General features: G+C 52.8%; 3 protein-coding genes across 3 annotated transcripts; 1 reads left to right on the top strand and 2 right to left on the bottom strand.

Annotated features, from left to right (window-relative positions):
* Positions 1-12,460: 12,460 nt before the first annotated feature.
* On the bottom strand, positions 12,461-13,438 carry LOC141974247 (olfactory receptor 14A16-like). Its single transcript, XM_074933580.1, has one exon. It carries the CDS (start codon positions 13,436-13,438, stop codon positions 12,461-12,463), a length of 978 nt encoding a protein of 325 aa, XP_074789681.1.
* Positions 13,439-33,233: 19,795 nt separating this feature from the next.
* On the top strand, positions 33,234-34,181 carry LOC141974245 (olfactory receptor 14A16-like). Its single transcript, XM_074933579.1, has one exon. It carries the CDS (start codon positions 33,234-33,236, stop codon positions 34,179-34,181), a length of 948 nt encoding a protein of 315 aa, XP_074789680.1.
* Positions 34,182-51,747: 17,566 nt separating this feature from the next.
* On the bottom strand, positions 51,748-52,710 carry LOC141974244 (olfactory receptor 14J1-like). The gene has a single exon (XM_074933578.1). The coding sequence runs from the start codon at positions 52,708-52,710 to the stop codon at positions 51,748-51,750; it is 963 nt and encodes a 320-aa protein (XP_074789679.1).
* Positions 52,711-70,401: the final 17,691 nt, after the last annotated feature.

Here is a 70,401-nt window from a genome sequence, read left to right as displayed (position 1 = left end):
TATTAGAAAAACAAGTCCTTATATATTCCTGTGACAGCAAATCCGCGTGTTGCTCTGGCGCATGCTCATTTCAGAAACTCGTTCCTCTCAGCACTTTCAACAAGCGCTACCAAGCGTGCACAACCGGTAGATAAATTTCTGCTTTGTTATTCTACAGATTCCTTTCTTATCTGTTTCTTCCCTAATGACCACAAATACTTTTGGTTTTAGCCGTCGTTAATCTAGACGCCGTTAGTCTCCTATCACAAGTGCGTCATTAATTTAGATATCGTTAATCATTTAACTTGAATGCTGATGACACTGTTACATTGTCAATGATGCTGACAGTTCGCGACCTGGCATACGCACCCACACTTTCTTCTTTCAGGATCTGCAGTTCAGGAATTTGGCACTAGAGGGCTCAGGAACAGACAAAATGCCCTGACAAGCCAAGGCAGTGGGCAGCACTTCCCTTAACTCCTCTCTTCTTAGGGGCTTCATCTCAGAGGTTTCAGGAGCACAGTCAACGTGAACAAGTTTCAGTTCTCAGGAACAGTAAGAAATCATTTATTCTTTTTCCATTTCCCTTCTGTTCTGGTTACAGATCATGTGATACCAATAAACTCCCGTTATTTCCCCAGTCTCCAAAACCTTTCAGAGATGATGGGGAGTGGCCACTCTGTGACATCATCCTGCTCTCTCAGCACCCTGGGATGCAGCCCCTCTGCGCTTGTGGACTGGAAGGGTTGAGGTTCATCAAGTAGCCTCTGATCTAGTTTTCACCGCCCCCTGACTGTTCTGCTCCAGAGTCCTGCCTCGAGGCACAAAGGCCGGGCAGACCTTGCTGGGGAAGGCTGAGGAGAAGAGGACAGAGTGTCTCAGACCTTTCTCCACAGACCCTTACTACATGGAGCAGAGCTCCCACATGCTCTCTGCTACTTTGTTAACTCTTCCTGAAGCAGACAACACCTTTGTTCTGATGCCCTTGACCTCACTTTCCAGTTTCCACTGAGTTTTGCTACAGACCATTGCCAAGCTGGGAAGATGCTCTTGCAGACCAGTTGCAGTGAGCTGGGCTTCCCTTCAGCGCTGCTGACCATGAGATCCCCACGGAAACTGCCCAGAACAGGCCAAAGGCTGCTCCTCTGCATTCTGGCGTCTGGTGTCTTCCAATCTGCTTCCTGCCTCCCCTCCTGAACTGGGGCCCTGCTATTTCAGGGTCATGGCAGCCAGTCTTCACAGCCCTGGCCAGCTCGGCCTTTCAGTGACCCCTCCCCTCTCCGGAGTGGGAAGGAAAAAACACAACAAAGAGCTCAGACATCAAGATCGGGACAGGGAGGGATGATTCACCCCTTATGGCCATGAGCAAAAGACAGACAGGTTAGGGGAACAAAAAACCCTTCATTTAATTCAAACACTAACAACAAAAGTTAAACCCCAGACTGGGACACTGAGAGGTTTTACCACATGTAAAAGCCCCTTCCCCCTCCCCTGCTTTCTTCCCAGGCTCAGCTTTGCTCCTGATTTCTCTCCCTCCTCCCTCGCAGCGGCGCAGGGGGGCAGGGGATGGGGTGTGTGATCAGTTCATCACCTGCTGCACAGGTTCTGGGGATCTCACAGCCCTTGTCAGAGCACAGACAATGACAGTTTGTGTTTGAAGACAGTGAGGACAGAGAGTCATCAGTAAGTGCTGGGACAGCCTGGGGTCAGAGTGAGGTGGGGCAGCAGGGGTGGGGTGAAAATCTGCAGAGAAACAGGCCGAGGCAGAGGAAAGTGTGGGACAGCCTGTGGTGGGGATGGGCCCTTGGCTGAGGCTGGCACCCCCCAACAGAACTGAAATCCTTGTCCTCTCGACTATGGCTGCTGTCGCTTCCCCTGAGGACCCTGAGAGGACACCAGTTCCTACAGGCACAGCACTTTGCTGCCTCCTCCCCACCCTCCACAGAGCCTGGGGGGATCCGGCCGCTGTCCTGCCTCGGCATTGTAATAATTTATTGTAACTAATTTGCTAAGTTAAGCAGGGTGGGTGTTGTAATAAAAACTATTGTAACTAATCTGCTGGGCTGGGCAAGGCGGGTATGGTACACTTGAACGACCAGTAAATGTTAGACAATTAAATGTAAAATGGGCCATTCAGATTGGAACAATGTAACCGTGTCTCCGAAACCCCACCTAACATTAGATGGGAACAATGTAACTATGCCTTAAAAAAAAACTCCACGAAGAACTGATAAGTAATTTCTGTTTGAGAGAAAAAAAAAAAAAAAAAAAAGCCCGCCAAAAGGATGGGATCATGAGGCTTTTAAAAAAAAAAATCCAATAGGAGAAAAGCGCGCCAAGAGACCAAGGTTTCGAAACTTTCAAAAGACCCAATAGGAGGAGGACATGCACCCCAGCAACCCAAATGATCCAATGAAAAAGAGCAGGACAATCATCTGATGAGAAAGACTGGTTAAAGACGATGACACAAGAGTATAAGAACGTGGGGTTTTTTGGAATTCGGGGTGCGTGTGGCAGAGTTGTGGCTCTCCATGCACCCAGCGCTGCTTTGCCTATTGCCTCTCACCCAAAATTGATTGAACCCAAATAAAAATATCTTTTTTTTAAAATGAAAATTGGCTTTGTCTGATTATAACAATTTGGTGACCCCGACGTGATCTCAGTGTGCTTTCTTGGACTGTGGCTTCTCGAGGGGCGCCCCACAGATTGTGGCTCGAAAGTAGCAGTCTGGGTCAGTCTCCAGAGATCAACGAACAAAAAGAGAAGCAATAGTCAAAAGAATCGGAGCTCCAAAGGAAAGACTCCAGTATTAATACCCGTAATTCTGGTGCACGAAGATCCGAATGCGGACGACGAAGTCGTGAGTATAAGGCATACCGTTCGGTTGGGTGGGATTCGGTTGCTTGTGTGTGAGAGTGTGATTGAGACGGAACCTCATTTTGGAAACAAAAGTAGTTTTGGAGCCAGGATTTGAGTTCCGAATTGAGTGTGGAGGTCTTCTAACCGCGGTTCCAAACTCCCGTGAGGGATTTGGCCGGTGAAGGACCGAAGCGGATCCTATAGGACTCGTGGATGGGAGCACGGGTTCTAGGGGTACGCGGGTGGGTAAAGGGTTCAGCCCCCCCGCAGGACACTCTCACCGGTAACCAAGGGCGAGAGGAATTGCCGTAGAAAATTCCCAAGGCGAGAGGAATTGCCGTAGAAAATTCCCAAGGCAAAAGGAACTGCCATAGAAAACTCCCAAGGCGAGAGGAATTGCCGTGTAAAATGCCCAGGAGGTACGTGGGTGGGTGAGATATTCAGCTCCCTGGATCTAACCCCCTACAAGGGTGAGAGAAACTGCCACAGTAAAACCCCTAGATGGGTCAAAGAGAATCAAAAAACCGGGACCAGAAAAAAATGAATAAATTACGAGATATACCACCAGATAGCCCATTCGGCATAATGATTAGAAATTGGAATGAAGATGGTCCTAGAAAAGGAAAAAGTAAATTAAAATTAGTCCAATATTGTATGGTTGAATGGCCAAAGAAACCTTTAAAACCACATGTCTTCTGGCCTACTTTTGGATCTTTTGAAGACTGGATTTGCCAGGCTTTAAGTACATATGTTCAGTCAAAAAGACCTTTTAGTCAAGAAGAAAGTGATTACGCAAAATTGTGGATCAGGGCTTCACGTCCCTATCCAGCTTCAATATTTACACTAAAAAAGAATGAGAAATCTGAAGCAAAAGGGGACAAGAACAAGAAAGGGACAGAGAAAGATGATGAATGGGAACCACTAGATAACTTGCCGCCCCCATACTTCAATTTAACAGCCCCGGCGGCTTTAACAGCCCCGGCGGCTTTGCCTGCCCGGGCCCCGGCGGCTTTAACAGCTCCGGCGGCCTTAACTCCAGCTGCTTTAACACCCCCGGCGGTTCCCCTTCTGCCTCCGGCTGCATGTACAAGAGGTAAAACTGCCGTAACTGAGGGAGCGTCTTTATCCCTCACGGGAGGTGCCCCTCGGAGGCAACCAAGGAGGCATCGGATTTGTGGCAGTCCCGTTAAACACCTCTGATGGACGAAATTATAAAAAAAAAAAATAAAGGACTATTAGATGATCCTCTCGGAGTAGCTGAGAGGTTAGATCAATTTTTAGGTCCCAATACTTACACCTGGGAAGAAGTACAGTCCATTTTAGAGCATTTTATTTACGACCAAGGAAAGGCAAATGATTCGACCAGCCGGAATGTGTTTGTGGGAACTGCAAAACCAAGCGGGGCCGCCGGCAGATCAGAACTGGCCCAGTGTCCGCCCTAACTGGGGTCACCAAGAACAGGGCCAACAGAATATGAGGGACCTCAGAAATTTAACAGTGGCCGGCATTAGAGAAGCAGTTCCTCGGGGGCAAAACATTAATATAGTCTTTAGCGAACATCAAGGGAGAGATGAACCACCCACTGATTGGCTGGAAAGATTAAGAAGGAATTTACAAATGTATTCGGGGGTAGAGCCGACACGCCCCGTGGGAGAGACTTTATTAAAAAAAAAAAACAACAAACCAACAACACCCCCCCACCCCCAACCCACTCAATTCGTAGCCAATTCGTGAGGTGCCATCAGGAAAAAATTAGAAAAAGTATACAATTGGCAAGACCGGAGTCTGCAGGAGCTGTTAAAAGAAACACAGAAAGTGTAAAAGCAGAAAGCAAAGGCGAAAATATTTGCAGCAGTCAGAGAAATCTCTGAGATCTCATTCTAATGGCTTTACCTGCAGCTTTGGGTGGTGAAAAGCAAGGGGCAGTAATTAGAGGAAACGAATTAGCATGCTATTATTGTGGAAAGAAGGGACATTTACAGCAGAACTGTAGAAAACAGGAGCAGGATAAAAGGATGTTTAAAGAAGAATAACGGAGTCGGGAGCTCTGTTTTCTGGGGACAAAGACGTCAAAGGAGTGCTTGATAAAAATAAAATGAAGCCCCAGAGAGAAGAGTTTGGATTTTTAGCAAATAGGGGTGCGGAAAAAAAAAAAAAATCAACTGTAAAAAATATTCCGAGGGGATTTATTATTGCTACCAGAAGCTGAAATTAAAAAAATAATAGTACAAGAAAAATTTTTAAAAATATACATTAATGGGAAAAGACGAGCAACAGATAAATCCTAAAGTCTGGTATACAAAAGGAGAGATTGGAAAGCTTAAAATAAAGCCTATTAAAATTGATATAATTGATCCGGAGACACCAATTCAGATAAAACAATACCCCATTCCCCTTAAGGGTCAAGAGGGGCTGAAACCAGTTATAGATGAATTATTAAGTAAAGGTACATTGGAACCTTGTATGTCTCCATATAATATATCTATTTTACCGGTTTTAAAATCAGATGGATCTTACGGATTGGTGCAAGATTTCAGGGCTGTAAATCAGCAAACTGTGGCTCATTTCCCTGTGGTAGCAAACCCCTATATGCTGTTGAACCAACTACCCCTAATTATATTTGGTACAGTGTAATTGACTTAAAGGATGCATTTTGATCCTACCCCACACCCCCCCCCCCCCCCCCCCGGACAAGGGGAACAGAGACTATTTTGCATTTGAATGGGAAGATCCATCTAATAATAGAAAACAACAACTCAGATGGACAGTGCTTCCCCAAGGGTTTACAGAATCGCCTAACCTTTTTGGGCAGGCATTAAAAAAAAAAAAAAAAAAAAAAAATTAAAGGTTTCAAAATCTAAATTACAAATTGTAGAAAATGAAGTCCTTGGGGCACTAGGGCTTTGAGTGATCATTTCTTGAGATATTTTGGCTGCATTGGAATATATGAAATTGCAAACCAAACTACATACGGTTGTTTAACATGTTAAAAGATTAATAAAAGAACTATGAGACAGACCGCAGCTGGTGGAAGGAAAACAGCTTATCAACCTTTGAGAGGGTCCAGATAGATTTCACAGAAACACCAAAAGTTGGGAGATATAAATATTTGCTGGTAATGGTAGATCAATTAACTCACTGGGTAGAAGCCTTCCCTACCACCCGAGCGACTGCTCAGTCAGTAACCAAAATAGTACTGGAACAAATTCTACCACGATTTGGAATTCTAAGAGCATTTAATTCGGATCATATTAGCCCAGACACCTCCTTTAGGATTTGCAGTACACAAAATACAACCAGGAGATGAAGTAATGATTAAAACCTGGAAGGAGGAAAGCTTATCTCATGGATAAGAAGGACCATTCCTAGTACTATTAACCACAAAAACTGCTGTAAGAACTGCTGAGAGAGGGTGGACTCGAGTTTCAGGGTAAAAGGACCGGTTACAGAAAAGCCTCAGTGGAAGATTGAATCAACGCCGGGAGACCTAAAGCTTCGAATGCAGCGGAATCAACAAAGGGATGGACCGATTAAGACTAACTGAATAATTAAAGGACTCTATGTGGGTAACCAGAACATTTAAGGTATTTCTTATGAAGTTTTGTAAAATCCTGAATGTTTGTTATAATAAGTTGTGGTGTCTGCTTTATAAATAAGTGTATAAGCCGTTGTATATAGTTGAATAAGAAATTGAATAAGAGTTACAAAAAGGAGAAGACTAAAAATAAATTCAAAGTGAGGGCAAGACCGGGTTGGCCTCCATTTTTGCTGTTAAGAAGATAAACACCCGACCGTTGGCAGCAACCCAATGGGTCTAGGGACAAACAGAAAAATGTGCCATACCGGACCTCACTATAGTGGTTTCCTTTTTCTCCTAATTATATGTATCAGCCCTGTAATGAATACAGAAAATCGAAGTACTCCATATGGTCCCCTTGAAGATAATCAGTTTGTTTTATTAGCCAAGACAATAAGCAGAACTTTCAATCTAAGCCACTGTTGGGTCTGTGGAGGACCTTTAGGACTGTCCAGCTGGCCGTGGGTCTCTGTACCCCTTACTCCATCGCAGACTGTGAGTAATTACAGTGATATTAACAACACTGTCTGGGAAGAAAACGGAACATGGCCAATCCAGTTTCCAAATCAGGGCAGATTTTGTGTGAACCAAACTCAGACAGGAGGAATTGATGTAGGGGAGAGTAAGTGCCAGTGGACACTTACACATAAATTGATCAACAAAGACAGAGGTATTTATATATGGTTATGGCTTAATGAACAGGGACATAGCAAAGGATTCAAGGGATTTTGGTCAGATAAAAATAAAACTGAACATGCTAAATTATACAGAAATAGCTTTTATAATCGAACCTGTGTATGGAAAAATGATATGGGATCCTGGTATTGCAATATACAGATAAATGATAATTTTGAATGAAGTTTTCAGTCCTTTAGGAGATAAAAATAACCTTAACTGGATCCCTGATTATTTTGTTATTAATTCTCACTTTTGGACTTTGTATCTTGAACAAATTAATTAACCTTGTTAAGAACAGGATTGAAGCTGTCCAACTCATGATGTTAAGGCAACAATACACTGGTTTAGCCCAACAAGAAGAACACCAACTAGAGACTGAACCATAAGATACCGCCCTTTTAGAGGCTACTAGAGAAGCTATTTTAAAGCTTAACCAGCAAATTAGGGTATAAAAAAAAAAAAAAAAAGGGGGGGGGGATTGTAATAATTTATTGTAACTAATTTGCTAAGTTAAGCAGGGTGGGTGTTGTAATAAAAACTATTGTAACTAATCTGCTGGGCTGGGCAAGGCGGGTATGGTACACTTGAACGACCAGTAAATGTTAGACAATTAAATGTAAAATGGGCCATTCAGATTGGAACAATGTAACCGTGTCTCCGAAACCCCACCTAACATTAGATGGGAACAATGTAACTATGCCTTAAAAAAACTCCACCAAGAACTGATAATTAATTTCTGTTTGAGAGAAAAAAAAAAAAAAAAAAAAGCCCGCCAAAAGGATGAGATCATGAGGCTTTAAAAAAAAAAAAATCCAATAGGAGAAAAGCGCGCCAAGAGACCAAGGTTTCGAAACTTTCAAAAGACCCAATAGGAGGAGGACATGCACCCCAGCAACCCAAATGATCCAATGAAAAAGAGCAGGACAATCATCTGATGAGAAAGACTGGTTAAAGACGATGACACAAGAGTATAAGAACGCGGGGTTTTTTGAAATTCGGGGTGCGTGTGGCAGAGTTGCGGCTCTCCACGCACCCAGCGCTGCTTTGCCTATTGCCTCTCACCCAAAATTGATTGAACCCAAATAAAAATATCTTTTTTTTTTAAATGAAAATTGGCTTCGTCTGATTATAACAGCATCACCCCCTGCCTCTCCCTGCCCCAGGAAGAGCCCTGAGCATCCCAGGAGGGAAAGGATCCCCGTTCCCAGGGGATGGGCTCAGGGCTGGACCCTCCTGGGGATGAAACCCATCAAGGCCTTTCAGGGCCCCTCAACATTGGATTGGCAGCCTGTGAGCAGAGCCTCTGCCTTCCTGCTTCCCCAGCCCCAGGGACAGGAACCTTGTCTCCTCATTCCCTGCCCGGCCTCTCCAGTGATGGCCCTCGCTGGGCATCACTGACACCCTCACAGCCTTGGAGCTTTGCTGCTGACTTGCCCTTCTCTAGAGGCCACTCCAACCCCTCTGCTGCACCTGCAGTTCAGGAACTTGGCACCAGAGGGCTCATGAACACGCAAATCCCCCTGACAAGCCAAGTCTCTGGCACAACTTCATTCCTCCCTTCTGACGGGGTGAGTGTGAGAGGTTTCAGCCGTGCAGGCAAAGGGAAAAGCTTTCAGTCCTACATGGCAATCAGAAACAATTTGTTCTCTTTCCACTGCTCCTTGTATTTCTGCTCACCCATGAAGTGACATCAGCAAACTCCAATGGATATTGGTCCTGAGCATCTGCTGATAGAGGCTGAACATGGAGGGAAGCCAAGACCCTCCATGTCAGACACTCTGGGGGCAATCTTTGTCCCTGCCTCCAACCCCACATTTCTCTCATCAGCCCCCTGGCACATCCAGCACCTCTGTTCAAAGCTGAGCTTTCTCCATGACAGTCTGAAGCTGCATCTTTCAGACCTTTCCCACCAACTCCCACCTGCTGTACTTGGTACTTGCACACAGCTGCACGCAGACACAGAAGGATGTTTAATTGCCAGAAAGCTAAATCAGCAGAAGGCATGGTTCAATCAAAAATAAAATACACTCCTCTGCTGCATATTAAGTCCATTTTACCACTTCTGAAGGCCACTTTCCAAAGTGGAGATGGTCTTAGACCAAAAGAAAACATATTTTTTTGTCAAGCAGAGACCCCAAGAACCCCCACAGCCCCCCCTGCCCCAGACTCTGTCCATAGTCACTCCCAGAGTCACAGCCTGAAGTCACGAGCTCCCTCAAGCTTCCCATCTGCATCCCATCCCTTCCCATTGCCATCGGCAAACCCACCAGTTAAACAGGACTGGACTCAGGACTGGCCCCTGGGGGTCACCACTGGTGCCCTGCTCCCACGGGCACTTTGTGCTCTTGGCCACGGCCTTCTGGATCCGGCCATTCACCCTGTTTCCAGCCCCCCTCCCTCATTAACACATAACAACTCCCTTATTCCAGGTAAGATCAATTGTTCGATATGTACTGAAAAGAACGGGAGAAGCAGGACCCAGGTACCACAGACTGACTCTGTCTCCTCACTATCAGCCCCTCTCTCCATGCCAGCACAAAATTCCTGGCCAGGTGAAAGCAGAGCTTGCCCTGGATTGGTGCCTGTGGGCAGACGTTTCTCTTTTTCATGGATTCCTCCCTGCAGGCACAGAGATGCTCCCATGCTCTTCTCCAGTGACATCCCTGCTCCCCAGAGGTCCTGTCCCCAGGTGAGAGTGTCCGCGCTGGCCTGAGCAGCCTTTCCTGGCTTCCTGCCCATACTCCGTGCAGCCCCCAAGCTGGCAGAGCTGCTCTGCAGAGCAAGGGGACTGTGGTGCTCTCAGGACACGGGGGGACCCTGCACTGGCCACGCTGTTGGGGGTGGGCAGCAGAGCCAGGCAGACGGGCTTCACTGCTGCTGAGGCCATTTCCATCTTCCCTGGATGGCTCAAGGGCCGAGGACGGGACTGGGCAGGACCATGGGGTGTCTCCGATGGCACAAAGGGCAAGGGAGGGCTGCTCCCAATCCAGCCCGTGGGCTTTCCAAGAGGCTGTCCTGAACACCTCTCCAGTCATGTGTCTCTTTTCCTGCTGACTCCTCACAGCCTCTCCTGGCACTGCAAGGCCTTTGTTCGCCCATGGTGTGCTCAGGGTCACCTCTTCCTCCAGGACAATCCAACTTGGGTAGTCACCCAATTGATGAGGTGCCACTCACTGCCCACCAGACTCACACACTGTTCTGGAGATCCCCTGAGCTCTCCCGGCAGCTCCCGATTCCTCTCCAGGGTGGCTTCTGCCACCAGCCCCACTGCAGGTGGGACAGGGCCAGGCAGGTAAATCCAAGAGCAGTCGCTGCCTGCATGGACATGCGTAAGGAGAATGGGAGGTCTTGGTCCCTAACAGATCCACCTGGGACATGGTGGTGCTGGCCTAGAGACCAGCTCTGACACCACAGCGCCCATGGCCTGCTCCTGCCTGCAGCTATAGGGGTACCACTGTGGACACGATGAGACTGTTCAGAGCTACACAAGAACTTGGAAGTGACACAGATGCAAGGGCACAGCGGGACAGTGTGGAAGTGAGGAGAGCCCAGCCCCGAAAAGGCCACGTCCTGCTGCTGTCCTTGGCCGGGGCTCCAGGGCAGCAGCAGCCCCAGCTCACAGGCAGCCTTGAGGAACACTGGGGCTGCTCCTCCATGGGGCAGCTGGGCCCTCGGCTCCTGAATCCCTTCTGCCTGCTGGGGCTGGGCCCCCAGCTCCAAAGGAGACCTAAGAGATGGGAGTAGAGGCTAATGATTACTTTCTGACCTTCCCATTCTTCCAGACGGTCCGGGTCTCTCTGTGAAGGAGCTCTGCCTTCTGACATGTCCACCTCACCCCTCCATGTGGTTTTGTCAGAAAACATTGTGAGGGTGATTTCACGCCTGTCACCCAGATAATTTAAGAAGATGTTGAACAGCGTCGGGCCCAGTATCATTTCCTGGAGGATCCAACACGTTACAGGCTTCAGGCTGAGTAGAAAGCACTGGTCAGCACCCTCTGAGTGCAGCCTGGTAGCCACTTTCCTACCCACCTCACAGAGCAGCCCTCCCCTCTGTATCGTGTCCATTTGCCCAGGAGAAGGCTGTAGGAAGCAGTGTTGAATGCTCTGCTGAAGTGCAGGTGAACAACATCCACTGCTCTCCTCATGTTGACAGAAGATGTTCCTCAGTGGAAGGTGATCGGGTTACATTGGCATGATTCGTCCTTGGTAAATCTGTGCTGGATTGTCTCAGTCACCTCCTGCATTTGATTTGTGATAGCTGAAAGGTTCCCCAGCTCAGTCTCCCAGACACCTTCACTGCCCCTTCTCCCCACGGCCACGCTGCACTGGAAGCTCCCCCAGCACCCGACCCCTGCCCAGACTCAGCCGTGTCCCATGCTGGGCTTTGCAGACACCCTTGTTCCAGGGTCTGCCGGGGTCTGGGCCAGCAGAGAGGCCGGGCAGGGCTGGCCATTCCCCCATCCAGGCCCTGAGAGCAGCCGGAGGATGGAGACGGTCTCACAGAAAGTCTCCCCATAGCCCTGGGGTGAGCAGCCAGTGCTGGAAATGGCCCATGAGGGAGGCGGGGGGGTGATGAAGGCCCTGGGCCACCTTCCTGGTCTGTCCGTGCCACCAAGGGCACAGAGCAGCCCCTTCCCTCCTGCACCTCCATGTCTTCGATCCCTTCCACAAGCCCTGGCTCTGCACCACAAATGTCCTGGTGTGAGTCCTCACCCTGCGAGGTCACACCGTGCCAGTTATATGCTCCTGGTTTTATATCCCCAGTAATTTCCAGCCCAGCCCAGCTCCCGCCAAGCTCTCCCACCTCCCCTGCTCACTCCCCAACTCTCTCCCCGGCACAGCCCAGTCTGAGTTAGTCCCAAGGCAGTGCCCACTGCAGGGTGCTCTGGGCACTCACCCCACAGCCGCAGCCCCTCTGAAGGGCACAGCAGCTCCTCGGGGGCAGGGAGGGGTCAGCCCCAGAGATGGGAGGCACCCATGGCACAAGGAGAAGGAGGTCGGGGCAACTTGCATCTCCTGCTCTCCTCTCCAGCAGTTCCTGAGGGGTCTGCAGCCCCTCTGTGCCATCCCCTCTCTCCAGCCCAGCACAAGAGCCCTGAGCTGGTGCAGCCAGAAAGGCGTTCTCATTCCCTGTTTCTTCCTGCCCGGGTAAGGATGGGTGTAAGACAAAGAAGTCCTGGGTGCATTTATTTTGCTTAAGTTCACAGTGGCTGGCTCCTGCTTTAAAAAGTGATGAGCAGTAACACAAGATGGGTGGATACTGATGTAGGAGGGGAAGAATAATGGAACTTCTTTGTAGGGCAGATGTTCACAAATGGAAAAAAGAATAAATAATATCTAAAGAAGGAAAACTGTGCTTGGCCTGTCATGACATGCACTGTGAGTCATTTGAATAGAAAGGTGGACAGTCTACAGCTGCTGAAAGACGTCCAACCAGTTTCCTCAGGGCATCCTTGATCTTCCTGTTCCTCAAGTTGTAGATGAGGGGGTTCAAAGTTGGAGAAACCACTGAGTACAGAAATGACACCACCAGGTCCAGGGTTGGGGAGGAGAGGGAGGGGGGCTTCAGGTAGGCAAACATGACAGTGCTGATAAAGAGGGAGACCACGGCCAGGTGAGGGAGGCACGTGGAAAAGGCTTTGTGCCGTCCCTGCTCAGAGGGGATCCTCAGCACGGCCCTGAAGATCTGCACATAGGACACCACAATGAACACAAAACATACAAGGTCAAAACAGATACTAATAATGATTAGCCCAGCTTCCCTGAAGTAGTCTGATTCTGAGCAGGAGAGCTTGAGGATCTGGGGAACTTCACAAAAGGACTGGTTCACAGCATTGCCTTGGCACAATGGCACTGAAAATGTGTTGGCCGTGTGCAGCACAGCAGTGAGGAACCCAGTGCCCCAGGCAGGTGCTGCCATGTGGACACAAGCTCTGCTGCCCAGGAGGGTCCCGTAGTGCAGGGGTTTGCAGATGGCAACGTAGCGGTCGTAGGACATGACTGTGAGAAGGAAATACTCTCCCACCATCAGGAATAGAACAAAAAAGAGCTGTGCAGCACACCCCCAGTAGGAGATGTGCCTGTTGTCCCAGAGGGAGTTGGCCATGGCTTTGGGGAGAGTGGTGGAGATGGAGCCCAGGTCGAGGAGGGAGAGGTTGAGGAGGAAGAAGTACATGGGGGTGTGCAGGCGGTGGTCACAGGCGATGGCGGTGATGATGAGGCCGTTGCCCAGGAGGGCAGCCAGGGAGATGCCCAGGAAGAGCCAGAAGTGCAGGAGCTGCAGCTCCCGTCTGTCTGCGAATGCCAGGAGGAGGAACTCGGTGATGGAGCTGCCGTTGGACATTTGCTGCCGCTGGACATGGAGGACTGTCAAAGGAGGAAACAACAGTGACAGTTTAGGGGTAACTCTTCTGATCAGTGTTGTTTCCCAATGCCCCTCTCCCTACTGCACCCATGCTCCCATTTTTCATTATGTAGGGAAGTTTCTTCAGTTCTGGGGCTGACCCTGCGCTTGGTGCACATACACATAATGCGCTGTGAGCAGCAGGACCTCTGCCCACAGGCTGCCCAGGAGTTAGAGCTGCTCTGCGGCAGCGGGTTCATGTAAGTGCTGGGGGCAGGAGCCAGAGCTGGTGTGCGATGTGGTTATATGTGACTGTCTGTAATGCAACACGGCCTGTCAGCATCTGCAGTGATAAGGAACGAGGATGGCAGAAGGCAGTCAGAGAGCTTTGGGTTTTTTGAGGCTCCCCTATTTCACCTGGGGAGTGTCCTTGGAATTCAGAATCCCTCAGGACTTCTGCTGCACCCAGGGAGAAGAGAGAAAAGCCTCTGCCTGTAGAGGATGATCTGCAGGTTAATGGAGAGTAAGGGAGCTTCTCTGTCCCTCCGACTTGTTCTGAGCTGCCGTGCTCAAGCATAACTCCTACTCCATTGCTCCACCCAAATTCCACAAAAGCAGGAAAGAGAAATCACAAAATTCAGAAAGCATCTTATATATTGAGTCAGCCCTGCCTTGATATTCCACCTATAAAATACCCTTGGAACTGTCCTGGGGGTGATGTGGGGCTGGGAGCAGCCCTGCCCCAGTCAGCACCCTCTCCACAGCAGCAGGACCCTGCCCTGCCGGGGTCTCTCCTGCCCCCCACAGCTGCACCCCCCGGCGCCGTGGGCAGCTCCCCAGGCAGGCTGAGTGCTGACCCTGGCCGGCGGCAGAGTCCCTGCCCCAGCACACAGCCCCGGGGGTGCAGGGACCCTGCTCGGAAGGACAGCCCTGGGCACCCCCGGCTGCACCCGCGCCTGCACCCCCTGCAGCCGTCCCCGGGAGAAGGCAGAGCCATGGCCTGTCCCTCTGGCAGCGCAGCAGGGAAGCCCTGCTCGGGAGCACGGCCTCCTCCTCCAGACACCAGGGAGATTCCTGGGGCTGTGCCGGCCTCACCACATCCCTCCGCACCTGCAGCTGCCCTGCCCCGCACCCACAGACTGACGGTGTCACGGGCTGGGAAGATTTCTCCTGCAGTGAGCTCTCAGCACCCTGCCAGTGCCGTCTGCCTCTGCCCTCTCTGTGCCCGGCTCCTCTGCCCTCGGTGCCTGCAGGCAGTGCCCTCAGCCCTGCTGCGCTTTGCAGAGGAGCTGCTCCTGGGCAGAGCTGGCTCTCTGCAGCGCTGACCACTTGCCCTCAGCTCCCTCCAGCCCAGCAGCCCGGCCCAGCATCACAGCAGAATGCAAGCCCAAGGCATTTTAATGACTCCTTGAGGAGGGTTGGTCTGAGTCCATGGACCTCAGACAGTGATTGGATGATGAAGGTGCCAGTCAGGAAGTCAAAGCCAGAGGCCAACTGCAAAGTTTCTTGGAGTGTTAATGGCTCCCAGTGAGGACCGTTCCTGACAAACCTCCTGCGGGGCTGGTTACAGCAGAAAACTCCCGGCAGAGATGACAGGGAAACAAAGGCCCTGTCAGTGTGGAACAGATTCTGAGCAAACCTGGGTGTGTTACATGGAGCAAAGGGCCACGCCCTGACCCCCAGCCCCTGGGAAGTCAGATGCTGTTCCTCAGGGCTCTTCCCGGGGCAGGGTGATGTGGGGATGGGCAATGCCAAGGGCAGGACTATGGTCCAACCCCTGCCAGGCTCTCGGCTGGGGAAGGGGAGGCCATGAGACCCAGTGCTGGAAGGGGAAGGGGCTTCCTCATGGCCACCAGTGGCAGAGACACCAGCCAGAGCCAAGGGCAGAGAGAGCTCAGCTCTGCTGGGGGATGCTCAGACTTTGCTCACCCCTCTGTCGTCTCCACCACAGGCTGTCCCACCGTGTCCCACACCTGCACCTCTTTCTCTGCCGGCTGGAGACGTCCACCCAGCTACCACACCCTGCTCTCCCCTGAGCATCTCCCTTCCTTTCCTGAGATCTCTGCGTCCTCCCTGCCTGCTCCTTGACACACAAAGCCTGGGGCTGCTCCAGTCTCCCTCGGGGTGACCTGTTCCACCACAGCACTGCCCTTCCAGGGACATTGCTCTCTGCCCAGCCTGGGCCTCCTCAGCTGCACTTGGTGGCATTAGTCCTTTCTCACGCTGTATCTTACTACAAAGGAAAATTCTTGTCCTGATGCCCCCACCTCCACCCCTTTTATCCCTCCCTATCCCATTGGTTTGCTCCCTTCAGACATCTCATCCCTGGCATCTCTTTCATGTCCTCTCTGGGGTCCCCAAATCCCCTCCCTTGAATCCCTCCCGAGGCCTTTCCTTCCCTCTCTCCCCTCACTCCTTCACTGTCCATCCTGTCCACTGGAGGAGTGTCCCCGGATCCCCTGCCTTGATCCCCCACTCCCAAACACTCTCCGATCCCATTGGGTTTGTCTTCTGCACTCCTCTTCCTTCTGTCCCCAACAGCCACTCTGCTTGCAGTCTCCGTGTCCCTCCACTTGAATTCCTTTCATCCTCACTTGCACTCGACACAGTCCTGTCCCGGCAACCCCTCCAGCCCCGTACCCTGGTGTCCACTAATTCCCCCCAGTGCCCTGTCTTTGGGTCTCCCCCACCTCCACCCCTCCCCTTTGGAGGACATGAATTCCTCACTCTCTCCGTGTCTCCATCCCCACCCCTGGCCCTTGCATGGACAGGTATCCCCGGGGACACTTGGAGGAATGGGGCTGGGCAGGGCAGAAGGGATTTTCCTGCTCAGACCAGGGGGAAGCCATGGGCTTGTGGGGACTGGGGAAAGCTGTGCCCACCCCCAGCCCACCAAGATCCAGTCCAGAGCACCCCTTTGCTCTTCTTCCCGAGGCATTCCTCAAAGCGAGAGCAGGTTATGGCGTGGTGGTAATTAGTGGGGGGACTTGGAGGGCCTCCAGTCTGGGGAACTGGAGGGCACTTTGGTTCTCCCATCCCTTGCTGGTACTGGGGACATCCCATTGGCCATGGAGGTCTTGTGGTGTCTCTACAGGGGGAACTGAAAAAGGCAGGCACCATGAGTTCTGCTGCCCTCAGACCCTCCCCTCCCATGGCCATGACACTCCAGGGCATCCCAGTGTGCCCCAGTAACAGCCTGGGTTTTACCACCTAAGCCTCGGAAGCCCTTGTTCCCACACTCTGACCCCGTCCCCCTGAGTCCCTATCCTAACCCTGACTTGGTCTGTCTGGCCCTTGGGGGCAGCACAGGCCCTGCAGGGTTCTAGAGCAGCCGTAAGGCCTTGGAAGCGGAACGTGAGGTGACCTGTATCTGATCCCCTCGTGGGCCACGAGGAGGAGCTGGTGTGGAGCGCTGGGATGAGCTCAGCTGTGCCTCAGGATCTCGTGGGCCAGCAGCAGGTGCATGGCTGTGAAGGCAGCTGTGAGGTCACACCTGCCGCAATCCCTGGCAGGCCAGCAGCAGGCTTGGGTGCTGGTTTGCACAAGGACATGGTTTTGATCCCGGTGCAGGGAGCTGTGCAGATCCCACCCCTGGAACTGTTCTCTCATTGTGCCCCTGTGAGCTCTTTCCGTGTTACCAGTTACAGTGCTGCTCTCACAAGGGTTTTCTTGCTCCTGCTGCCCCCAACAGCGGATGTTCCCACGGGCGTGTGCTGCTGCTTTTGTATAAAGGTCAGGACATGCCGATGGCGGGATGGCCAGGGGCAGGTGGGACCTTCCTGCACTCTTCTGTCTTACAATCAAGTTGAACTGACGCCCAAGGGATACACTCAGCCCAACAGGGCCTGAAGGCCCAGCTGTACATGGAGCACAGCCCGGCACAGCCCAGGCCTGGCTCTGCTCAGGTTTGCTGTGCTGAGCATCACGGACTCTTCAGGGCACAGGGGTCTTCTGCTCAGGATCAGCCAACCTCCTGATGAAGGACAGCAGGAGGATGAAGTCTCCTCTGGACAGCTGGAGGAAGGACACAGGTTTAGGCCCTGGTACTCCGCGGGGACTTGGAAGTCCATGGACCTCTGCTAGCCAGCCTGGGTTGAAGGGAAGGTGGACAGTGATCCCTGACTGCACCTGGGGGAATGCTCTCCTCTACCTGCACATTCCCAGCTGGCCCTGGAGCCAGCTGCATTGCTGGGGGACCCTGAAACTCTCTGGGCTTCAGTCAGTAGAAACCTCCTGAAGCTTTACGAGGGCAAGTGGCCAGTCCTGCATTTGGGGACAGAACAACCCCAGAGCTGGGGGCACGCTGGGACCTGACCGGCGGGGGAGGAGTGACCCCGAGGAGAAGGGCCTGGGCATCCCTCGGGATGCCATCCAAGGCAGAGGGGCGTGTCCCCGTGAGGAAGGCCAGCTGCCCATGGGGCTGCGTTAGGGGCATGTGGCCAGCTCAGACAAGGCAGTTCCCATCAGCACTGTGGTGGCCACATCATGACTGGGGTGTCTGGGGTGGGGCTCCCTGTGCTGAAGGAATGGGGAGGAACTGGAGAGGCTCCAGAGCAGAGCTGCCAGGACGGGGTGTGGGGACTTGGTGGAGAGGCTGAGAAACCTGGGCTGCTTGAGCCTGGTGAGGTGCAGCCTCAGGGCACTGTACAAACAGCCTGCAGCTGCTTGAAGGGGGGTTTCCGAGTGATGGAGCATTTCTCGGTAGTCGGAAGAGAAGGAAACCTCAACAAAGGGCATCTTGGAAGTCTCAGACTGCATTTGAAGGAGAGGCAATGTCACTCAGATGGTAGCAGTGTGGTGCAAGAGATCCCGCCGAGGGAGTCAGGATCAGCCCATGGTTTGTCTCTCAAGGAACAGCCGGTGAGGGTGGAGAGACATCAGTGAAGGTGTGGAAATGCTGAGGCAGGAGCTGGGTGGGAAAGCAAGATGGGTGTCTGCAGCCTGGAGGGAAAGAGGTGCCGGCACGGGCCAGTGTAGGACAGCCGGCAGGCGAGATGGCCAAGGGCTCTGGCACGGCGAAAAGGCCCAACAGGACCAAGGTCTTTCTCCCCTGGGCTATGGCAGTTGCCTCTGCCACTGAGGCCTCACAGGAGAAACTTGATTGGGAGGCTCTGCACTTCATTTCTTCTTCGCCATTGCTTGGGGAAGGCGGGAGGGGTTGTGCAGTTTCCTACACTTGGCATTGCTCCCCCTCACAGCCCCTGCCCCCAGGAAGAGCCCTGAGCCACACACGAGGGGCAGCATCTCCTTCCCAGGGCCTGAGGGTCAGGGCTTGGCCTTTGTGCTCCATCACCAACCCAAGGGTTTCACAGCAGGACAGCCCTGCACGGGGCCTTTGCCTGCCTGCAATCACAGCCTCCAATTCTCTGCTCTAACGAGTCCCTGCAGAGGCTTTGTCAGTCCTGGCCCTCCGTGGGGCCAATCAGGGCTTCAGGGCACGGGGAGCTTTGCTGCTGACTTGGACTTGTTGAGTCCTTTGCTCAGTCTCCTCTCAGGGCCTGAGCATCATGGACATGGGGCCAAATACACCACGGGGCTCATTAAAATGCACAAAGCCCTAACGAGCTCGTTCTCTTCCTTTAGATTTCTTCTAGTCTTCAGGACTTGTGCAGCTAATTGGAGTCATTTCCTGGTGTAGTTAAGGAGGAAGATTTCAAAGTGCCCCTAATACAAATCAATCTGTATTTTAAAGAGCACATTATTTAATTTACATTTTAGAGAAGAGGCGATAGCAGCACTCTCTGACCGACATCGATGCAGAGCATCTCCTCGGGAGATCTCCTGGACAGTCCCTTGGGGTCCAACACAGTCCGGACAACCTTTGTCCTCACCCCCAGTCCCAGCATTTCTCTCCTCAGCCGCCTGGGACTCGCATCATTTCTCCTTACATCAGATTTCTCCTCTGATCTCTGCAGCGGGAGGTTACAGCTCCTTTGCACAATCTCCCCCCTGCTGTCCTTGGAGAACCGCCTGCACACGGGCGCAGAAGGATTTCTGCTGTTTGCAGGCAAGGAAAAGTCAAACATCATCAAGGTTCATACAAAATAAAATACATTTCTCTCCTATAATTTAAGTATAATCTCCAATGAGGTTGCCTTTCTACAAGGGGTAATTTTATGAGAAATATTTTCGGTTGGCAGATAGAAAAATGTAGAGATAAACATACTGGAGGAGTTGGCCAAGAAGACAATTAGTCTGCTGAGAGAGAGGCAAGATTTTAACCACCTGAAGTTGAAAGCAGCAGCTCGCGAGCTGATAGGAATCTGAATGAACAAAAGTCAGGGGAGGAGAAAACTAAAGAATAATGAAACGGCCCTTTTTCTAGAGATTTTGCATCTGAAAAGTTGGCTTCAGAAATGGTCATTCTATTGGGACAGGCGAAAATACACGAAAGATTAAAGAGATTTGATACGCCATGTAACAGCAGAGAGGTGCAATGAAGTTACAGGAGAAGATCAATATTTCTGTGGAATATCCCTCTGAAAAGGTCCCAGTACTGGGAGACATCTCTTGTGGGTGAGGACAAGCCAATGTTGCCGCCACCTTTGAAGGAGGCCAGAAGTGCCCCCCAACACCCACTGGCTGCACAAGGTCACTGTGGTGAGGAGTGACCCTTGCAATGAGTCCTCTGGGGTGACATTCCCGGGCACCCAAAAGAGCAGATTGTGTCCAAACGCCGTCGGCATGGACCTCCCAAGGGGACATCATGGCTCCCCAGCCGGATTGCCTTCATGGGGAAGCGGCTGCGTTGGGACGTGAGGGGAGACAGTGGGTGTCATGTACCTCCAACTCAGCAAGACATTGGACACGGTCTCCCTCAATATTCTCGTACCCAAGTCAGGCCGTTACAGGCGGGCTGGGTCGGCAACGAGATGGGTAAAACACCCGTTGGAGGATCAGGCTCAGAGAGCTGTGGGGAAGGGGTCACCCCTACCTGGAGGTCAGTGGGAGATACCGGGGCGTTGTGGGGCAGCACAGGGGACACTTCTGGGACCTGGAGAGTTTAACAACTGTGCCCATGACCCAGAGGAGGCAACTCTTCTCTCAGGAAGACTATAAAGATGTCGTGAAGCTCTGCAGGGAGAACATGAGGAGAGGCAAAGCACAGCTAGAGCTCAACTTGGCCGCAGCTGTTAAGGATAACAAAAATGTTGCTATAAATTCGTTCACAGCAAAAGGAGGATGAGGGAAAATCTCCCTCCTTTGCTGGATGCAGAGGGAAACCTGGCAACTAAGGCTGAGGGAAAGGCTGAGGTGCTCAAGGCCTACTTGGCCTCAGCGTGTAGCAGTGGAAGTGGCTGTTCCCTGGACCCCCAGCCCCAGGAGCCGGGAGATGGGCAGGGGAAGCAGGCTGAGGGCAGCGCAGGGGAAGAGGAGGTGGTCAGAGACCTGCTGCACCGCTTGGATGCACACAAGGCTGTGGGAGCGGGTGGGTTACGCCCAAGGGTGCTGAGGGAGCTGGCAGATGTGCTCGCCAAGGTGCTGTCCATGCTTTACCTGGAGTCATGGCTGACTGGGGAGGGCCCATTGGACTGGAGGGTGGCACATGGGACACCCATCTACAGGAGAGGCAGGAAGGAGGATCCAGGGAACTACAGACCTGTCCGTGTGACCTGGGTGCCAGGGAAGGTGATGGAGCAGGTCACCTCGGGTGCCATTACAAGTCATCTAATGGACAGGCAGGGGATCAGGCCCAGTCAGCGGGGTTATGAAAGGCAGGTCCTGCCTGACAGACCTGATCTCCTTCTACGACAGGGCGACCTGCTGATTGGATGAGGGAAAGGCTGTGGGTGCTGTTCACCTTGACTTTAGCAAGGCCTCTGACACCGTTTCCCACAGCATTCTTGTCCTGGTTCAGCTGGGATAGAGTCAAGTTTTTCCCCAGCAGAGAGCGAGGGGGAAGGGATCTCCAGCCGGGTTATTCATACCATGCTGACGTCAGGTCCAGGGGCGGAGCCTTTTTACTTTTGCTTCTGGTTTTGGGGGTTGCCATACAGGCGGCGGGCTTGCTCCTTGACCATTTTGCGGTATTTCTCTGTATATCTTTTGTCTTGTTCACTGTTATTGCTGTTTCTTGTTGTTATCATTGCCACTGCTACTATTCAGATTGTTTGATCACACTGTTGTATTAAATTTTCTTCTTATTTTAGCCGGAGTCTGTGCTTAACTTTCCAGCCCGACCGGCAGAGGGTGGGGGAAGGGGAACAGCAACGTGCTCTCCGATCCCGGCAGGGGTTAAACCTTACACATTTACAATTGGCGCCCAACGTGGGGCAGACCCTGACCAGAGTGTGATAGAGCAATCTGTTGGGTGTCATCTTTCTGTTTGTATTCGTGTTTATTTGATAAGAAAATGTTTGCAATGCTGGCCCACTTGCTTGCGTGGTGGGGCTGGATTAATCCTTCTATCCAGTGTATGATCCCAGTGGTGGCGTTTGTTATCGGTGGGAAATGTATCCAGGGTCTCATGTTGTTATACGGGCTATCGAACCCTTCTGCTGCCTTTGTATCGCTGTGTGTGGGGCGGGCCGGTACCTGTTTGCTGCCTGGGCTTTTGTTAGGGGTCTCACCCCCTCTATGGGTGAGCCAGGGGAAGAGATCCTCTCGGCTCTGGGGAGTTTCAGTTATCCTCGGAGCCTGCAGGCCAGAGTGATTGTGGCACAATGCCTTCTGAATGCCTGCCTGATTTCGGTTTTGGCCATGCGGCACTTCTCTAACAATAGCCGTGCCCGGAAACCTGCCCGAGGTCAGACAACAGTGAGTGGCAAGGGGTGTGGGAGAAGATGGGCAAAGGCCTGAGTCGGTGGCACCCCCAATGCTTTGGAACTTCACTCCTGAGCAAATGCAGAGCCCTGAGAAGCTGATGGAGTGCTTAGAAAGGGTGTGTTACCAAACGGGCAAAACCCAGGAGACACAACTCGCTGCAATGTGTTGGGGACTTGCCCATGCCTACCGTGTCCTCTTTAATACCACCCACTGCCCTCAAGGGGAGGAAAAGGCCACACAAACAATATCTGAACCGGGGGCACAGGCAGAGCCAGTCTCAGTCGCCTCCACCAGCACAGCGACTGAGCCAGAGAGCCAGGCAGTGCCGGGATCAGTCGCCCCGATACAGAAAACAAAATAGACCAGAAAGTCTGTTGGCAGAGTGAGGGATGAGGATGAGCCAGGCCCATCAGGGGAACAGGAGGAAGGGCCAGAGGTGATCGTCTGATCTCTGTCCCCGACAGATATGAGAGATATGCGGAGAGATTTTGGCAGCCTGGGAGGCGAGCAGATTTGCACCTGGCTGCTCCGATGCTGGGACAATGGAGCCAGTGCTTTTGAGATGGAGGGGAGAGAGGCCAGGCAGCTGGGATCTTTGGCCAAGGAGGCTGGCATTGACAGGGAAATAGGGAAACAGCCTCAAACCCTCAGCCTTTGGAGGCGACGCCTTCTCAGTGTAAGGGAGAGGCACCCCTACAAGGGTGATCTCCTATGTCAGCTAGGCAAACGGACCAGCATTGAGAAAGGCATCCAGAACCTCAGGGAGCTGGCTGTGTTTGAGGTGATCTATGGTGATCTGAATGATGAGCAGTCACCCATGGACCCAGATCAGGCCCCTTGCACACACCTGATGTGGCGACAGTTCCTGAAGAGCGCACCAGAAGCGCACTCGAAAGCATTGGCAATAGCGTCCTGGTGGACAGACACCCAGACTCTGACAGTGGATGGAGTGGTTGGCCAGCTCCGGCAATATGAGGGAAATCTCCCTTCATCTCAGCATTCCCTGGTCTCAGCTGTGGAGGAACTGTCTCAGAGGGTCCAGAAAATGGAAGAGGACATGTCCTACGTTCCACCTGCACGGGCTGATGTCTCAGCCATTAGAAGTAAACGTTTCCCCACCCAAGAGAAAGGCAGCAGAAGGTACACACCACGAGGCACCCTGTGGTTTTTCCTCTGCGACCATGGAGAAAACATGAGGAGGTGGGATGGACAGCCCACTGCCGCCCTGGCTGCATGAGTAGAGCAGCTGAAAGGGAAGACCGTCACCAAAGGGGAGTCCTCCAAGAGGAGCGCAGCTCCAGTGTCCAGTCAGAAATCCCCCAAGCAGAACAGAATGGTGAACGTTATGTCTGACCCTCTTGAGGGGACCAGTAAATCATTCTTACAAGAAATGAGTGACGCTGAGCAGGATTGGAGGGGCCCGGCCTCCAGCCAGGTGGAGGAAAGGGATAATGGGATTTACTGGACAGTGTGGATCCGATGGCCTGGCACGTCAGACCCACAAGAGTATAAGGCTTTGGTGGACACTGGCGCTCAGTGCACCCTGATGCCATCGAGCTACAGTGGGGTTGAATCCATCTGCATCTCCGGAGTGACAGGGGGATCCCAGCAGCTGACCCTACTGGAAGCTGCAGTGAGCCTGACTGGGAAGGACTGGCATAAGCACCCCACTGTGACTGGCCCAGACGCCCCGTGCATCCTGGGCATAGACTACCTCAGGAGAGGGCACTTCAGAGACCCAAAAGGGTACCGGTGGGCTTTTGGTGTGGCTGCACTGGAGGAGGTGGAACAGTTGTCCACCTTACCCGGCCTCTCAGAGGATCCCTCAGTGGTGGGGCGGCTTAAGGGTGAGGAGCAGCGAGTGCCGATTGCTACCAGGACGGTGCACCGGCGGCAGTACCGCACCGACCGAGATTCCCTGGTCCCCATCCATCAGCTGATCCGCCAACTAGAAAGCCAGAAGGTGATCAGCAAAACTCACTCACCCTTCCACAGCCCTATATGGCCGGTGAGAAAGGCCAATGGCGAATGGAGGCTGACTGTGGACTACCGTGGCCTGAATGAAGTTACGCCAGCGATGAGTGCTGCAGTGCCGGACATGCTGGAGCTCCAGTATGAACTGGAGTCGAAGGCAGCCAAGTGGTACGCCACGACTGACATTGCTAACGCGTTCTTCTCCATTCCGATAGCGCCAGAGTGCAGGCCACAGTCTGCGTTCACTTGGAGAGGCATCCAGTACGCCTGGAATCGATTGCCCCAGGGGTGGAACCACAGCTCCACCATTTGCCATGGACTGGTCCATACTGCACTGGAGAAAGGTGGGGCTCCAGAACACCTGCAGTACATTCAGGGCACGGGGAGCTTTGCTGCTGACTTGGACTTGTTGAGTCCTTTGCTCAGTCTCCTCTCAGGGCCTGAGGATCATGGACATGGGGCCAAATACACCACGGGGCTCATTAAAATGCACAAAGCCCTAACGAGCTCGTTCTCTTCCTTTAGATTTCTTCTAGTCTTCAGGACTTGTGCAGCTAATTGGAGTCATTTCCTGGTGTAGTTAAGGAGGAAGATTTCAAAGTGCCCCTAATACAAATCCATCTGTATTTTAAAGAGCACATTATTTAATTTACACTTTAGAGAAGAGGCGATAGCAGCACTCTCTGACCGACATCGATGCAGAGCATCTCCTCGGGAGATCTCCTGGACAGTCCCTTGGGGTCCAACACAGTCCGGACAACCTTTGTCCTCACCCCCAGTCCCAGCATTTCTCTCCTCAGCCGCCTGGGACTCGCATCATCTCTCCTTACATCAGATTTCTCCTCTGATCTCTGCAGCGGGAGGTTACAGCTCCTTTGCACAATCTCCCCCCTGCTGTCCTTGGAGAACCGCCTGCACACGGGCGCAGAAGGATTTCTGCTGTTTGCAAGCAAGGAAAAGTCAAACATCATCAAGTTTCATTCTCTCCCATAAGTCAAGGACAAGCTGTCCCCAATGAGGTTGCCTTTCGACAAGGGGTAATGTTATGAGAAATATTTTCGGTTGGCAGATAGGAAAAGGTAGAGATAAACATACTGGAGGAGTTGGCCAAGGAGACAATTAGTCTGCTGAGAGAGAGGCAAGATTTTAACCACCTGAAGTTCAAAGCAGCAGCTCGCGAGCTGAGAGGAATCCGAAAGTACCGAAAGGATGAGAAAGCATACAATAGAATAGTGGGGAAAGCCCTTTTTTTTTTTTTTCCCTAGTTATTTCGCATTGTGAAAATGTGTCTTCGGGAATGGTTCGTTCTATTGGGACAGGTGAAAAGAAATGAAAGCTTGATTTGACACAGCGTTGCCCAGAATTGGCAATGAAGTTACAGGGGAAGAGCAATTTTTTTTAATTTTTTTTTTTTAAATATTCCCTTTTAAAGATCACGGGGTTGAGGGAGGTCTCTGGTGGGTGAGGACAAGTCAATGTCGCACCCACATTTGAAAGAGGCCAGAATTGCCCCCCCAGCACCCACTGGGTGCACGAGGTGAGGAGTGGCCCTTCCAATGAGCCCTCTCGGGTGACATTCCCGGGCACCCAGAAGAACAGACAGTGCCCAAACAGACCCCCCAAGGGGACATCATGGCTCCCCAACCTGATTGCCTTCATGGGGAAGTGGCCGCCTTGGTAGGAGCGAGGAGAACGGTGGGGGTCACCTGACTCCAAGTCAACAAGACCACTGGACACGGTCTCCCTCAATATTCTCGTACCTAAATTAGGCCGTTACAGCCGGGCTGGGGTGGCAACGAGATGGGTAAAACACCCGTTGGAGGCTGAGAGAGCTGTGGTGGAGGGAACACCTGGAGGTCACTGGGACATACTGGGGCGTTGTGGCAGCACAGGGGACCCTTCTGGGTGCACCCATGACCCAGAGGGGGCAGCTGTGGCCGTGCTTGTCACTGACACTAGAGACGACAATTCCTGAGCCCTGGGGGCGCCGTTCAGATGAACCCTGCCAGGCAACGGGACCGTCCTGTGAGGAACCTCATGAGACAGAAGGACAAAGGTGACGTCTTGCACCTGGGACAGACGGACACCCTGCTGTGGCGGGAGAAGGGCGCTGCCTGGCTGGGGAGCAGCTCTGGGGACAAGGCCTTGGCTGTGCCGGGGGACGGTAAGAAAACATGATCCAGTAATGGGCCACGTGATCCAGCGTGGACTTTGTTGGCCATCATTGGCCATTGCTGGCCTTTGTTGGCCTTTGTTGGCCTTTGTTTATGTTTATTGGCCATTGTTGGTCATTGTTGGCCATCATTGGTGGTTTTTTGTCCTTTGTTGGCAATTGTTGGCCTTTGTTGACCTTTTTTGTCCATTGTTGGCCATTGCTGGCCATGATTGGTCTTTTTTGGCCTTTGTTGGCCATCCTTTGACATTGATGGCCTGTGATGGCCTTTTTTGGCCATTTTTGCCCTTTGTTGAACTTTGTTGGCCCTTGTTGGCCATTGCTGGCCTTTGATCGTCTTCATTGGCCATCGTTGGAATTTGTTGGCAATCGTTGGCCTTTGTTGGCCATTCCTGGCCTTACTTGGCCTTTGCTGGCAATCATTAGCCATTGCTGGACTTTGTTGGCCATCATTGGTCGTTATTGTCCATCTTTGGCCTTTATTGGACATTGTTGGGTTTTTTTGGCCATCCATGGCCTTTGTTGGCCATCGTTGGACATCGTTGGTCTTTGTTGAACGTCATTGGTCTTTTTTGGCTTTTGTTGACCATCGTTGGTTTTTGTTGACAATCGTTGGCCTTTTTTGGCTTTTGTTTGCCATCGTTGGCCTTTGTTGCTGACCCCAACTGACCTAAGGGATATTCCAGACCACGTGACATCTGCTCAGTATAAAGCTGGGAGAAAGGAGGAAGGGGGTGGGGTCACCCTTCGTCCTCCGATTCAACCCCTCCATGTGTGGTATCCCTGCTCCCTGAGAAGGCACGACAGCGCCTCCCCATGGCAAGTAGAGAATAAATCAGTTTTCTATGTTGTCTGGGTTTTTTTATTTGCTTCAACGTGTGGACTTTTGCTTTGCTTCATTTAAAACTCCTTTTGTTTTACCCCCAAGGGTTGGTTTATTTAATTTTCTTTCCCGTTTTTGCCCTGTTGAGAAAAACAAGGGGGAAGGGGGGGGGGGGGGGGGGCAAGTGATAAAGCAACTTGGTGGCTACCTGGCATTTAGCCATGGGGTCACCAGCAGGGATGCGCTGCCCCTTTAAGAGACCCACGGGGCCAAAGTCTGATGGAGAGTCAGGATTGACAGTGGATGGTGGTGGCCTGGAGTGTCAAGGTGGACTTTTTCGTGGTTTAATAAATTAGCAGCGACTACAGACAGGAGACATGGGATTTTTTGGGGGTGATGTGGGTTTCCGGAAGCCTGCACGTTCCAAATTCCAATCAGGTATCGTTCCCTCGGTCTCTGCTCCGTCCTTCCACAATGTTTGCTGAGGTCATTTAGTCCGTAACTTCGGGTTCCATCTGTCCGGAATCTGAGGAATGAGGCGGAGTCGGCTCACGCGGTGCGAGCAGGAGGCTTTGGCTGTGGCCCGGGGATGCTGCAAGGCACTGTGGGCAATACCAGGGGTGTCTGACACTGCGGTTCTTTGGCTGTTCTCACCTAAAACCAGCTCCCATCGAGGCACACATCGGCCCTCTCCATCCTTCTGGCTCCCCCACCAAGTGCACCCAGGGCCTTGGGCAAAAGTAAGCCCACGCACGGGTTTAACTTTACCCCATGGAGGAGTAACCCCGACGGTCTTCCCCAACATAATCCCAGGGAGCACTACGGGGGCTTTGTCGTGCCGAGTTTGTGGGAGTGGGATATAATCCACCTGCCAGGCCTCCCCATATTTATATTTTAACCCTCATCCTCTGTACCAAAGGGGCTTTAACCGATTGGTTGCTTGATCGTAGCACATTCATGGTGTCCACCCCTCAGTCACGAGCCCGTCTCAATGTTCCATCTCAGGCCTGCTGGGCCTGAGGGCCCAGCGAGCCAGAGATTCACCTTTATGCTGCCAGTCCAGAAACCGGGAAGCGGCGGACGGACTCAGAGCAGGAAGGCGACAAAATCGTAAGACTGATAAAGAGCAGCAGATGCGTGCCATCTCCAAAGCGCCAGGATCGTAAGACTGACATCGGGGCAGCAGATCGAAAGTCTTGCTTCAGGAGAGTTTTCACTCCGAGAAGGGCTGCCCCGGAAAGGCCGCGGTAGGGACTTACCTAGGAACGGCCAAGGAATAAGGAATTAAGGAATTAACTACACTGGTCTTTGGCTACTTGATTGGATATTAAAGAAGGTCGTCAAGCCACATGATCCAGGAATTTAAGGAATTAAGGAATTTGAGGAATTTGAGGAATTTTCGCCCAGGCAGGAATATTACACGTGAGGTAGCCCTAAGATTTTTGCTTTTTAGAAAAGCGGGGAATAGGTCTGATAAAAGACTTAGCCATGCTGATTGGTTTGGGCAAGGCTAAGGGACACTTTAAAGAGCCAAATTTATTGTTTGAAGAATCAGAATGGTGTGATAATCTTTTAGACCCTGATGCTGTAAATCCTGAAAAAGAATCTGGCCTCTGTCCTCGCTTAACTGAGAATGATCCGTAGGTAAAAGTGAGGCGAAAGAACCTTGGCGCAAGGGAACATGGACATGGCAAGAGAGATTCTTACTCCTGTGAACTAGGAGCCGGGACATCAGCCACGTTGGGGAGGACGGCATTTTTCTGTTGTTAAAGATTTAGAGAAAAGCATTAATAAGAACGGGCTGCAAAACCTCAGACTACACCAGCTGTACTGGAGGCGATGGCTCAGGGATAGCGATTGGGTCATCGGTGCGGCGGTTGGTTCGGGCTCAGTGTTCTCAGTGTTCCAGGTGAAATACTCCTCTAGCAGGAGGCAGTCATTCCGTGTTGGTTGTTTTTTGGAATTTAGGTGCATACTCTGCGGGGAGAGTGCACCTCTGAACCATCTGCCTAAGGGAAATATTGTCAAAAGGTCATCTGCAACCTGGCAGGGGTTGTTTGTTTTACCAGGGGTCGTAGATGCTGGTTATGAAGAGGAAAATCAAAATTATGGTCTGTACCCCTGTGTTCTGTAACAAAAGGGTCGAAAATTGTTCAGCCTGTTAATTTTACTGCGGCTCCCCCTAATATTATGCCAAGAAGCCGCAATGAGTCAGGATTTGGATCAGCAGGCACCCCTTAAATATTTTTGGATTTAAACATGACACAAGGTTGACTTCTGGTAAAATGTACTCTCGTTAAAGCTAAAAAATCTGTCGAGCTGACAGGGATTTTAGATACTGGTGCAGATGTGACCATAATATCTGTGAGCAGATTGGCTGTTAGCCCTGGTACCTCAAATGCTGTTCAGGGTTGGTGTCATGCTGTAACGATTCAAAGCAAGGATCTCATTCATGTGAGGGGCCCAGAAAATTGGGTAGCAAATATTCATCCATTTATATTGGAAACCCCTATTGCATTTTGGGGTCATGACTGTATGACTCGATGGGGAACTCAAACTGGATCAAATTTGTCTTAATCACCACTGTAGCACAACCCACCCTGAAACCCCCCTGACACTCACCTTGTGAACCGAATCACCTGTGTGTATTGTCCTGCAACAACTTAAAACTGATATTAAGACTTTAAAAGATTTACAGACACTGTTGGGAACAATAAATTAGATACAGCCGTCGTGGGCCTAACTCATGATGATCTGCATAGCTTGTTTGATATTTTGTGAAAAGATCCTTCACTGACATCACCCAAAGTACTTGCAGAGAAAGCAAAACAGGATCTTCACGGCATAGCTAACACCATCTCAGACAGACAAGCATCGCAATATACTGCATTCCCCCACGGCACAAGCCATCGTAGAAAGAGCACGCCAAACCTTGAAAGCGCTTCTGCAAAAACAAACGGGGGGAGAGATCTTGGCTCCAGGGCAGCCATATGCTCTGCTGGTTCAGTGGGATGAAAAACACAGGCATTTTTTCCACCAGAATGCCAGGGCAATACAAAAACAATTTTCTTTATCAACTTGCCCTGAATACCAGACAGACTCCATCTCTTCAAACCTTTTGAACATTCCCGTCTCACAGGTGCCACCATAGTGTGTCACTTCTCATCACAGATACCAGATCAACAAGAAGTCCAGAGCAAAGCTCAAGTGTTAACAAAACCCTAGACAGGGGTAACTGGGAAGGACCAGTTCCTTTAATAACCCGGGGAAGAGGTGATGCTGGTGTCTGCACAGGTCACAGTCCCTGGTGGTTACCGGCAAGGTGTGTGCAACCCCACCTGAGGGTGAGAGGCAGCCAGCACTCAGGATCCAGCTGTGGGTGCTGTGGGTGCCCCTGTGCCGACAGTTTGCGGTCTCTTCGACTGATCATTCAGCAGAATGTCTGGGTAATGTTTGCTGCTGCAACAGGACAAACCACACTACAGTCGCCAATTCTTTTAAGAGAAAATGCTAACAGTAATTGTAACTCCTTAATGAGATATCTAGGCTTACTAGTCACTTGTGCAAAATGTAGTTTAGATAAAATATAGTTATTAATAAGGATAAGATGCTGTAGGAATGTGTGTATTCAACTTTCTTTGTTTAGTAATATTAAGAATTAAGAGCTCAAGTGTTTAACCTTATTTAGAAACTCCCTTGGTTTTCCCCCTGGAGTGCTGGCCAGGCTCCAGGTGGAACCCAACAGGAGGATGGAATCAGATGTTTCCGCTCAAAGAAAGTTGCCAGTTATTTTGGCCTGTTGATTTAGAGGCCGGACCTGCTTGCAGCGACGTTGGATGCCTCCCCTACGGATGGACGCATCGCGTAGGGTTTCCAGTTTGTGAGGAAGGGCACTCTGAATTCTCGCTGCATCCAGTGTTCCCCAGCAATTGCGGATCTGAATTGTAGTACTGAATTTTCCTTACTGTTTATTTTTGTACTATTTAGTCATATCCCTTAAATATAGATAGTGAAATTAGTCTACTCTTTTTAATTAGAACTATTCTAAGTATGCTGTGTTTTGAAGTTTGTCTAACCCTTAACTGATACAGCTCTCAAACAAGTCTTGCAGGTGCCGCAGCAAACCAAAGAAAGGGGAGGGCTGGAAGGCATCGGCCTCACACAGCTCCTGACAAACAGCGAAGCTTTGATGAAGAACAGGCCTCGTAAGATAGATAAGAAACTGCAGAGTTGTGCCAAGGTGGCAGGGAAAGATCAACCAGGACAGCAGGCATTTTGCCTGGGCTTAGCAACTGCTGCCGACCCATCCCAGCCCTGTTTGGTATGCCGTTTGTACTGGTCATTATGGTTGGTATAATCAGACAATCTGGCTGAGATGACAAGATGTGACTCCTTCAGCAGTACCGGTGAATAGCACTAGGTTTTGTAGTGATGTTTATACAATGAGTTTACATCTTGAAGAAGGAAGAGGGTTTAATAATTATTTGACTAAAAGGTTATCAATTATTAGATGGTTAAAAATTCTTTTGTTTTTACATGGAATAACAGTTTAAATTGTCATTGTAATCCTTTTAATGGTGTTAACCTGTGTGTGGAAGTGTTTTATGAGAACGATGGACTGAACAATAAAAGGGGTCTGGATCACTCAAAAACAAAAAGGGGGATCTGTGGAATGCCTGGGAAACAGCGGACATGTCATGAGTGATCCAGACTGAGTGGCATCACTGTCATCAGGCTGTAGCTGTTGGGAAGAACACCGGCAAGGCCGAGAGGATGAGAAACTGCGTGAGTAGCAAAGAAATAAGGATGCCGGACTGTGGGAAATAAGATGTTTGCCTAACAGAAGAACTACGTGTGAACGCCATAGCGGGACCAACCACAGAGGGCGTGAAGGCTTGTGGACAGTGGTATAGAACCAATCCTAGTTTGTTTGCTTTCATGTGATTGCTCTTCGATAGTATGTGGGATGCTCTGTACTCGATAAGGTACCTTCGACAGTTTAAGGCGCGCTGTATTACAGAGTCGAGCTGCCATACCCTTTCTTTTGCTTGCCCAGGATCATGGATGTAAAGATTTTGATGGGATGTGTTGTTTTAATCTATCCGACCACAGTCAATTAATTCAAAACCAATTACAATGGATGAAGCAACGTTTACAAAAAACACAAGTGGTTGTCAATCCTTGAGACAAATGGTTACAATCTGTGTTTGGTCTGTCCCTATGGCTACAAGGTCTGTTACAAGAAGGATTGCGGTGATTAGGAATAGTACTATTGATTGTAGTAATTATTAAAATAGCATATAGTTGTATGATGAGAAATATTAGTAAATTTATGCTTGTGCAGCCTGCACAAAAAGAAGAAGGGGGAATTGTTGGAGAACGGCTTTCAGAGAGCAAGGCCATGGGTCTGTGCAGGAGCTGATTGCAGCCACCTGAGGTAAACAGAGGAAAAAACCCAGGGTACAGTTATGCTAACAACAGACTGTTATGTTAACAGAGAGAGAAACTGAGGTACACCATGGCCTTGATGGTAAAAACAACCTTGGGAAAGGAGGCAGGCCAGAAGAGGGAAGATGTGACATACCTGAAATGCCACAAGGGGCTGGGATATTATAATGTAGCTTTTTACATGTATCCAATAGATTTGTGAGTAGTGTGCATGATTATTGTAGAGTGCTTATATAAGGGGTGATTTCTTTCAATAAAGTTGAAGCTTGCTCTGTCATTCACATTGAATCGGCTGCTTGCTTCCTCCGCCCGCCGCAAAAGTCCAACAGCAAATTTGGCTCCTGCTCCTGAGCTTTAGACGGACACTCTGCTGCAGAGCATGGGGAGTTGTGGGCACCGTCTGGGCAGAGGCCCTGCTCCTCATGGTACATTAATTCAGCATCAACTGGGCATGGAACTGAAGGAAATTATCCCTTAAAAGGAAAAATGGGAGCATGGATGCCGTAGGGACAGGCTTGTTGGGAAATAACAGTAATTTTGCTCAGAAAATTTACCTCTGTATTGTCACGATTATTTACTTTTCTGACAGACCTCATGTCCAGAGGGAGCAAATGTCCAACGGCAGCTCCATCACCGAGTTCCTCCTCCTGGCATTCGCAGACAGACGGGAGCTGCAGCTCCTGCACTTCTGGCTCTTCCTGGGCATCTCCCTGGCTGCCCTCCTGGGCAACGGCCTCATCATCACCGCCATCGCCTGTGACCACCGCCTGCACACCCCCATGTACTTCTTCCTCCTCAACCTCTCCCTCCTCGACCTGGGCTCCATCTCCACCACTCTCCCCAAAGCCATGGCCAACTCCCTCTGGCACAACAGGCACATCTCCTACTTGGGGTGTGCTGCACAGCTCTTTATGTTTGCCTTTTATATCTCAGCAGAGTTTTCTCTCCTCACCATCATGTCCTACGACCGCTACGTTGCCATCTGCAAACCCCTGCACTACGGGACCCTCCTGGGCAGCAGAGCTTGTGTCCACATGGCAGCAGCTGCCTGGGGCACTGGGTTCCTCAATTCTCTCCTGCACACGGCCAACACATTTTCACTGCCTCTCTGCCAGGGCAACACCCTGGACCAGTTCTTCTGTGAAATCCCCCAGATCCTCAAGCTCTCCTGCTCACACTCCTACCTCAGGGAAGTTGGGCTTATCATGGTCAGTGCCTGTTTGGCTTTTGGGTGTTTTGTGTTCATTGTGGTGTCCTATGTGCAGATCTTCAGGGCCGTGCTGAGGATCCCCTCTGAGCAGGGACGGCACAAAGCCTTTTCCACGTGCCTCCCTCACCTGGCCGTGGTCTCCCTCTTTATCAGCACGGCCATGGTTGCCCACCTGAAGCCGCCCTCCCTCTCCTCCCCATCCCTGGACCTGGTGGTGTCATTTCTGTACTCGGTGGTGCCCCCAGCAGTGAACCCCCTCATCTACAGCATGAGGAACCAGGAGATCAAGGATGTCCTGAGGAAACTGACAACCAGATGTTATTCTGAAGCAATAAACTACTCATCTTAAGTGTAGCAATTAGAATATAACTCTGTACAGGCCCAGTCTGTGTGCTGTTTGTGGTTTTGGTGGTATTTTACTTGTAATTATCTTGTCATACCCTTTCTAATTCACTGTGTCCGTTTGTTTTCTGACCAAGTGGTTGAGTAAATCATGAGCTATGATATCTGTGTGTTTGAGGAAAACAAAGTGATTTTTATTTTGTCTTCTGAGATTCATCGTCTGACAACTTTTTTGGAGTTGCGGGGACAATTCCTGTGTGCAGCGGTGGAGGGGAAGAGAGTCCCAGCATGGCAGCCCTGCCAGGGAGCACTTGGTCCTCCAGAGATGTTCTCTCTTCCCTTCCACACTCTCTTTCTGATCCCTTCGGTTTGGTGTGAGGCCTGAGTGCTCGGGCAGCTTGGTCACACCCCTGCTGTGTGACAGCCCTATGACCGCAGGCAGGGACAGGCACCGGGCACTTGTGTGACAGAGCCGGCCTCCCGAAGAGCGGTTCCCTCGTGAAAGAGGATCTGCTCAGGGCAGTGCCTGAAGGCTGAGCTCTTCTCCCAAACCCGATCTCAAGAACACGCCCAAGGAAGTGGCCCGCAGAGGAAAACCCCAGCGAAGAGGTGAACAGTGTGATTTGCAGGGTGGGGGCTGGCAGCAGTGTCCTCGCACAGCCAGGCCTCCTGGGAGAGACCTGAAGGAGCAGGCTCTGCTCTGTGTCTGCGCTCACTGGACACACTGGGGCAGCTGCCTGTGCTGCTCTGGCTGGGAGAGAGTTCCTTTTCTTGCTGGGAGCTGCTATGGGGCTGGGGTTTGGTTTGTGCCATGAACAGTGCTGGTAACGCAGGGCTGATTTCGTTATTGCTGAGCAGGGCTTACACAGGGTCAGGGACATTCCTGCTCCTCACCCCACCCCACCAGCGAGCAGCTGGGGGTGCACAAGGAGCTGGGAGGGGACACGGCTGGGACAGCTGACCCCGACTGACCAACGGGGTATTTTGTACCTTATGACATCATGCTCCGTTATATAAAGCTGGGGGAGAAGGACGAACATGGGGACATTCAAAGCTATGACGTTTTGTGAGAGACGAGAAACCAGGCCTGTGAGAAACTAAGACAAACAACCTGGGAAAGCAAAAGTTGAGGCTGATTGAAGAAATGCCTCAAACACTCGCAAGACAAAACTCTGAGTCACAGGGTGCATGCTGTGGAGGCCAAAGCTGATAACGCTGCCCGATGTAACTGGGGGAGAGAGCCCTGTGGAGACAGGACGGCTCTCCTCTGGGGCACCTGGGCAAATTTCAAGGGCCATGTGTCCGGTGAATGAACTTTGCTTCATTATCCACAAAATGCATATTAAAGTTGACACCCCTCAATATGCTAACGAGGGCTGTCATGATCATGCTAATGACATCATCCCATGAAACACCTTACCCCTCCCTGTACATGGGATATGTAGCTATGTGGGTCGACCTAGGGGACGGACCCAAGGAAAATGGGTATAAATCAAAGGGGGGAAGAAAGGGCTCTCTCTCTCTCTCTCTCTGCCCCCCCCCCCCCCCCGACCGTCTGGAGAAAGCAGTGAAGGGAAGAAGACGAATGCCAGCGAAGAAGACGGCCGCCTCCTGGAACCCTCGCCGGCGGGATCAGCGCAGGAACCCAGACCGGTGATCTGTATCCCCCCATTCCCTCTATCTCCCTCTTTTCCTTTTTCTATTAAGAAATGCAAAGCATATTATATTGCTCACCACAACTTGCTCTGTACTTGGCCAATTATCATGTGTTCAATTAGTACATTGTAGGTAGTTAATAAATGCTTGAACTTGGAGACTTGTTGTCCGCTCCAATTGGGGATTTGCGAATCTGAGTCACTTGTCCCCCTCGTCGGAGCGGGACGTGACATTAAATTGGCGTAGTCGGCAGGATCCCCTTTGGTGTCGGAAAGTCTTGTGAAATAGTGGTTCTCTATCCGATAAACTCGGACAGGGAGAACTGGGAATTGGCCCCTCAGCTCTAAGCTGGGAGAGGGTCGGAGGGATACCGATTCTCTATCCGATGAGGACAGGGAGAATCGGGAAGTGACCTCTCAGCTTTAAGCCGGGAGAGGTTCGAGCAGTTGCAAGCCATGACTGGCCAGGAAATGTCGGTGCTTGACTGCTCCCCTATTTTTGAGAAGCTGAAGGAGTATAAGGCTTGTCCTCCTCCTTTAGTAGAGGTTTGGGCCCACGATAATTGGCAAAATCCAGAAGCAGTGGCGAGCTATATCAGTGTGCTTGCAGGGGTGAAAGGGTCGCGACCAGGCAAAGGAAAAGCTGTTGTGTGTGCTGTATTAGGGGCAGCACTGACTGCAGCCCAAAAAGATAAACATGTTAAGAAACAATTGGAAAGGGAAATGATCGAATCCCTACAAGATCTGGTAAAAGCTCTCCAGGATCAATTGGCTGAGGAACGTAAAGTTACTGAACAAAAAGCTAAACTCTGGCAAAAGGAAAATGAATCTTTGAAAAGTCAATTAGCTGATGAGCGTAATACCACTCAGCGACTTTGCACAGCTCTGTTAGATGCCTTGGACCGAGAAAAAATCTCACGGTCTGAAAAAGAGATGAATGAACAAGAAACTTGTAACCGGACAGATCTTAGCTCTGTTCCGGATAGTGAACAGGGATTTACAAGTCTGGCAAAATCAGCAGCCAGACCCTTGTACCCAATGAAGGATTTAGAGATAAGCCGAGAGATTTATTACCCCGAAAACGAGGGGGCAAATTTAAGACCATTAATTAAAACGGAGACCACCGAGGGTCAAGGTGGAAGAGCTCCGCAGGTCACCACTCGAACTACACCGTACCCAGCAACTGAGCTTGCAAAAATTCAGGAGAAATATACCAGACGAGCTCAGGAAACTGAAACTGAATATGTGTGGAGGGTATCTTTGACTGGCGGCGACCGAATTTTGTTATCAGAAGAGGAGGCCCAGGGGTACTGGGGGCCAGGGGTTTTCTTAGTTACTGACGACCAGAGAGAACCGTGGTCGTTAACTCAACGAGCTGCTTATTGGGCTGGGAGTCTGGACCCATTGGAAAGGGGGGATCCAGTATGTATTGAGACCCCAGCCATAAATCATTTGACTGAAAGTCTGCAGAAGGCTGCTTGTCTCCAATTAATGCATGACAGGCGTTTGGTTCCGCAGCAGCCTTCCCTGATGTTATTAATTGCTAACCCCGATCAAATGACTCCCCTGATCCGGGGCTTGCCGGACTCTTTGAAATCATATGCAGTACAATTACAAGATCGTTTGCGGATTGCATTAACCCCACGGAGGGGGAGACGGGGAGCAGGAGAGCCCATGACTTGGGGAGAGATAGCTCAAGACTTAATAAATTATGGCCGGAGAATGGGCCTTACCAGGGGAACGGGTAAACCTAAGCCCTCCTTATGCAGAATGGAAAAGCAGGAAAATCTGTCTCCTTCCCCTCCGCCAGTTTTAAGAGCAAAGAGAAATCTCTTGTGGACTGAGGGAACGAGACAGGGGATTCCCCGAGAGTTAATGGATGGTCTGACTACTGCAGTTTTAGAAAAGCTCATTCGAGCCTGGAAAGGCAGAAGGAAGCTGCCCCCCCCACACACACAACCGAGCAGACCTTTCGGACGAAGGGAGGGACAGATCTGAAAACTAACGAGATGGTGGTAATTGCTTCTCAAACACCAACTGCCCCTGAAGAGGACTTGATTGATTTAGGGTCGGGAAACTGGATGTGCCATCCCCAGTAAGTGAGCCAGGGGATGGCAGGTGAGTCCACTTAAGGAGGCTCACAGAAAATACTAAGGGAGACTTGTTGATTACTTTTCCACTCGGCTCCCTTAAAACTCCAGTTACATTTCTAGTAGATATGGGTGCTCAGGTCTCAGCACTCCAAACTGATGTTGCCAAGCGGAACGGCATAATTGCTAGCAATACCTGCTAAGTGTGGAAAATCTACTTATTGGAAGACTAATCTGGAGTTGTGCCTTAAGTTACCTTATTGGGAATCATCTCCAAAATTAAGGAAGTCTGTGAGTCACCTGTGACTACACACTGGTGCTTGCGAATATCATATAACCAACAGCAAGATGAAGTAATCAAAGACTAGATAGAGGGGTCTGGTCCCACAAATTAAGCATTAACAAATTGTACATCCTTATTGACCTTCTAATGTGATTGTGTAACCTCAAATAGTTTTAGAAAATTTAACTTAGCATATGTATGTACTAACAAGGTATGCCTTTAAGGAATTAAAGGTGCAGATCTATCAAGCATCTAGGATGGTGTTGCAGAATCCAGCTAGCATTGCTGAAGGAACATGGACTGTGCGGTATGCTGAGTCTTACTGAGGGAGAACGCTGCATCCCCATCCACAATGCACCTCTACACCACCTCTACAGAAGACACCCGTGCCACAATGAAGAAGATTGCCAACAGGAACAGAAAACTTTCTTGACCAATGAATTGGTTTGATGTATGGAACCTTGGGTCATGGGTAACATCACCGGGATCCTCAGGACTCACGGGGTGGGGAAGACGGCTTGTAAATATTAGTATTATAATATTGTGCAAAGTTTTTCTTTTCATAGTATGCCTTGAAGCAGTTGGATATATACTCTCTTACCTTTTGTCTTCTTTTTCCCTATACCTTTTGAGATCACAATGGTCAAAGAACTTGGAGTGTTTGAGTCACGGGGTGGGATGTGAGAGACGAGAAACCAGGCCTGTGAGAAACTAAGACAAACAACCTGGGAAAGCAAAAGTTGAGGCTGATTGAAGAAATGCCTCAAACACTCGCAAGACAAAACTCTGAGTCACAGGGTGCATGCTGTGGAGGCCCAAGCTGATAACGCTGCCCGATGTAACTGGGGGAGAGAGCCCTGTGGAGACAGGACGGCTCTCCTCTGGGGCACCTGGGCAAATTTCAAGGGCCATGTGTCCGGTGAATGAACTTTGCTTCATTATCCACAAAATGCATATTAAAGTTGACACCCCTCAATATGCTAACGAGGGCTGTCATGATCATGCTAATGACATCATCCCATGAAACACCTTACCCCTCCCTGTACATGGGATATGTAGCTATGTGGGTCGACCTAGGGGACGGACCCAAGTAAAATGGGTATAAATCAATGGGGGGAAGAAAGGGCTCGCTCTCTCTCTCTGCCCCTCTCCCTGCCCCCCCGACCGTTTGGAGAAAGCAGTGAAGCGAAGAAGATGAATGCCAGCGAAGAAGACGGCCGCCTCCTGGAACCCTCGCCGGCGGGATCAGCGCAGGAACCCAGACCGGTGATCTGTATCCCCCCATTCCCTCTATCTCCCTCTTTTCCTTTTTCTATTAAGAAATGCAAAGCATATTATATTGCTCACCACAACTTGCTCTGTACTTGGCCAATTATCATGTGTTCAATTAGTACATTGTAGGTAGTTAATAAATGCTTGAACTTGGAGACTTGTTGTCCGCTCCAATTGGGGATTTGCGAATCTGAGTCACTTGTCCCCCTCGTCGGAGCGGGACGTGACACGTTTGTCTTCCCAATTTACCATTAATTGTGATGGAGCCCTGATATCCTGGAGATGGCGGAAGACCTGCCTGGCAATGGGAAGTGATTAAATTTCATGTTTTCCTCTGCTTACACGTGTGGCTTTTGCTTTACCTATAAAATAGTCTGTATCTCAACTTGTGAGTTTTCTTACTTTTACCCTTGTGATTCACTCCCCCATTGCACCCAGCGGAGTGAGTGTGTGACTCTGTTGGGCCCAGATGCTGGTGGGTTCAAACCATGACATTGACCCAGGGCAAACATGATGCTGTAGCCCCTCAGAACCACCAGTTGCAGCACTGGCCTCTCACTTCAGCTCGGAGAGGGTCTTTGTCCCTCCACAGAGGGACACCAAATGAGTAGGTCAGAAGTTCATGTTTGCATTTTATGGAGGAGATGTAAACATGCACATCATGTGTGTGAGGTGAGAGAGCACAACTGCCATCAGCTATTCCTGGGGGTGCTGTGAAGGTGTGTGGGACAAACAGGGTCATGAGGTCACTTCACATTGACAGTAACGTCCCCTGGACAACCCCCTGGCTGCAGCCCTGGGAGGTGTTTCCTTGAACCGAGGTCCCCGAGTCCATTCCTCATGCCGTGGGGCATCTCCCACGAGTGCAGAGCAGGGTGATCAGCACAGGGCTGAGGGGCCTCCCAGCCTCTGGCCGTGGCAGCAGGAGCCCAGAGAGACACGACGACTCCGGCAATGCACTGCCTCTGCGTGTGCAAGGGAAGGACTCGTGTCTCTGAACCCCCTGTGTGTAAGGTGAGGGCATGGGGCCAGCTGAGATGTGGGCACCTGACAGAGCCCGGACACTTGTGTGTGTGACCCAGGAACAACCCCCACTCTCCCAGTGAGACTCATCTCCGCTGCCTTGGACAGGCTCATGGCAAGTGCTCCTGTTGGCTCCGTCACCCTCGCCGGTGATTCTGGGCTGAGCCCTCAGAAGGGCCAGAGCAATCAGAGAGGTTCTGGGGTCCATGGAGAAGGCTGAGGGCAAACCCATCTTCAAGAAGGGCAGGAATGAGAACTGGAAGAATTATAGGGGAGAGTTATAGGCTTGTCAGCTTCCCTCCATCCCTGGGAAGGTCGTAGGCTACGTCCTCCTTCAGCTGTGTCCAGGTAGCTGAAGGCCAAGGAAGGGATTGCTGACCCACAACAGACCGGGGAAAGCAGGGCGTGTTGTGCACATGGGATTGTGCAAGGCCTGTGACATGGTCTCCCATTGTGTTCTCATAGCCAGGTTGGTGCTGCCTGGGCTGAAGAAGTGCACGTTAGGGTGGGTGGGATGTTGGCTGGGTGATCAACCTTAAATGCCATCAGGGGTACAAAGTCCTGCGTGCAGCCGGTCACTAGCAGCATCCCTCAGTGACCAGCTCCTGGGCCAACACAGTGAACATCTTTCCTGTCCCCCTGTACGATGGGACAGAGCGCACATCAGCTCCTTTGTGGGTGATGCGAAGCTGGAGAGAGGCCTTGAACAACCTCACCTGGTTCAGCTTGCCTTCAGCTTGAGAGTTGGACAAGAGGTTTTTCAGGGCTCTCTTCACACCTGAGTTACTCTTTGATTCTATGGATCTTTCCCTTGACAAGGTTTCTGATGACAGAATAGCCTGAGGGAGAAGAGAAAATATCCAGAAAAAAAGAGGAGCTATGAAATGTGTCAACATAACTACAGCAGTTCCTTTGAAGAATGCTTCTCCACTCAGACCAGTAATAAGAAATATGTGATAGAAGTTAATAAAGAAGCAGAGTTTGCTCTGGTCAGGTCCTGGGCCATGAGGAGGGGGTGGATGCGCACGGTATTATGAGTCAGTTGTGTCTCAGACAGTCTCAGTCCAGCAGGAAGCGTGTGGCTGTGAAGGGACCGTGAGGTCAGTTCTGTCTCTGGGGTGAGAGGCCAGCAGCAGGTACCCGGCTGGGAAAGTGCCTCTGCCAAAGCCCCCGCAGGCCTCACCCAGGAGAAGGGCTGGGCCGTGGGCTGTCGTGTCCATTCCACCTGAGCACACGTGGGACAGCAGCAGGCCCAGGGCTTGGGCACGTCCCTCCCAGAAGCTGGAAGGCCACAGCGGCCACGTGGTTGAGAAGGTCCTGGTGGGGTTCCTGCTCTCTGGTCAGGGGAAAGGCCACAGGAAGCCTTTGGGTTGGGTTCCCTGCTGGGAGGGCGGTTTCGGAGGCCGTAGAGCTTTCCCTGGAGTGGGCAACATCAGTGAAGGTCGGGAAATGGTGGGGTGGGAGCAAGGCGGGGCAGGGAGATGGGTGCTGCAGGCTGCGGGGAGAGAGGGGCAGGGGTGGGACAGGGCAGAACAGCCCGCGGTGGGATGGCAAAGGGCGCTGGCAAGGCTGGGAGGGGCCCACAGAGCCCAGGTCTTTGTCCCCTCGTGTCACGGGTGAGTGGTGTAGATCACTGAGAGTATCACGGGGAAAGGTGTCTGAAAAAGTGATTTTAATGTGAGTTTGTGAGAGTGTGACTTGATGAAATTTGATGGCAGCTTTCACTCGAGTACTGTCACGTCCCACTCAGACGAGGGGACAAGTGACTCAGATTCACAAATCCGCAATGGAGCAGACAACATGTCTTAAATTCCAAACATTAATTAACTCCCCACAATGTGCTAATTGAACACACGATAATTGGCTAAGGATATCGCAAGTTGTGGCGAGCAATACAATCTGCCTGGCATTGCTTAATGGAAAAGGGAAAGAGGGAGACAGAGGGACTGGGGGAATACAGATCACCGGTCTGGGTCCCTGCGCTGATCCCGCCGGCGAGGGTTCCAGGAGGCAGCATCAGTCTCCTTCGCTTCACTGCTCTCTCCAGGGCCCCCCACTTTCTTCCCCCTTCCTTGATTTATACCCACGTTACTTGTGTCCGTCCCCTAGGCCGACCCACACACCTACGTACCCCATGTCTGGGGAGGGGTCAGGTGTTCCATGGGATGATGTAATTAGCATGGTCATGTCAGCCCTCATTAGCATATTGAGGGTGTTAACTTTAATATGCATTTCGTGGATAATGAAGCAAAGGTCACTCCCCGGACACATGGCCCTTGCCATGTGCCCAGGTGCCCCAGAGCAGGGCCGTCCTGTCTCCACAGGGCTCCCTCCCCCAGCTGCACCTGGTGTGATTGGGGCAGCCTCATCACCCTCGACCTCCACAACATCCACCCGGGGACTCGCTTTTGTCTTAGGAGTGTTTGAGGCATTTCTTCCATCAGCCCCAACTTTTGCTTTCTCGGGCTGTTTGTTAGTTTCTCGCAGGCCTGGTTTCTCACCCCTCACAGAACCCAATCCCAAACGCCCCTGCACTGCTCAGGATGGGGGAGAGGGGCCTGGAGTGAGGGAGTGAAGCTGAGCCTGGGGAGGGAGGAGGAAAGGTGTTGTTTAATGTTTGTTTGTGGGGTTTTTTATTATTATTATTATTAGGAGCTGAATTCATAATTAAATATCTGTTTCACTTGACAATAAATTCAGTTGTTTTCCTCCAAGTCCTGCCTTGCCCACATTGGGAACGGGGAAGAGATTTCCCTGTCCTTGTCCCCACCCAGCAGCTTTCTCACCCCCATTCTTCCTATTTTCTCCCCCATCCCGCTGGGGTGGGAGAGGCCGTGAGCGAGCAGCTGGGTGGCAGTTGGGTGATCAGCCACGGGTAACCCACCACAGCAAGAAGATGCCTCGGCTGGTGGGTGAGGGGAGAGCAGGGAAGGGGTTTCACCTCCGCAGTAACAATTCTTGTCACGCTGCATCCCGTCACAGCCCGATAGGCGTGAGGGAGGGGGGCTGGAAACAGGGTGAATGGCCGGATCCAGAAGGCCGTGGCCAAGAGCACAAAGTGCCCGTGGGAGCAGGGCACCAGTGGTGACCCCCAGGGGCCAGTCCTGAGTCCAGTCCTGTTTAACTGGTGGGTTTGCCGATGGCAATGGGAAGGGATGGGATGCAGATGGGAAGCTCGAGGGAGCTCGTGACTTCAGGCTGTGACTCTGGGAGTGAATATGGACAGAGTCTGGGGCAGGGGGGGCTGTGGGGGTTCTTGGGGTCTCTGCTTGACAAAATATCTGATTTCCTTTAATGTAAGCCCATCTCCACTGTAGAAAGTGGCCTTCAGAAGTGGTAAAATGGACTTAATATGCAGCAGAGGAGTGTATTTTATTTTTTATTGAAGCATGCCTTCTGCTGATTTAGCTTTCTGGCAATTAAACATCCTTCTGTGTCTGCGTGCAGCTGTGTGCAAGTACCAAGTACAGCAGGTGGGAGTTGGTGGGAAAGGTCTGAAAGATGCAGCTTCAGACTGTCATGGAGAAAGCTCAGGTGTGAACAGAGGTGCTGGAAGTGCCAGGGGGCTGATGAGAGAAATGTGGGGTTGGAGGCAGGGACAAAGATTGCCCCCAGAGTGTCTGACATGGAGGGTCTTGGCTTCCCTCCATGTTCAGCCTCTATCAGCAGATGCTCAGGACCAATATCCAGTGGAGTTTGCTGATGTCACTTCATGGGTGAGCACAAATACAAGGAGCAGTGGAAAGAGAAGAAATTGTTTCTCATTGCCATGTAGGACTGAAAGCTTTTCCCTTTGCCTGCACGGCTGAAACCTCTCACATTCCCCCCGTCAGAAGGGAGGAATGAAGTTGTGCCAGAGACTTGGCTTGTCAGGGGGATTTGCGTGTTCATGAGCCCTCTGGTGCCAAGTTCCTGAACTGCAGGTGCAGCAGAGGGGTTGGAGTGGCCTCTAGAGAAGGGCAAGTCAGCAGCAAAGCTCCAAGGCTGTGAGGGTGTCAGTGATGCCCAGCGAGGGCCATCACTGGAGAGGCCGGGCAGGGAATGAGGAGACAAGGTTCCTGTCCCTGGGGCTGGGGAAGCAGGAAGGCAGAGGCTCTGCTCACAGGCTGCCAATCCAATGTTGAGGGGCCCTGAAAGGCCTTGATGGGTTTCATCCCCAGGAGGGTCCAGCCCTGAGCCCATCCCCTGGGAACGGGGATCCTTTCCCTCCTGGGATGCTCAGGGCTCTTCCTGGGGCAGGGAGAGGCAGGGGGTGATGCCGAGGCAGGACAGCGGTCGGATCCCCCCAGGCTCTGTGGAGGGTGGGGAGGAGGCAGCAAAGTGCTGTGCCTGTAGGAACTGGTGTCCTCTCAGGGTCCTCAGGGGAAGCGACAGCAGCCATAGTCGAGAGGACAAGGATTTCAGTTCTGTTGGGGGGTGCCAGCCTCAGCCAAGGGCCCATCCCCACCACAGGCTGTCCCACACTTTCCTCTGCCTCTGCCTGTTTCTCTGCAGATTTTCACCACACCCCTGCTGCCCCACCTCACTCTGACCCCAGGCTGTCCCAGCACTTACTGATGACTCTCTGTCCTCACTGTCTTCAAACACAAAACTGTCACTGTCTGTGCTCTGACAAGGGCTGTGAGATCCCCAGAACCTGTGCAGCAGGTGATGAACTGATCACACACCCCATCCCCTGCCCCCCTGCGCCGCTGTGAGGGAGGAGGGAGAGAAATCAGGAGCAAAGCTGAGACTGGGAAGAAAGCAGGGGAGGGGGAAGGGGCTTTTACATGTGGTAAAACCTCTCAGTGTCCCAGTCTGGGGTTTAACTTTTGTTGTTAGTGTTGGAATTAAATGAAGGGTTTTTTGTTACCCTAACCTGTCTGTCTTTTGCTCATGGCCATAAGGGGTGAATCATCCCTCCCTGTCCCGATCTTGATGTCTGAGCTCTTTGTTGTGTTTTTTCCTTCCCACTCCGGAGAGGGGAGGGGTCACTGAAAGGCCGAGCTGGCCAGGGCTGTGAAGACTGGCTGCCATGACCCTGAAATAGCAGGGCCCCAGTTCAGGAGGGGAGGGAGGAAGCAGATTGGAAGACACCAGACGCCAGAATGCAGAGGAGCAGCCTTTGGCCTGTTCTGGGCAGTTTCCGTGGGGATCTCATGGTCAGCAGCGCTGAAGGGAAGCCCAGCTCACTGCAACTGGTCTGCAAGAGCATCTTCCCAGCTTGGCAATGGTCTGTAGCAAAACTCAGTGGAAACTGGAAAGTGAGGTCAAGGGCATGAGAACCAAGGTGTTGTCTGCTTCAGGAAGAGTTAACAAAGTAGCAGAGAGAATGTGGGAGCTCTGCTCCATGTAGTAAGGGTCTGTGGAGAAAGGTCTGAGACACTCTGTCCTCTTCTCCTCAGCCTTCCCCAGCAAGGTCTGCCCGGCCTTTGTGCCTCGAGGCAGGACTCTGGAGCAGAACAGTCAGGGGGCGGTGAAAACTAGATCAGAGGCTACTTGATGAACCTCAACCCTTCCAGTCCACAAGCGCAGAGGGGCTGCATCCCAGGGTGCTGAGAGAGCAGGATGATGTCACAGAGAGGCCACTCCCCATCATCTCTGAAAGGTTTTGGAGACTGGGGAAATAACGGGAGTTTATTGATATCACATGATCTGTAACCAGAACAGAAGGGAAATGGAAAAAGAATAAATGATTTCTTACTGTTCCTGAGAACTGAAACTTGTTCACCTTGACTGTGCTCCTGAAACCTCTGAGATTAAGCACCTAAGAAGAGAGGAGTTAAGGGAAGTGCTGCCCACTGCCTTGGCTTGTCGGGGCATTTTGTCTGTTCCTGAGCCCTCTAGTGCCAAATTCCTGAACTGCAGATCCTGAAAGAAGAACCAACAAGGCTCTGGAGCACTAAAAGTCAGCAGCAACCCCCGTGTGTCTGAGGGTATTACCGTGCCCCACCGAGGCCATCGCTGAAGAGACTCTGGAGGGAACCACCAGAAGAGGTGACCACCCCTGGGGGCGGGGGGAGAAGGAAATCAGAGGTGATGGAACCAGGCAGAAAAGGAACGTGGAGGTGGCTGTGAAGGGATCCTAGAGTAGAGTGACAGAAGAGTTTGGGCTGGAAAAGACCTTTAAATGCCATCTAATCCAAGCCCCTGCAATGAGCAGGGACACCTTCAACTAGATCACGTGGCTCAAAGCCCCGTCCAAAGCGACCTTGAATGTTCCCAGGGACGGGGCCTCTACCACCGCTCTGGGCAGCCTGTTCCAGGGTTTCTCCAGTGCCACTGTAAAAGTGTTCTTCCTTTTATCTCCCTGAATCTGCCCTCTTTTAGGCGAGAACCATTACACTGTGTCCTTTCACAAAAGTCTCCCCCCATCTCACTTTGAAGCCCCCTCTCAGCGCTGAAAGGCAGCAGCAAGGTCTCCTTGGAGCCTTCTCTTCTCCAGGCTGAAGAATCCCTCTGAATATTTTTGTGGCCCTCCTTTGGAGCCACTCCAAGAGTTCCATGTCCCTGCCGTGCTGAGAACCCGAGCTGGACGCAGCACTCCGGGGGCTCTCAGCACAGCAGAGCGGCACCATCCCCTCCCTCGAGCTGCCGCCACACTTCATTTGATGCAGTCCAGGACACGGTTGGCTTCCTGGGCTCGGAGGGCACATTGTCATCTCAGGGTCAACTTTTCCTGCACCAGCACCCCCAAGTCCTTTTCTGCAGGACTGCTCCCAGCACCTTCATCCTCCAGCCTGTGCTGATACTGGGATTTGCCTTGACCCAGATGCAGGACCTTGCACTTGGCCTTGTTGCATTTCAGGAGGTTCGAAAGGCCCCACGTAGGACCTGCCAAGTAACCCTGACTCAATGACTTCAGTGGGACACAAAAGCTACAGAGGATATCTCTACAGTTACATCTGCTCCCTCCATGGTCACGGGGAGTGTGGGTGCTCTCCCGGTCATCATCAAGGGAAGAGCTGTGGTGGAAGGAAAGGCACCGTCACCCATCCTGGAGGGGACCTCGGGAGGTCTGTAGGCCAAGCACAAGCCCTGTCAGTGGAGACAGGAGAAACGAGGTTTGGGCTGTTTGTGTGCGGGGCTGTGGGAGTGGGAACCCTTGGCCTCTCCAGACACGTGTCCAGGAGTGATCTCTGCAGGAGCTGATCTCAGACTCTCCACCTGTCCAGGAGCTGCCCGGGGATCCCTCATCCCTCCAGGACCTGCCCTCCACCACCACAAAGGTCTCTCTCCAGCACAGTCACGGAACCACTGAGGCTGGCAGGCAGCCAGCTCCCACCTTCTCTCTGCTGCCTCTTCCTGCTTCATTGTTACCAGGACCTTCTCCCTCACCTGTACCAGTCTCCTCCCAGGCTGCTTGACTTCCTGCATTTCTGGGTGGACTGGAGCTCAGAGAGGAGACTGAGTTGCGGAAAAAAGACTCCACAACTCGAATAGAGTCACACAGCAGGGATGTTTACTGCGGTGCCGGGGTGCAAGGGGATCTCTCCACAAAGCTTGCACACCCCCCGCACATTTTACCAAAACCTGATCGAGTGTGGATTTCCATATTCATTGGGTTCCATCACACAAACATCATGTGCAGGAGTGAGGCTGGGTTAGCTCTAGAGGCTGCTGTCAGCACTTGATGTCATCTTGGCACCTGCCCATTGCCTCCTGGGGGCGTCTCCGGGGGGCTTTGGGAGGAAGGCTCGGAGTCTTTCTCACCCTGTTTTTGCCCGGAGCATGCACAGATTCTCTTGGCCAATTCCTTGAATAACAAGAGTGTTTTTCAGACGGTTTACTTTCTATCTTAACTAAGAGAACCGATAGAACTTCTGCCATTTGTATATGGATATCTTCACTCATTAGCATAATTCCAACTCGACAGAGCCACCTGTTACTCAAGGAGAAAAGTATAATATTTTGCTTAACATTGTAATCCTTGGGAGATTTTCACAGTGAACTGCTTTGTGTTGATGAACACAGCAACCTTGGGAAAATTCCACAGGACAGTCTGAACAGCAGGATTATTAGAAATACTAAAAAAAATATTACAGCTTGCTGTAAGTAAGTAAATAAATTGCTAAACACTTTTCTATAAGTAAGTAAGTAAATAAACCTGAAAACAAGCAATCATTTCTCTGCATCAAGACCCGTGACCATCAACAGCTCTCCACTCTTCTCTTCAGTGCAGCATCCCGCGGGATTCTTCCAAACAGGTTCCTCAGCAGGCCAGAGCCCGCTCTCATGAAGCCTGTTCTTCAGCTCTCAGCTGACTCCTCCTCCATCCCCCGGCAGAGCTCCATGCCTTCCTGCTGCTCTCTCCCATAAAGGGTAACTTCCCCTCCGGGTCCAGCCCCATGGCCTTATCAGTAGCAAAGCCCCAGGACCCCACAGTTTCTCTAGGAGGGAGCATTTGTAGTGCCCTGCAACTCCTCATGCTCTTCCCTTGTGAAAGACACCCCAATCGAGATGAGCCAAATGCCCACAACTATTAAAAGGTGACCAGTTGGAGCTTCAGTCCGTGGGGACCTTGAGAAACTCTGGGATTGAGAAAATGGAAGTAAATTGAAGCTTTACAAGGAAAAGTGGCCAATCCTGGATCAGCAGGGAGCAGGGGGTGGATAGTCCCATAGCTGAGGGCAGGCTGGGACCTGCCGGGCTGAGCAGCGGCTCTGAGGAGAAGGGCCTGGGCACTGTGAGGGATTCCCTACGAGCCAGGAGAGGATGGACACGATGAACAAGGGCAGCTGCCTACGGGGCTGCATTGGGAGGAGCGTGGGCCACCCAGACACCCTGGGTTACCATCCCCCTCCACTCAGCACTGGTGTGGCCGCACACACATGGGTGAGTCCCAGGGAGTGGGTCCCCATTCTGGAGAAGTGGGGGGGACCTGGGGAGTGTTGAGTGAAGCTCTGCCAAGGTGGGGTTTGGGGCCCAGTGCCAATTCTTCTTCAGCCCAGGCAGCACCAACCTGGCTATGAGAACACGATGGGAGACCATGTCACAGGCCTCGCACAATCCCATGTGCACAACACGCCCTGCTTTCCCCGGTCTGTTGTGGGTCAGCAATCCCTTCCTTGGCCTTCAGCTACCTGGACACGGCTGAAGGAGGACGTAGCCTACGACCTTCCCAGGGATGGAGGGAAGCTGACAAGCCTATAACTCTCCCCCTATACTTCTCCCAGTTCTCATTCCTGCCCTTCTTGAAGATGGGTTTGCGCTCGGCCTTCTCCATGGACCCCAGAACCTCTCTGATTGCTCTGGCCCTTCTGAGGGCTCAGCCCAGAATCACCGGCGAGGGTGACGGAGCCAACAGGAGCACTTGCCATGAGCCTGTCCAAGGCAGCGGAGATGAGTCTCACTGGGAGAGTGGGGGTTGTTCCTGGGTCACACACACAAGTGTCCGGGCTCTGTCAGGTGCCCACATCTCAGCTGGCCCCATGCCCTCACCTTACACACAGGGGGTTCAGAGACACGAGTCCTTCCCTTGCACACGCAGAGGCAGTGCATTGCCGGAGTCGTCGTGTCTCTCTGGGCTCCTGCTGCCACGGCCAGAGGCTGGGAGGCCCCTCAGCCCTGTGCTGATCACCCTGCTCTGCACTCGTGGGAGATGCCCCACGGCATGAGGAATGGACTCGGGGACCTCGGTTCAAGGAAACACCTCCCAGGGCTGCAGCCAGGGGGTTGCCCAGGGGACGTTACTGTCAATGTGAAGTGACCTCATGACCCTGTTTGTGCCACACACCTTCACAGCACCCCCAGGAATAGCTGATGGCAGTTGTGCTCTCTCACCTCACACACATGATGTGCATGTTTACATCTCCTCCATAAAATGCAAACATGAACTTCTTACCTACTCATTTGGTGTCCCTCTGTGGAGGGACAAAGACCCTCTCCGAGCTGAAGTGAGAGGCCAGTGCTGCAACTGGTGGTTCTGAGGGGCTACAGCATCATGTATGCCCTGGGTCAATGTCATGGTTTGAACCCATCCAGCATCTGGGCCCAACACAGTCACACACTCACTCCGCTGGGTGCAATGGGGGAGTGAATCAGAAGTGTAAAAGGGAGAAAACTTGCAGGTTGAGATAAAGACAGTTTAATAGGTACAGAAAAACAAACAGGTAAGCAAAGGGAAACATGGAATTCCTTCACTTCTTCCCATTTCCAGGCAGAGCTTCATCCATCTCCAGGACATCAGGGCTCCATCTCACATAACAGTGACGTGGGAAGACGAACTCCATAACTCTGAATGTCCCCGTGTTCGTCCTTCTCCCCCAGCTTTATATAACGGAGCATGATGTCCTAAGGTACAAAATACCCCGTTGGTCAGTCGGGGTCAGCTGTCCCAGCCGTGTCCCCTCCCAGCTCCTTGTGCACCCCCAGCTGCTCGCTGGTGGGGTGGGGTGAGGAGCAGGAATGTCCCTGACCCTGTGTAAGCCCTGCTCAGCAATAACGAAATCAGCCCTGCGTTACCAGCACTGTTCATGGCACAAACCAAACCCCAGCCCCATAGCAGCTCCCAGCAAGAAAAGGAACTCTCTCCCAGCCAGAGCAGCACAGGCAGCTGCCCCAGTGTGTCCAGTGAGCGCAGACACAGAGCAGAGCCTGCTCCTTCAGGTCTCTCCCAGGAGGCCTGGCTGTGCGAGGACACTGCTGCCAGCCCCCACCCTGCAAATCACACTGTTCACCTCTTCGCTGGGGTTTTCCTCTGCGGGCCACTTCCTTGGGCGTGTTCTTGAGATCAGGTTTGGGAGAAGAGCTCAGCCTTCAGGCACTGCCCTGAGCAGATCCTCTTTCATGAGGGAACCGCTCTTCGGGAGGCCGGCTCTGTCACACAAGTGCCCGGTGCCTGTCCCTGCCTGCAGTCACAGGGCTGTCACACAGCAGGAGTGTGACCAAGCTGCCAGGGCACTCAGGCCTCACACCAAACCGAAGGGATCAGAAAGAGAGTGTGGAAGGGAAGAGAGAACATCTCTGGAGGACCAAGTGCTCCCTGGCAGGGCTGCCATGCTGGGACTCTCTTCCCCTCCACCTCTGCACACAAGAATTTTTCGTGCAGGTCCTTAAAATCTTACAGGAAAAACCTCAGAAGAAAACAAAGTCAAGGCATGCCCTTTGTTTTTTTAAAACACACACAGATCATGGACACTCATTTATCCAGCCACTCGATCAGAAAAGAAAAGCAGACAGTGAATTAGAAGGGGAGTGGAAACCTCTTTCTAAGTATAATACAACCATCAACTACAGAAAATGTACATGATATCCTGGGCCTGTACAAAGTTAAACCTGTGCAGCAGCAGATGAGCAGTTTCTTCCTTCAAAATAACATCTGGCTATCAGTTTCCTCAGGGCATCCTTTATCTCCTGGTTCCTCATGCTGTAGATCAGGGGGTTCACTACTGGAGGCACGACCGAGTACAGAAATGACACCACCAGGTCCAGGGATGGGGAGGAGAGGGAGGGCGGCTTCAGGTCGGCAAACATGCCAGTACTGACAAACAGGGAGACCACGGCCAGGTGAGGGAGGCACGTGGAAAAGGCTTTGTGCCGTCCCTGCTCAGAGGGGATCCTCAGCACGGCCCTGAAGATCTGCACATAGGACACCACAATGAACACAAAACACCCAAAAGCCAAACAGGCACTGACCATGATAAGCCCAACTTCCCTGAGGTAGGAGTGTGAGCAGGAGAGCTTGAGGATCTGGGGGATTTCACAGAAGAACTGGTCCAGGGTGTTGCCATGGCAGAGAGGTAGTGAAAATGTGTTGGCCGTGTGCAGGAGAGAATTGAGGAACCCAGTGCCCCAGGCAGCTGCTGCCATGTGGACACAAGCTCTGCTGCCCAGGAGGGTCCCGTAGTGCAGGGGTTTGCAGATGGCAACGTAGCGGTCGTAGGACATGATGGTGAGGAGAGAAAACTCTGCTGTGATAAAGAAGGCAAACATAAAGAGCTGTGCAGCACACCCCGAGTAGGAGATGTGCCTGTTGTCCCAGAGGGAGTTGGCCATGGCTTTGGGGAGAGTGGTGGAGATGGAGCCCAGGTCGAGGAGGGAGAGGTTGAGGAGGAAGAAGTACATGGGGGTGTGCAGGCGGTGGTCACAGGCGATGGCGGTGATGATGAGGCCGTTGCCCAGGAGGGCAGCCAGGGAGATGCCCAGGAAGAGCCAGAAGTGCAGGAGCTGCAGCTCCCGTCTGTCTGCGAATGCCAGGAGGAGGAACTCGGTGGTGGAGCTGCCGTTGGACATTTGCTCCCTCACGGCACGAGGGCCTGTTCACAGAGGAAAAAGCATCAATCAGTCGGGACAGATTTCTCATTTCTCTCCATCCAGTTCCTCACGGGGCTGCTGGAGAACACAGAGCTGCCCGGGGAGAGCTGTGCCCTTCTGGAGGACAGGCTGCAGCCCAGCAGGACCCCACTGGGAAAGAGTCCAGTGCCCTAAAGATGGGGTGTCCTGAGGGGGGAACTGGCTCCTTTGTATCCCCCGGAGCCTGCAGATGGCGAGGGCACTCGGACATTTCACTCCCAGGGAAACATCTGCATGGCAGTGCCCACAGGTCTTGCTCCCAGCTGAACCCCCGCCCATCCCCGAACGTCCGGTGATGCCAACGCGGGGAGCAGAGGCCCACGGGGAAATGTGGGGAAATGCCCCAGTGCTGCTGGGAGGAGGCAGCACAGGGACAGCGGGTGGGGCTCTGCTGGCTGGGAGAGGAGACCAGGGGGCTCCTCTGGAGTGGGTGTCTGCACTGCAGGGGATGGCAGGGGGTGCCTGAATTCCTGCCCCCAAGGTGTTTCCAGCAGCAGCTCCCTCTGACTCCCTGCCCATGTCTCTGGTGCCTGGAGCTGTCCCAGCCAGGAGCTGCTTCTCTGTCCCCACGTCTCCTCCCTGTCAGTGCTCACAGCCCCCATCCCACCCGCTGGGTGCTCAGCTCTGCCCTGCAGACCCCTCCTGGCAGCAGGGCCCTGCCCAGGGGCAGCTCTGCCTCTGCAGGGGCTCAGGAGACAATTAAAGATGTGCTAATGAAACAGCTGCCTTAGCACTTTCTCTAGAAAGGAGGAATAAAATGCCACCTCCCCCTGCCCACCCAGCAAAACAAGAGTTCACTTACCATGTTACCTGCTGGGAAGATTTCTCCTGCAGTGAGCTCTCAGCACCCTGCCAGTGCCGTCTGCCTCTGCCCTCTCTGTGCCCGGCTCCTCTGCCCTCGGTGCCTGCAGGCAGTGCCCTCAGCCCTGCTGCGCTTTGCAGAGGAGCTGCTCCTGGGCAGAGCTGGCTCTCTGCAGCGCTGACCACTTGCCCTCAGCTCCCTCCAGCCCAGCAGCCCGGCCCAGCATCACAGCATAGGATCACCCCTGGGCAATTTAATGACCCCTCGGGTGGCTTTTGTACCAAGTCCATGAACTCAGACAGGGATTGGACGATGAAGTTGCCTGTCAAGAAGTCCAAGTCAGATGCAAACTCCAAAGATTCTTACATTGTTAATGGGTCCCAGTGAGGACCGTTACTGACAAAGCCTCCCCATTGTCTAATTAGACAAGAAAACTTGAGGCAGAGAATATCGGTAAACAAAGGCCATGTCAGGTTGTAACAAGTATCGATAAAAGGTGGGTGTGTTATGTAAGGTCGAAGGGCCATGGCCTGACCCCCAGGCCCTGGGAAATCAGGTCCTGTCCCTCACCCATTGCTCAGGGCTCTTCCTGGGGCAGGGTGATGTGGGGATGGGCAATGCCAAGGGCAGGACTATGGTCCAACCCCTGCCAGGCTCTCGGCTGGGCAAGGGGAGGCCATGAGACCCAGTGCTGGAAGGGGAAGGGGCTTCCTCATGGCCACCAGTGGCAGAGACACCAGCCAGAGCCAAGGGCAGAGAGAGCTCAGCTCTGCTGGGGGATGCTCAGACTTTGCTCACCCCTCTGTCGTCTCCACCACAGGCTGTCCCACCGTGTCCCACACCTGCACCTCTTTCTCTGCCGGCTGGAGACGTCCACCCAGCTCCCACACCCTGCTCTCCCCTGAGCATCTCCCTTCCTTTCCTGAGATCTCTGCCTCCTCCCTGCCTGCTCCTTGACACACAAAGCCTGGGGCTGCTCCAGTCTCCCTCGGGGTGACCTCTTCCACCACAGCACTGCCCTTCCAGGGACATTGCTCTGTGCCCAGCCTGGGCATCCTCAGCTGCACTTGGTGGCATTAGTCCTTTCTCACGCTGTATCTTACTACAAGGAAAAATTATTGTCCTGATGCCCCCACCTCCACCCCTTTTATCCCTCCCTATCCCATTGGTTTGCTCCCTTCAGACATCTCATCCCTGGCATCTCTTTCATGTCCTCTCTGGGGTCCCCAAATCCCCTCCCCTGAATCCCTCCCGAGGCCTTTCCTTCCCTCTCTCCCCTCACTCCTTCACTGTCCATCCTGTCCCCTGCAGGAGTGTCCCCGGATCCCCTGCCTTGATCCCCCACTCCCAAACACTCTCCAATCCCATTGGGTTTGTCCTCTGCACTCCTCTTCCTTCTGTCCCCAACAGCCACTCTGCTTGCAGTCTCCGTGTCCCTCCACTTGAATTCCTTTCATCCTCACTTGCACTCGACACAGTCCTGTCCCGGCAACCCCTCCAGCCCCGTACCCTGGTGTCCACTAATTCCCCCCAGTGCCCTGTCTTTGGGTCTCCCCCACCTCCACCCCTCCCCTTTGGAGGACATGAATTCCTCACTCTCTCCGTGTCTCCGTCCCCACCCCTGGCCCTTGCATGGACAGGTATCCCCGGGGACACTTGGAGGAATGGGGCTGGGCAGGGCAGAAGGGATTTTCCTGCTCAGACCAGGGGGAAGCCATGGGCCTGTGGGGACTGGGGAAAGCTGTGCCCACCCCCAGCCCACCAAGATCCAGTCCAGAGCACCCCTTTGCTCTTCTTCCCGAGGCATTCCTCAAAGAGAGAGCAGGTTAAGGCGTGGTGGTAATTAGTGGGGTGGACTTGGAGGGCCTCCAGTCTGGGGAACTGGAGGACACTTTGGTTCTCCCATCCCTTGCTGGAACTGGGGACATCCCATTGGCCATGGAGGTCTTGTGGTGTCTCTACAGGGGGAACTGAAAAAGACAGGCACCATGAGTTCTGCTGCCCTCAGACCCTCCCCTCCCATGGCCATGACACTCCAGGGCATCCCAGTGTGCCCCAGTAACAGCCTGGGTTTTACCACCTAACCCTCGGAAGCCCTTGTTCCCACACTCTGACCCCGTCCCCCTGAGTCCCTATCCTAACCCTGACTTGGTCTGTCTGGCCCTTGGGGGCAGCACAGGCCCTGCAGGGTTCTAGAGCAGCCGTAAGGCCTTGGAAGCGGAACGTGAGGTGACCTGTATCTGATCCCCTCGTGGGCCACGAGGAGGAGCTGGTGTGGAGCGCTGGGATGAGCTCAGCTGTGCCTCAGGATCTCGTGGGCCAGCAGCAGGTGCATGGCTGTGAAGGCAGCTGTGAGGTCACACCTGCCGCAATCCCTGGCAGGCCAGCAGCAGGCTTGGGTGCTGGTTTGCACAAGGACATGGTTTTGATGCCGGTGCAGGGAGCTGTGCAGATCCCACCCCTGGAACTGTTGTCTCATTGTGCCCCTGTGAGCTCTTTCCGTGTTACCAGTTACAGTGCTGCTCTCCCAAGGGTTTTCTTGCTCCTGCTGCCCCCAACAGAGGATGTTCCCACGGGCGTGTGCTGCTGCTTTTGTATAAAGGTCAGGACATGCCGATGGCGGGATGGCCAGGGGCAGGTGGGACCTTCCTGCACTCTTCTGTCTTACAATCAAGTTGAACTGACGCCCAAGGGATACACTCAGCCCAACAGGGCCTGAAGGCCCAGCTGTACATGGAGCACAGCCCGGCACAGCCCAGGCCTGGCTCTGCTCAGGTTTGCTGTGCTGAGCATCACGGACTCTTCAGGGCACAGGGGTCTTCTGCTCAGGATCAGCCAACCTCCTGATGAAGGACAGCAGGAGGATGAAGTCTCCTCTGGACAGCTGGAGGAAGGACACAGGTTTAGGCCCTGGTACTCCGCGGGGACTTGGAAGTCCATGGACCTCTGCTAGCCAGCCTGGGTTGAAGGGAAGGTGGACAGTGATCCCTGACTGCACCTGGGGGAATGCTCTCCTCTACCTGCACATTCCCAGCTGGCCCTGGAGCCAGCTGCATTGCTGGGGGACCCTGAAACTCTCTGGGCTTCAGTCAGTAGAAACCTCCTGAAGCTTTACGAGGGCAAGTGGCCAGTCCTGCATTTGGGGACAGAACAACCCCAGAGCTGGGGGCACGCTGGGACCTGACCGGCGGGGGAGGAGTGACCCCGAGGAGAAGGGCCTGGGCATCCCTCGGGATGCCATCCAAGGCAGAGGGGCGTGTCCCCGTGAGGAAGGCCAGCTGCCAATGGGGCTGCGATAGGGGCATGTGGCCAGCTCAGACAAGGCAGTTCCCATCAGCACTGTGGTGGCCACATCATGACTGGGGTGTCTGGGGTGGGGCTCCCTGTGCTGAAGGAATGGGGAGGAACTGGAGAGGCTCCAGAGCAGAGCTGCCAGGACGGGGTGTGGGGACTTGGTGGAGAGGCTGAGAAACCTGGGCTGCTTGAGCCTGGTGAGGTGCAGCCTCAGGGCACTGTACAAACAGCCTGCAGCTGCTTGAAGGGGGGTTTCCGAGTGATGGAGCATTTCTCGGTAGTCGGAAGAGAAGGTAATCTCAACAAAGTGCATCTTGGAAGGCTTAGACTGCATTTGAAGGATACGAGATGTCACTCAGATGGTAGCAGTGCGGTGCATGAGATCTCCCAAGGGAGTCAGGATCAGCCCATGGTTTGTCTCTCAAGGAACAGCCGGTGAGGGTGGGGAGACATCAGTGAAGGTGTGGAAATGCTGAGGCAGGAGCTGTGTGGGAAAGCAAGATGGGTGTCTGCAGCCTGGAGGGAAAGAGGTGCCGGCACGGGCCAGTGTAGGACAGCCGGCAGGCGAGATGGCCAAGGGCTCTGGCACGGCGAAAAGGCCCAACAGGACCAAGGTCTTTCTCCCCTGGGCTATGGCAGTTGCCTCTGCCACTGAGGCCTCACAGGAGAAACTTAATTGGGAGGCTCTGCACTTCATTTCTTCTTTGCCATTGCTTGGGGAAGGCGGGAGGGGTTGTGCAGTTTCCTACACTTGGCATTGCTCCCCCTCACAGCCCCTGCCCCCAGGAAGAGCCCTGAGCCACACACGAGGGGCAGCATCTCCTTCCCAGGGCCTGAGGGTCAGGGCTTGGCCTTTGTGCTCCATCACCAACCCAAGGGTTTCACAGCAGGACAGCCCTGCACGGGGCCTTTGCCTGCCTGCAATCACAGCCTCCAATTCTCTGCTCTAACGAGTCCCTGCAGAGGCTTTGTCAGTCCTGGCCCTCCGTGGGGCCAATCAGGGCTTCAGGGCACGGGGAGCTTTGCTGCTGACTTGGACTTGTTGAGTCCTTTGCTCAGTCTCCTCTCAGGGCCTGAGTATCATGGACATGGGGCCAAATACACCACGGGGCTCATTAAAATGCACAAAGCCCTAACGAGCTCGTTCTCTTCCTTTAGATTTCTTCAAGTCTTCAGGACTTGTGCAGCTAATTGGAGTCATTTCCTGGTGTAGTTAAGGAGGAAGATTTCAAAGTGCCCCTAATACAAATCAATCTGTATTTTAAAGAGCACATTATTTAATTTACACTTTAGAGAAGAGGCGATAGCAGCACTCTCTGACTGACATCGATGCAGAGCATCTCCTCGGGAGATCTCCTGGACAGTCCCTTGGGGTCCAACACAGTCCGGACAACCTTTGTCCTCACCCCCAGTCCCAGCATTTCTCTCCTCAGCCGCCTGGGACTCGCATCATCTCTCCTTACATCAGATTTCTCCTCTGATCTCTGCAGCGGGAGGTTACAGCTCCTTTGCACAATCTCCCCCCTGTTGTCCTTGGAGAACCGCCTGCACACGGGTGCAGAAGGATTTCTGCTGTTCGCAGGCAAGGAAAATTCAAACATCGTCAAGTTTCATTCTCTCCCATAAGTCAAGGACAAGCTGTCTCCAATGAGGTTGACTTTCTACAAGGGTAATCCTATGAGAAATATTTTAGGTTGGCAGATAGAAAAAGGTAGAGATAAACATACTGGAGGAGTTGGCCAAGGAGACAATTAGTCTGCTGAAAGAGAGGCAAGATTTTAACCACCTGAAGTTCAAAGCAGCAGCTCGCGAGCTGAGAGGAATCTGAATGAACCGAAGTCAGGGGAGGAGAAAACTAAAGAATAATGAAAAGGCCCTTTTTCTAGAGAGTTTGCATCTGAAAGTTGGCTTCAGAAATGGTCATTCTATTGGGACAGGTGAAAATACACGAAAGATTAAAGAGATTTGATACACCTTGTAACAGCAGAGGTGCAATGAAGTTACAGGAGAAGATCAATATTTCTGTGGAATATCCCTCTGAAAAGGTCCCAGTACTGGGAGACATCTCTTTTGGGTGAAGACAAGCCAATGTTGCCCCCACCTTTGAAGGAGGCCAGAAGTGCCCCCCAGCACCCACTGGCTGCACAAGGTCACTGTGGTGAGGAGTGACCCTTGCAATGAGTCCTCTGGGGTGACATTCCCGGGCACCCAAAAGAGCAGATTGTGTCCAAACGCCGTCGGCATGGACCTCCCAAGGGGACATCATGGCTCCCCAGCCGGATTGCCTTCATGGGGAAGTGGCTGCGTTGGGACGTGAGGGGAGACAGTGGGTGTCATGTACCTCCAACTCAGCAAGACATTGGACACGGTCTCCCTCAATATTCTCGTACCCAAGTCAGGCCGTTACAGCCGGGCTGGGTCGGCAACGAGATGGGTAAAACACCCGTTGGAGGATCAGGCTCAGAGAGCTGTGGGGAAGGGGTCACCCCTACCTGGAGGTCAGTGGGAGATACCGGGGCGCTGTGGGGCAGCACAGGGGACACTTCTGGGACCTGGAGAGTTTAACAACTGTGCCCATGACCCAGAGGAGGCAACTCTTCTCTCAGGAAGACGATAAAGATGTCGTGAAGCTGTGCAGGGAGAACATGAGGAGAGGCAAAGCACAGCTAGAGCTCAACTTGGCCACAGCTGTTAAGGATAACAAAAATGTTTCTATAAATTCGTTCACAGCAAAAGGAGGATGAGGGAAAATCTCCCTCCTTTGCTGGATGCAGAGGGAAACCTGGCAACTAAGGCTGAGGGAAAGGCTGAGGTGCTCAAGGCCTACTTGGCCTCAGCGTGTAGCAGTGGAAGTGGCTGTTCCCTGGACCCCCAGCCCCAGGAGCCGGGAGATGGGCAGGGGAAGCAGGCTGAGGGCAGCGCAGGGGAAGAGGAGGTGGTCAGAGACCTGCTGCACCGCTTGGATGCACACAAGGCTGTGGGAGCGGGTGGGTTACTCCCAAGGGTGCTGAGGGAGCTGGCAGATGTGCTCGCCAAGGCACTGTCCGTGCTTTACCTGGAGTCATGGCTGACTGGGGAGGGCCCATTGGACTGGAGGGTGGCACATGGGACACCCATCTACAGGAGAGGCAGGAAGGAGGATCCAGGGAACTACAGACCTGTCCATGTGACCTGGGTGCCAGGGAAGGTGATGGAGCAGGTCACCTCGGGTGCCATTACAAGTCATCTAATGGACAGGCAGGGGATCAGGCCCAGTCAGCGGGGTTATGAAAGGCAGGTCCTGCCTGACAGACCTGATCTCCTTCTACGACAGGGCGACCTGCTGATTGGATGAGGGAAAGGCTGTGGGTGCTGTTTACCTTGACTTCAGCAAGGCCTCTGACACCGTTTCCCACAGCATTCTTGTCCTGGTTCAGCTGGGATAGAGTCAAGTTTTCCCCAGCAGAGAGCGAGGGGGAAGGGATCTCCAGCCGGGTTATTCATACCATGCTGGCGTCAGGTCCAGGGGCGGAGCCTTTTTACTTTCGCTTCTGGTTTTGGGTTTTGCCATACACACGGCGGGCTTGCCCCTTGACCATTTTGCGGTATTTCTCTGTATATCTTTTGTCTTGTTCACTGTTATTGCTGTTTCTTGTTGTTATCATTGCCACTGCTACTATTCAGATTGTTTGATCACACTGTTGTATGAAATTTTCTTCTTATTTTAGCCGGAGTCTGTGCTTAACTTTCCAGCCCGACCGGCAGAGGGTGGGGGAAGGGCAACAGCAACGTGCTCTCCGATCCCGGCAGGGGTTAAACCTTACACATTTACAATTGGCGCCCAACGTGGGGCAGACCCTGACCAGAGTGTGATAGAGCAATCTGTTGGGTGTCATCTTTCTGTTTGTATGCGTGTTTATTTGATAAGAAAATCTTTGCAATGCTGGCCCACTTGCTTGCGTGGTGGGGCTGGATTAATCCTTCTATCCAGTGTATGATCCCAGTGGTGGCGTTTGTTATCGGTGGGAAATGTATCCAGGGTCTCATGTTGTTATACGGGCTATCGAACACTTCTGCTGCCTTTGTATCGCTGTGTGTGGGGCGGGCCGGTACCTGTTTGCTGCCTGGGCTTTTGTTAGGGGTCTCACCCCCTCTATGGGTGAGCCAGGGGAAGAGATCCTCTCGGCTCTGGGGAGTTTCAGTTATCCTCGGAGCCTGCAGGCCAGAGTGATTGTGGCACAATGCCTTCTGAATGCCTGCCTGATTTCGGTTTTGGCCATGCGGCACTTCTCTAACAATAGCCGTGCCCGGAAACCTGCCCGAGGTCAGACAGCAGTGAGTGGCAAGGGGTGTGGGAGAAGATGGGCAAAGGCCTGAGTCGGTGGCACCCCCAATGCTTTGGAACTTCACTCCTGAGCAAATGCAGAGCCCTAAGAAGCTGATGGAGTGCTTAGAAAGGGTGTGTTACCAAACGGGCAAAACCCAGGAGACACAAATCGCTGCAATGTGTTGGGGACTTGCCCATGCCTACCGTGTCCTCTTTAATACCACCCACTGCCCTCAAGGGTAGGAAAAGGCCACACAAACAATATCTGAAGCGGGGGCACAGGCAGAGCCAGTCTCAGTCGCCTCCACCAGCACAGCGACTGAGCCAGAAGGCCAGGCAGTGCCGGGATCAATCGCCCCGATACAGAAAACAAAATAGACCAGAAAGTCTGCTGGCAGAGTGAGGGATGAGGATGAGCCAGGCCCATCAGGGGAACAGGAGGAAGGGCCAGAGGTGACTGTCCGATCTCTGTCCCCGACTGAGCTGCGAGATATGCAGAGAGATTTTGGCAGCCTGGGAGGCGAGCAGATTTGCACCTGGCTGCTCCGATGCTGGGACAATGGAGCCAGTGCTTTGGAGATGGAGGGGAGAGAGGCCAGGCAGCTGGGATCTTTGGCCAAGGATGCTGGCATTGACAGGGAAATAGGGAAACAGGCTCAAATCCTCAGCCTTTGGAGGCGACGCCTGCTCAGTGTAAGGGAGAGGCACCCCTACAAGGGTGATCTCCTATGTCAGCTAGGCAAACGGACCAGCATTGAGAAAGGCATCCAGAACCTCAGGGAGCTGGCTGTGTTTGAGGTGATCTATGGTGATCTGAATGATGAGCAGTCACCCATGGACCCAGATCAGGCCCCTTGCACACACCTGATGTGGCGACAGTTCCTGAAGAGCGCACCAGAAGCGCACTCGAAAGCACTGGCAATAGTGTCCTGGTGGACAGACACCCAGACTCTGACAGTGGATGGAGTGGTTGGCAAGCTCCGGCAATATGAGGGAAATCTCCCTTCATCTCAGCATTCCCTGGTCTCAGCTGTGGAGGAACTGTCTCAGAGGGTCCAGAAAATGGAAGAGGACATGTCCTACCTTCCACCTACACGGGCTGATGTCTCAGCCATTAGAAGTAAACGTTTCCCCACCCAAGAGAAAGGCAGCAGAAGGTACACACCACGAGGCACCCTGTGGTTTTTCCTCCGCGACCATGCAGAAAACATGAGGAGGTGGGATGGACAGCCCACTGCTGCCCTGGCTGCACGAGTAGAGCAGCTGAAAGGGAAGACCATCACCAAAGGGGAGTCCTCCAAGAGGAGCGCAGCTCCAGTGTCCAGTCAGAAATCCCCCAGGCAGAACAGAATGGTGAACGTTATGTCTGACCCTCTTGAGGGGACCAGTAAATCATTCTTACAAGAAATGAGTGACGCTGAGCAGGATTGGAGGGGCCCTGCCTCCAGCCAGGTGGAGGAAAGGGATAATGGGATTTACTGGACAGTGTGGATCCGATGACCTGGCACGTCAGACCCACAAGAGTATAAGGCTTTGGTGGACACTGGCGCTCAGTGCACCCTGATGCCATCGAGCTACAGTGGGGTTGAGTCCATCTGCATCTCCGGAGTGACAGGGGGATCCCAGCAGCTGACCCTACTGGAAGCTGCAGTGAGCCTGACTGGGAGGGACTGGCATAAGCACCCCACTGTGACTGGCCCAGACGCCCCGTGCATCCTGGGCACAGACTACCTCAGGAGAGGGCACTTCAGAGACCCAAAAGGGTACCGGTGGGCTTTTGGTGTGGCTGCCCTGGAGGAGGTGGAACAGTTGTCCACCTTACCCGGCCTCTCAGAGGATCCCTCAGTGGTGGGGCGGCTTAAGGGTGAGGAGCAGCGAGTGCCGATTGCTACCAGGACGGTGCACCGGCGGCAGTACCGCACAAACCCAGATTCCCTGGTCCCCATCCATCAGCTGATCCGCCAACTAGAAAGCCAGAAGGTGATCAGCAAAACTCACTCACCCTTCCACAGCCCTATATGGCCGGTGAGAAAGGCCAATGGCGAATGGAGGCTGACTGTGGACTACCGTGGCCTGATTAAAGTTACGCCAGCGATGAGTGCTGCAGTGCCGGACATGCTGGAGCTCCAGTATGAACTGGAGTCGAAGGCAGCCAAGTGGTACACCTGACCGTCTGAGGGTGGGGGAGGGGTAACGGCAACGTGGTCTCCGGACCTGGAAGGGCTTAAACCACAACATAAGCCCATCTCCTTTGTGGAAAGTGGCCTTGAGAAGTGGTAAAATGGACTAAATATGCAGCAGAGGAGTGTATTTTATTTTTGATTGAACCATGCCTTCTGCTGATTTAGCTTTCTGGCAATTAAACATCCTTCTGTGTCTGCGTGCAGCTGTGTGCAAGTACCAAGTACAGCAGGTGGGAGTTGGTGGGAAAGGTCTGAAAGATGCAGCTTCAGACTGTCATCGAGAAAGCTCAGGTTTGAACAGAGGTGCTGGAATTGCCAGGGGGCTGATGAGAGAAATGTGGGGTTGGAGGCAGGGACAAAGATTGCCCCCAGAGTGTCTGACATGGAGGGTCTTGGCTTCCCTCCATGTTCAGCCTCTATCAGCAGATGCTCAGGACCAATATCCAGTGGAGTTTGCTGATGTCACTTCATGGGTGAGCAGAAATACAAGGAGCAGTGGAAAGAGAAGAAATTGTTTCTTATTGCCATGTAGGACTGAAAGCTTTTCCCTTTGCCTGCACGGCTGAAACCTCTCACACTCACCCCGTCAGAAGGGAGGAATGAAGTTCTGCCAGAGACTTGGCTTGTCAGGGGGATTTGCGTGTTCATGAGCCCTCTGGTGCCAAGTTCCTGAACTGCAGGTGCAGCAGAGGGGTTGGAGTGGCCTCTAGAGAAGGGCAAGTCAGCAGCAAAGCTCCAAGGCTGTGAGGGTGTCAGTGATGCCCAGCGAGGGCCATCACTGGAGAGGCCGGGCAGGGAATGAGGAGACAAGGTTCCTGTCCCTGGGGCTGGGGAAGCAGGAAGGCAGAGGCTCTGCTCACAGGCTGCCAATCCAATGTTGAGGGGCCCTGAAAGGCCTTGATGGGTTTCATCCCCAGGAGGGTCCAGCCCTGAGCCCATCCCCTGGGAACGGGGATCCTTTCCCTCCTGGGATGCTCAGGGCTCTTCCTGGGGCAGGGAGAGGCAGGGGGTGATGCCGAGGCAGGACAGCGGTCGGATCCCCCCAGGCTCTGTGGAGGGTGGGCAGGAGGCAGCAAAGTGCTGTGCCTGTAGGAACTGGTGTCCTCTCAGGGTCCTCAGGGGAAGCGACAGCAGCCATAGTCGAGAGGACAAGGATTTCAGTTCTGTTGGGGGGTGCCAGCCTCAGCCAAGGGCCCATCCCCACCACAGGCTGTCCCACACTTTCCTCTGCCTCTGCCTGTTTCTCTGCAGATTTTCACCACACCCCTGCTGCCCCACCTCACTCTGACCCCAGGCTGTCCCAGCACTTACTGATGACTCTCTGTCCTCACTGTCTTCAAACATAAAACTGTCATTGTCTGTGCTCTGACAAGGGCTGTGAGACCCCCAAAACCTGTGCAGCAGGTGATGAACTGATCACACACCCCATCCCCTGCCCCCCTGCGCCGCTGCGAGGGAGGAGGGAGAGAAATCAGGAGCAAAGCTGAGCCTGGGGAGAAAGCAGGGGAGGGGGAAGGGGCTTTTACATGTGGTAAAACCTCTCAGTGTCCCAGTCTGGGGTTTAACTTTTGTTGTTAGTGTTGGAATTAAATGGATGGGTTTTTTGTTCCCCTAACCTGTCTGTCTTTTGCTCATGGCCATAAGGGGTGAATCATCCCTCCCTGTCCCGATCTTGATGTCTGAGCTCTTTGTTGTGTTTTTTCCTTCCCACTCCGGAGAGGGGAGGGGTCACTGAAAGGCCGAGCTGGCCAGGGCTGTGAAGACTGGCTGCCATGACCCTGAAATAGCAGGGCCCCAGTTCAGGAGGGGAGGGAGGAAGCAGATTGGAAGACACCAGACGCCAGAATGCAGAGGAGCAGCCTTTGGCCTGTTCTGGGCAGTTTCCGTGGGGATCTCATGGTCAGCAGCGCTGAAGGGAAGCCCAGCTCACTGCAACTGGTCTGCAAGAGCATCTTCCCAGCTTGGCAATGGTCTGCTGCAAAACTCAGTGGAAACTGGAAAGTGAGGTCAAGGGCATGAGAACAAAGGTGTTGTCTGCTTCAGGAAGAGTTAACAAAGTAGCAGAGAGCATGTGGGAGCTCTGCTCCATGTAGTAAGGGTCTGTGGAGAAAGGTCTGAGACACTCTGTCCTCTTCTCCTCAGCCTTCCCCAGCAAGGTCTGCCCGGCCTTTGTGCCTCGAGGCAGGACTCTGGAGCAGAACAGTCAGGGGGCGGTGAAAACTAGATCAGAGGCTACTTGATGAACCTCAACCCTTCCAGTCCACAAGCGCAGAGGGGCTGCATCCCAGGGTGCTGAGAGAGCAGGATGATGTCACAGAGAGGCCACTCCCCATCATCTCTGAAAGGTTTTGGAGACTGGGGAAATAACGGGAGTTTATTGATATCACATGATCTGTAACCAGAACAGAAGGGAAATGGAAAAAGAATAAATGATTTCTTACTGTTCCTGAGAACTGAAACTTGTTCACCTTGACTGTGCTCCTGAAACCTCTGAGATGAAGCCCCTAAGAAGAGAGGAGTTAAGGGAAGTGCTGCCCACTGCCTTTGCTTGTCGGGGCATTTTGTCTGTTCCTGAGCCCTCTAGTGCCAAATTCCTAAACTGCAGATCCTGAAAGAAGAACCAACAAGGCTCTGGAGCACTAAAAGTCAGCAGCAACCCCCGTGTGTCTGAGGGTATTACCGTGCCCCACCGAGGCCATCGCTGAAGAGACTCTGGAGGGAACCACCAGAAGAGGTGACCACCCCTGGGGGCGGGGGGAGAAGGAAATCAGAGGTGATGGAACCAGGCAGAAAAGGAACGTGGAGGTGGCTGTGAAGGGGTCCTAGAGTAGAGTGACAGAAGAGTTTGGGCTGGAAAAGACCTTTAAATGCCATCTAATCCAAGCCCCTGCAATGAGCAGGGACACCTTCAACTAGATCACGTGGCTCAAAGCCCCGTCCAAAGCGACCTTGAATGTTCCCAGGGACGGGGCCTCTACCACCGCTCTGGGCAGCCTGTTCCAGGGTTTCTCCAGTGCCCTGTAAAAGTGTTCTTCCTTTTATCTCCCTGAATCTGCCCTCTTTTAGTCGAGAACCATTACACTGTGTCCTTTCACAAAAGTCTCCCCCCATCTCACTTTGAAGCCCCCTCTCAGCGCTGAAAGGCAGCAGCAAGGTCTCCTTGGAGCCTTCTCTTCTCCAGGCTGAAGAATCCCTCTGAATATTTTTGTGGCCCTCCTTTGGAGCCACTCCAAGAGTTCCATGTCCCTGCCGTGCTGAGAACCCGAGCTGGACGCAGCACTCCGGGGGCTCTCAGCACAGCAGAGCGGCACCATCCCCTCCCTCGAGCTGCCGCCACACTTCATTTGATGCAGTCCAGGACACGGTTGGCTTCCTGGGCTCGGAGTGCACATTGTCATCTCAGGGTCAACTTTTCCTGCACCAGCACCCCCAAGTCCTTTTCTGCAGGACTGCTCCCAGCACCTTCATCCTCCAGCCTGTGCTGATACTGGGATTTGCCTTGACCCAGATGCAGGACCTTGCACTTGGCCTTGTTGCGTTTCAGGAGGTTCGAAAGGCCCCACGTAGTACCTGCCAAGTAACCCTGACTCAATGACTTCAGTGGGACACAAAAGCTACAGAGGATATCTCTACAGTTACATCTGCTCCCTCCATGGTCACGGGGAGTGTGGGTGCTCTCCCGGTCATCATCAAGGGAAGAGCTGTGGTGGAAGGAAAGGCACCGTCACCCATCCTGGAGGGGACCTCAGGAGGTCTGTAGGCCAAGCACAAGCCCTGTCAGTGGAGACAGGAGAAACGAGGTTTGGGCTGTTTGTGTGCGGGGCTGTGGGAGTGGGAACCCTTGGCCTCTCCAGACACGTGTCCAGGAGTGATCTCTGCAGGAGCTGATCTCAGACTCTCCACCTGTCCAGGAGCTGCCCGGGGATCCCTCATCCCTCCAGGACCTGCCCTCCACCACCACAAAGGTCTCTCTCCAGCACAGTCACGGAACCACTGAGGCTGGCAGGCAGCCAGCTCCCACCTTCTCTCTGCTGCCTCTTCCTGCTTCATTTTTGTTAGGACTTTCTTCCTCATCCACACCAGCCTCCTGCCATGTTGCTTCACTTCCTGCCTGTAGGGATGGACTTTTGTGCCGCCTGAAGACGGGACTCTTGACCATCAAACAGCTCTCCCCTCTTCTCTGCAGGGTCACAGCCCACGAGATATTTCAACAGTCCAGAGCCTGCTCTCCTGACGTCCTGCTCTTTGCCTTCTTCCCTTCTCTCAGGAGCCTCAACTCTCCTTTGTCTCCCTTGACTGTTCCATCCCCGACCAGCTCTCCCTTGTTTCTAAGTCTGATTTCCTGCAGGACACCTCCCCTCACTGGCTCCTCCGTCACCCTTGTTGGGATGATGTTGTCAAGTAATTCCAAAAACCTCCTGGATCACTTTCACTTTGCTGTGTTGTCCCTTCAGCAAATATTGGGATAGGTCAGGACTGACATGAGGACCAGGGCTTCTTCCAGTAGAATGAAGGCTTCATCTACTGCCTCTTCCTCACCGGGGGGTCTGTACCAGACATCCACCCACCACAGTGTTGCCCAGGAGCCTTCAGCTCTCAGCTGACTCATCCTCCATGCCCAGGCAGAGCTCCACACATTCCTGCTGCTCTCGCCCAGGAAGGACAATTTCCCTCCTGGGTCCATCCCCACAGCCTCATCAGTACCAGACCCTGAGGACTCACGGTTTCTGCAGGAGAAGGGACTGACAGTGTCATAAAACTCATGTTTCTCTGTTGGGAGAGAAACCCCAGTCAAGCCAGCTGCACGCAAACATGGAAAGCTGACCAAATGGAGCTTCAGTGTGTGTGGACCTTGAGAATCTCTGGGATTGGGAAAATGGAAGCCACTTGAAGTTCTACACAGAGAAGTAACCAGACGTACCTGAGTGTTGGATGGGGGGTGAATGCCCATAGCTGAGGGCAGGCTGGGACCTGCCGGGCTGAGCAGCGGCTCTGAGGAGAAGGGCCTGGGCACTGTGAGGGATTCCCTACGAGCCAGGAGAGGATGGACACGATGAACAAGGGCAGCTGCCTACGGGGCTGCATTGGGAGGAGCGTGGGCCACCCAGACACCCTGGGTTACCATCCCCCTCCACTCAGCACTGGTGTGGCCCCACACACATGGGTGAGTCCCAGGGAGTGGGTCCCCATTCTGGAGAAGTGGGGGGACCTGGGGAGTGTTGAGTGAAGCTCTGCCAAGGTGGGGTTTGGCCCAGTGCCAATTCTTCTTCAGCCCAGGCAGCACCAACCTGGCTATGAGAACACGATGGGAGACCATGTCACAGGCCTTGCACAATCCCATGTGCACAACACGCCCTGCTTTCCCCGGTCTGTTTTGGGTCAGCAATCCCTTCCCTGGCCTTCAGCTACCTGGACACGGCTGAAGAAGGACGTAGCCTACGACCTTCCCAGGGATGGAGGGAAGCTGACAAGCCTATAACTCTCCCCCTATAATTCTCCCAGTTCTCATTCCTTCCCTTCTTGAAGATGGGTTTGCCCTCGGCCTTCTCCATGGACCCCAGAACCTCTCTGATTGCTCTGGCCCTTCTGAGGGCTCAGCCCAGAATCACCGGCGAGGGTGACGGAGCCAACAGGAGCACTTGCCATGAGCCTGTCCAAGGCAGCGGAGATGAGTCTCACTGGGAGAGTGGGGGTTGTTCCTGGGTCACACACACAAGTGTCCGGGCTCTGTCAGGTGCCCACATCTCAGCTGGCCCCATGCCCTCACCTTACACACAGGGGGTTCAGAGACACGAGTCCTTCCCTTGCACACGCAGAGGCAGTGCATTGCCGGAGTCGTTGTGTCTCTCTGGGCTCCTGCTGCCACGGCCAGAGGCTGGGAGGCCCCTCAGCCCTGTGCTGATCACCCTGCTCTGCACTCGTGGGAGATGCCCCACGGCATGAGGAATGGACTCGGGGACCTCGGTTCAAGGAAACACCTCCCAGGGCTGCAGCCAGGGGGTTGCCCAGGGGACGTTACTGTCGATGTGAAGTGACCTCATGACCCTGTTTGTGCCACACACCTTCACAGCACCCCCAGGAATAGCTGATGGCAGTTGTGCTCTCTCACCTCACACACATGATGTGCATGTTTACATCTCCTCCATAAAATGCAAACATGAACTTCTGACCTACTCATTTGGTGTCCCTCTGTGGAGGGACAAAGACCCTCTCCGAGCTGAAGTGAGAGGCCAGTGCTGCAACTGGTGGTTCTGAGGGGCTACAGCATCATGTTAGCCCTGGGTCAATGTCATGGTTTGAACCCATCCAGCATCTGGGCCCAACACAGTCACACACTCACTCCGCTGGGTGCAATGGGGGAGTGAATCAGAAGTGTAAAAGGGAGAAAACTTGCAGGTTGAGATAAAGACAGTTTAATAGGTACAGAAAAACACACAGGTAAGCAAAGGAAAAGATGGAATTCCTTCACTTCTTCCCATTTCCAGGCAGAGCTTCATCCATCTCCAGGACATCAGGGCTCCATCTCACATAACAGTGACGTGGGAAGACGAACTCCATAACTCTGAATGTCCCCGTGTTCGTCCTTCTCCCCCAGCTTTATATAACGGAGCATGATGTCCTAAGGTACAAAATACCCCGTTGGTCAGTCGGGGTCAGCTGTCCCAGCCGTGTCCCCTCCCAGCTCCTTGTGCACCCCCAGCTGCTCGCTGGTGGGGTGGGGTGAGGAGCAGGAATGTCCCTGACCCTGTGTAAGCCCTGCTCAGCAATAACGAAATCAGCCCTGCGTTACCAGCACTGTTCATGGCACAAACCAAACCCCAGCCCCATAGCAGCTCCCAGCAAGAAAAGGAACTCTCTCCCAGCCAGAGCAGCACAGGCAGCTGCCCCAGTGTGTCCAGTGAGCGCAGACACAGAGCAGAGCCTGCTCCTTCAGGTCTCTCCCAGGAGGCCTGGCTGTGCGAGGACACTGCTGCCAGCCCCCACCCTGCAAATCACACTGTTCACCTCTTCGCTGGGGTTTTCCTCTGCGGGCCACTTCCTTGGGC

This window comes from Athene noctua, unplaced genomic scaffold (assembly GCF_965140245.1).
Source record: "Athene noctua unplaced genomic scaffold, bAthNoc1.hap1.1 HAP1_HAP1_scaffold_36, whole genome shotgun sequence".
Classification (NCBI taxonomy): Eukaryota; Metazoa; Chordata; class Aves; order Strigiformes; family Strigidae; genus Athene; species Athene noctua.
This window is presented reverse-complemented; position numbering and strand designations above follow the sequence as displayed.

Coding starts and splice junctions, on each gene's coding strand:
- LOC141974244 (XM_074933578.1), bottom strand. CDS start 52,710: ATGTCCAACGGCAGCTCCACCACCGAGTTCCTCCTCCTGGCATTCGCA.
- LOC141974245 (XM_074933579.1), top strand. CDS start 33,234: ATGTCCAACGGCAGCTCCATCACCGAGTTCCTCCTCCTGGCATTCGCA.
- LOC141974247 (XM_074933580.1), bottom strand. CDS start 13,438: ATGTCCAACGGCAGCTCCATCACCGAGTTCCTCCTCCTGGCATTCGCA.